Source organism: Indicator indicator, chromosome 1 (assembly GCF_027791375.1).
Source record: "Indicator indicator isolate 239-I01 chromosome 1, UM_Iind_1.1, whole genome shotgun sequence".
NCBI lineage: Eukaryota > Metazoa > Chordata > Aves > Piciformes > Indicatoridae > Indicator > Indicator indicator.
This window is the reverse complement of record NC_072010.1, coordinates 42113704-42185792: the sequence shown is the minus strand read 5'-3', so window position 1 is coordinate 42185792 and position 72089 is coordinate 42113704.

Below are 72089 nucleotides of genomic sequence, written 5' to 3'. Positions count from 1 at the left end.
ACTATGGTCTTTATTCACCTATTGTTGTAGATATTATTTTAGATTAGATAAATGATAGTAGCAGCCAATGGAATTGTTTAGAAGGGGTGGACTGTGGTGGTTTGAAACTGTCTTTTTAATTTTTCCTTGCAAAGTTCAGAACAGAGAAAGTGAAAGAATGTAAATAAGTCACTATTGGGTGTAAGAAAGCAAAATAACGATTGTTCTAAACACTTCCATTGGATAGATAGAAATGTTTAAGAACTATTACCCAAAACAAAGTAGGCACTCTGCACATTCTGCGTTCGGCAGTGGGGGCAGTTGCTGGGCTGTCTGGCTGCTGTTTCTTCTTCTCTTCTGGCTGAAGATAACACGTACTGACCTTGGCAGCTAAGTTAACAACTTTCTGCTTAACTAACTCTGCTTCTCTGTCCAGGGGGGTCTGGGGGGGAAGCTCCTGGGAGAGAGAGAGGCCCCTTTGGGAGGGTCCCCTTGGGGGAAAGCAAAGGGAGATCGGTTGTGCTTTTCTGTTGATTGTATATATTTGTGAATGTCGTGAATTTTGTGTATTTGTACATATTCATTGCATTTCATTGTAGATTTTAGAGTTTGCTTGTAAATACAGCTTTTCATTTGCTTCCAGACTGGGCTAGCCTGGTTATTGTTGGTGGGGGGGGAATTTCAGCTCACACCGACACACTGGGTGTAGTGAGTTAATCAAACTGGAGAATGGAAATGTGGGTTACATCTGTCCTAACATGTATATCTATGTTTTAGACATCAGTGTTAGGCAAAACCACCATGATGTCCACCCATATTAATAAAATTCAAGACATCTCTCAGAAAGCAATTTGTATTATGTAAAGTCAAGTGAATTCCACCAAAACAACCAACCAAACAACCAACCAAAACACATTAAAAAACCCCCAAACCCAAACATCTTAAGAAAAGTATTTGTACTGTTGTATTTGTTTTGATCTGCAGAGTATGTATCTTCTTCTGTGCATGTATGTTAATGTTCCCTTTAGCCTTATTTTTATTGGACATCTCCCTGTTCACATTGTAAAAGCCCTATTATTGCCACACAATGGATGCTGCTGAATATGACCTATAGTTTGCAAGAAAAAAGGTAAGGGGAAGAGTAATACAACAGCAGGGGTGTGCTAAAAGCCGGAAATGAGCTGGAAGGTAACCTAAGATCTTTTTAGTTTATTTTGAAACCTAGTTAACCCTAGTTAACTAGTGGAAGCCCACAAGAAATTAAGTTTTAATTCATGGTGATTCATATTTTTATATGTATATATTTTTGTTTATATATAACTTAAAATTACATACCATTTTGGCTGGTGAGCTGATCGGGATCGACACCGGGTCCGCTGTGCCTGCTTTGGGTTCTCTCTCTTTTCGTTTCTTTTCGTGGTTTGCAGGGCGGAAGGACCCTGGCAGAGAGCGACAACCAGCGGTCGTCCTCTCGCGTGCCTGCTCGGGATTGTGACGTCAGCCGCGGGAATTTTTAAAACCCGGCGGAGCTGAGCGCGCGACGCCATTTTGGCTGGTGAGCTAGGCTTCTTGCCTGCTTGCACGTGCCAGGTCAGCTGACAGGGTACAGGGAAAAAAAAAAAAAAAAAACAAAAAACCAACCAACAAACAAACAAACAAAAAACCCACACCACAAAAACAAACCAAAAAAGAAAAAAAAACTCTCAATAAAATCTCCGATCTCAAGATCTCTTGCCAGCAGGTACCTACTATGGTAACAACTCGGACAAAGGGTGTTAAACATTCATAGGTTCCCAGACTGAGTCTCTCTGCAAGCATGCTGGTGTTCAGGCTTCTAGCTGCAGTGAGTGTTCAAGCCTGGCACTTGGTGTGGAGGGTGAAGGAGACACCTGTGTCAGGTGTGACCAGGTGAATTGTCTCTTAAATTTGGTAGCTGAGCTGAAGGATGAAGTGGCTGAGCTGAAAGTGGAAGTAGCAAGGCTCAGGACCATACGAGAATGTGAAAGAGAGTTGGATATGTGGGAACAGGCTTTGAAACCCCCTCCAGTTGAGGGGAGCAGTGGAGGATGGATAAAGGTCCCTGTCAGGGGAAGCAAAGCCAATGCACCCTGACCCTCTTCCCCTCCCCCGCTGCCCTTGAGCAATAACTATGAGACTCTGCAGGCTGAGGGCAATGTGGATGAGAGTATTGTAGAGGAACCAATCAAGGAGATGCCAAAGATGAAGCAGCCCCCCCAAACCTTAAGGACCAGTGCTACAAAGAAAAAGAGAAAGGCTATAGTTATTGGAGACTATCTCTTGAGGGGAACAGAGGGACCCATATGTCGTCCTGACCCATCCCATAGGGAGATGTGCTGCCTACCTGGGGCCCGGGTGAGGGACATCACCCAAAGGTTACCTAAACTAATCCAGCCCTCTGACTATTACCCATTGCTGGTAATTCAGGCTGGAAGTGAAGAAACTGAAAAGAGCAGCACCAGGAAGATTAAAAAGGAATTTAATGCCCTTGGGAAATAGATTGACGGGGCAGGAGCTCAAGTGGTGTTCTGCTCAGTTCCCTCAGCAGCTGTGTTGTACACTGAGAGAAACAGGAAAACCCACACCATTTGGACTTTCGTTGGCTTAGGAGATGGTGCCAGCAGCGGAATTTTGGCTTCTTTGATCACGGGGCAACTCTTACTGCACCCGACCTGCTGGACCAAGTTGGGTTGAATTTATCTAGAAAGGGTAAGAGGGTGCTGGCACTGGGGTTGGCAGGACTCATTGGGAGGGCTTTAAACTAGGTCTGAAGGGGGTGGGTGTGGAAACCAGTCTCCCTGGAGAGGAGGGAGGACCACATAAACTGGTGAAATCAGCAGCCCAGCTGAAGTGCATGTACACCAATGCACGCAGTATGGGCAACAAACAAGATGAACTGAACTCTTGGTTCACCAGGAGAACTATGATGTAGTTGCCATCACAGAAACATGGTGAGACGATTCTCACAATTGGAGTACCGCACTGGGGGGTTATAAGCTCTTTAGGAGAGACAGGCAAGGGAGAAGAGGAGGAGGGGTGGCCCTGTGTATTAGGGAATCCTTTGATGCCTCAGAACGTGAGGTTGCAGATGAAAGGGTCGAATGCTTGTGGGTTAAAATCAGAGGGAGGCTGCACAAAACTGACATCCTGGTTGGAGTCTGTTATAGACCACCCAACCAGGACGAGGAGGCCGATGAGATATTCTATAAGCAGACTGGAAGCTGTCTCAAGATCATCAGACCTTGTCCTTGTGGGGGACTTTAACCTACCAGACATCTGCTGGGAACTTAATTCAGCAGAGAGGAGACAGTCCAGAAGGTTCCTAGAGTGCATGGATGACAACTTCCTGATGCAGCTCTTAGGTGAACCTACCAGGGGCAAGGCTCTGCTTGATCTGCTGTTCTCAAATAGAGAAGGGCTGGTGGGAGATGTGATGGTTGGAGGCTGTCTAGGGTGCAGCGACCATGAGATAGTGGAGTTTTCAATATGCAGGGAGATAAGGAGGAGCAGTAACAGAACCCTCACTTTGGACTTTCGGAAGGCAAACTTCAGGTTGTTCAGGCAACTTATTCAGAAAGTTCCCTGGGTAACAGCCCTTAAGAACAAAGGGGTCCAGGATGGTTGGACCTACTTCAAACAGGAGCTCCTAAAGGCACAGGAACTGGCAGTTCCCACATGCCGTAAGACGAGCCGGCGGGGAAGACGACCGGCCTGGATGAGCAAGGAGCTCCTGAAGGATTTAAGGGAAAAAAAGAGGGTTTATCGCCTTTGGAAAGGGGGGGAGGCAACTAGTGATATGTTTAAGGATGTTGCTAGATCATGTAGGAGAAAAATTAGAGAGGCAAAAGCACAGTTAGAAATTAAACTAGCCGCTTCTGTGAAGGACAACAAAAAGCTTTTTTATAAATATATTAATGCTAAAAAGAGGGGCAAGAGGAGCCTCCACTCTTTATTGGACGTGGAGGGTAACATTGTAACTAAGGATGAGGAGAAGGCTGAGATTCTAAATACCTTCTTTGCCTCCATTTTCAACAGTAAGGCAGGAGGACTTCAGGATAACTGGCCTCCTGAGCTGGTCGATGGGGTCAAGGAGCAGTGTTGTACTCCTGAAATCCATGTGGAATTAGTTCGAGACTTGTTGAGTCACTTGGATATTCACAAGTCCATGGGACCTGATGGGATTCATCCTAGGGTGCTGAAAGAGCTGGCAGATGAGCTGGCCAAGCCTCTCTCCATCATTTTCCACCAGTCCTGGCTCACTGGAGAGGTCCCAGAAGACTGGAAACTGGCCAATGTGACGCCCATCCACAAGAAGGGACGAACAGAAGAACCTGGGAACTACAGGCCTGTCAGCCTGACCTCAGTGCCAGGGAAAATCATGGAGCAGATTGTCTTGGGGGCAATCACTGTGCACCTGAAGGATGGCCAAGGAATCAGGCCCAGCCAACATGGATTTAGGAAGGGCAGGCCCTCCTCACCAACCCGATCTCCTTCTATGATCAGGTGACCAGCCTGGTGGACGTGGGAAAGGCTGTGGATGTAGTCTACCTGGACTTCAGCAAGGCCTTTGACACTGTCCCCCACAGCAAACTCCTGGCCACGCTGGCAGCCTGTGGCTTGGACAGGTGCACTCTGTGCTGGGTTAGGAACTGGCTGGAGGGCCGAGCCCAGAGAGTGGTGGTGAATGGTGCCACATTCAGCTGGCAGCCTGTCACTAGTGGTGTCCCCCAGGGCTCAGTGCTGGGCCCCATCCTGTTCAATATCTTTATTGATGATCTGGATGAGGGGATTGAGTCCATCATCAGTAAATTTGCAGATGACACCAAGCTGGGAGCAGGTGTTGATCTGTTAGAAGGTAGAAGGGCTCTGCAGAGGGACCTTGACCATCTAGACAGATGGGCAGAGTCCAACATGATGGCATTCAACAAACCCAAGTGCCAGGTGCTGCACTTTGGCCACAACAACCCCATGCAGAGCTACAGGCTGGGGTCAGAGTGGCTGGAGAGCAGCCAGGCAGAAAGGGACCTGGGGGTACTGGTTGACAGCTGCCTGAACATGAGCCAGCAGTGTGCCCAGGTGGCCAAGAGAGCCAATGGCATCCTGGCCTGCACCAGGCATAGTGTGGCCAGCAGGAGCAGGGAGGTCATTGTACCCCTGTACAAAGCACTGGTTAGGCCACACCTTGAGTACTGTGTCCAGTTCTGGGCCCCTCAGTTTAGGAAAGATGTTGAATTGCTGGAGCATGTCCAGAGAAGGGCAACGAGGCTGGTGAGAGGCCTTGAGCACAAGCCCTGTGAGGAGAGGCTGAGGGAGCTGGGACTGTTTAGCCTGGAGAAGAGGAGGCTCAGGGGTGACCTCATTGCTGTCTACAACTACCTGAAGGGAGGTTGTAGCCAGGAGGGGTTTGGTCTCTTCTGCCAGGCAACCAGCAGCAGAACAAGAGGACACAGTCTCAAGCTGCGCCAGGGGAGGTTTAGGCTGGAGGTGAGGAGAAAGTTCTTCACAGAGAGAGTGGTTGGCCATTGGAATGGGCTGCCCAGGGAGGTGGTGGAGTCACCATCCCTGGAGGTGTTCAAGAGGGGATTGGACGTGGCACTTGGTGCCATGGTTTAGATAGTCATGAGGTTTAGGATGACAGGATGGACTCGATGATCCTTGAGGTCTCTTCCAGCCTTCTTGATTCTATGATTCTATGATTCTATGATTCTATATCCACATATGATCATATTAAATACAGAAAAATTTCCCCACAATTTTCTCTGCAGTTGAGTTCATGTGACATAAGACTTAAAATCCTTACTGCATTAAATTGGACTTAGATGATACATTTACTGATGCTTATTACAAAAAGACAATCCTATTATTATTTTGTGCTTTCATATTTCTTTGAAAACCTCCCTGCTAAGATCCTGCATGTTGACTGTAGTTCTAGGAAAAATTTCATTGTTATTTCATAAGGTAAGAAGTTGTCTACAGGAAAACAGTATTTGGGTTGAAATTTTAAAAGGCTGCATAGAGCAAGCAATGAATTATTTTGCAATGAATGATGAAATGACAAAAAAAAAAAAAAGAGCTACTTGGAGTTTTGTGTCAGGTACTCTCCTTTCTAATAAAGATTATTCCACAACTAGCTATAAGGCTAAGAAATTGTCCAAAATTTTTTGCGCTACTCATATTAAGGGAAAAATTATTGCTCATTCTTTATCTTCATAAGTATTGATGTTTGTGTGCTGGGAAATAAGATGCATGGTTTTCACCACTGAACAAAACAATTTTTTTTTAATGTTTATGATGATGCAAAAATATTAGTAATAAAAATAAATAGTAATTTAATGATCAAGATCACCACATCACATATAAGAGCTGGTCTTCAACCAATTATCATGCTAATTCACAGGTATGAATTATCATTCCTGATGTTAAAACGTACCTATCCATTGTGTCATCCCTGTTAATCCAGATCATTTTAGATTTCTTTTCCTGTAGGCATATCACTTTTAAAGATTTCTGTTTCTTCTGTTCACTGTTGTCAGGGTAGCCTTATGATCACCTCTATATTTTTAAAAATTATTTCTAAATACAAAACAAAAAACAGCTTTTCCTCAGCTTTTCCTATCCTTCTGTTCCTGTCTTTGTTTATTTATGCCAAGGCTACAATATATTATATTTCACAGCTATATGAAGTGAGAGATAAAATAAAAGATTAAATTCTGATATCACTGAAACATAGAGCAGACATCTCGTCTTGTATAAGAGGGCAAGCTATGTGATTATAAATTATCATTTTCAAGTAAATAAAGGTGGTAAGTGCAAACTTGTCATGTAGGATATTCACATTGTTATACACCCTTCCTAGTAACTTGGCACTGGTGAAGAATGAGGTGGTTTAATTAAGAACAACAGCTAAGCATATTTGGGTTAATCAGGTCTCAAGGATATTGTGAAGAACTTCAAAAGGCCTTTGGTGGATAGGCAGCATAATTTTAGAGGAAATACTTTTCATTGAAGGTGAAGTGGTGCATGTTAGAAGGAATAATATGACCTACTTTTGTATGTTTGAGTTCTAAATTAACTGCAACACAAATGAGAAAAAAACAAGGCACCAGCACTGAAAGATCAATAAAAACTTCTGCAGTAAAGGTCAAAAAGGAAACAAAATGCTTGCCTAAAACAGGATGCATGCAAGAAGTTGGGGAAAACTAATACATTGATTTTTGTTATTATATATATTTGTCACCAGCTAAAGTACTGCGTTTATCTTCCATCATACCAATAAAGAGATGAAAGGAAAGAAGAAAGGCGTTTCTTGATAGAAAAATAAATATTCAGTTTCTTCCTGTTCTTTTTAAATCACATTTACTTTTATCAATAATGTTTGCTCTGATTCAGATACATATCCAGTAATCAATGGGGCTCTGAAAACAGGAAAACAGCTTTCATTGGGAAACTGATACTAATATGAAAGACTGCCAAAGCTGCAAATGCAGATACACAAAATATAAGAGTGCTTTCTATCACTTTCAAAAACACAGGTTCATGGCTAACCTGCCCAGGAGACATTATGCAGGATGTCATGAGTCCTGTATCTCCAAATTCAGGATTTAATCTATTACCAGTTAGTTTACTGATTTTAATGGATGCAAACTTTGTTGTGGGATTCTGCTCAAACTGAATATGTCTCTTTCTTTTCACAATGGGGCTATTTTCTCTTTATCAAAGTTCATGTTATGCCTACCATCAGTGACAGTAGAATACTAATTTCCAAAAAGTGAAATCTCAAAAAAATTGTCAAACAATTTTTCATTGCCTTCTAATATATATGGAATTATAATTATCAGGTACCCCCAAAGTTTTCTAGTTTCATGAGTTAGTTTATAACATGGCCATTTAGAATGTTTGATATATCTGACACAGACAATTTGTATTCATTGTCTGGAGTTAATTACTTTTACTATTATTATTGGAAGAGTTTTTGTATTGGGTTTGGGCTGAGCTGGAGTTTATTGTCCTCAAAGCATCTTTCTAGTGCTGTGCTTTGCAGTGCTGTAGCTGAGTGTTGATAACACACCAGTGTTTTGGCTACTGCTGAGCCAAGCACCCAGTCTGTGCTTTTCCAACATTTCCCTGCCCCAAGAGTATGCTAAGGGCATAGAGATGGGCCAGATGACCAATCCGGCCAAAGGGGAATTCCATGTCATATGACATCAGCTCAGATATAAGAACAAAGTGAACGAAGGAAGTTTGGGGGATTTGTCCATGGCATCTGTCCTCCAGAGGAACCACTAAGCCTAGAGAGCCCTGCTTCCCAAGACCAACCATCGTTCTGCTGATGGGAAGTAGAGATTAAGATCTCTGTCTGCTTTTCACTTCCATGCAGTCTATTGCTTTTGCTTATTATTATTTAATCGCTTCTATCTTATAGCTGGCTTTTGTTATATTTTTCTCTCTCCCCTGTCCATATAAGGGGGAGTGATAGAGCGGCTTTGTTGGACATTTGGCCCCTAGCCATGGCCAAACCATCACAGTTTCATATGATTACAATATTCTCATTTGTGAAATAAAGAAACTTTTTCAAAAAAAGAAAAAAAAAAAGTGAGCATGTTCAGTAATTACTATGAACAATGTATTTCAGAATCTTTTATCATCTGTTACATTGCAAGTCGTTAAATTTTGATCATTGAAGTCATTATTAAAAACATTACAATTAATAATATTCTATGCTTGCATAAAGTAATTTTTATAAACGTTCACAACAGAAGATATTCATGAAGGGCAACAAATCTAGTGAGGGATCTAGAGCACCAGTTTTATGAGGAGCTCCTGAGAAAATGGGGATTGTTTAGTCTGGAGAAAAGGAGACTGAGTGGGAAATCTTATTGCTCTTTACAACTACGTAAAAAGAGGTTGTAGTGAGATGGGGATCAAATATTTAATCAGTATTTGAAGTTACCATCATACTATACCTTTCTCATGAAGCAATGTAAATCAAGTGATTCTAAAGCACTAAGCTTTCCAGTAATTCTTAATTATCACTTTTCACTAAATCAGTAAAGTGTTATTTTTAAAATAATTTCTTATTAAAATTAATTTTTATGAAATTAAACATTTTGCAATTTACTGTTGATTTTATTTACTTATGGTAGTAAGCCAACATTTAGGTTGCTAATAGTTTTCTTGTAATTTATTTCTACTCTTACAGGTTCAATTATGTTCTTACGAAACACTATTATTAATGTCAATATTTTTAATTAATGTTTTCAATTAATTTCAATAACAAGTATGCCATTTTTGTGTACTTTTAATATCAAAATAGAGGAACTTGGTCTCCTTAAAACAGGGTTTTTTGTAGTTGCAAAAGCAATTTTCCCTTTGAACTTGTAATTCTTTCCCTTATGCATTTGTTACTTAAATGAAGAACTTCTTATTGACAGGAAGCACTAATGGTTTCTCAGAACAGCAATTAACTTCAATTTGGATTGTAATAGTTGAAAAATTCAAAGTAAAACGGTTTGGCAAACTGTTTGGAAAAAGTGAAATAATTTAACTAGAATAACCCTGTTTATAAAAACCAGGACAGCCATGATTTCTAGCCTTTGCACTATGGAAGTAAGACCTTGAAAGCATTGAAATAATCATGAATTCTGAGTTATTTACTAAGATATCCTAGCAGGAAAACATCAGGATAAATCTACAACTGTATGAATGAGCAGAGAGCTTCAGGGCAAAGGGTGTAGGAGGTCCAATGAAGAAGGACATCCAGGCACATAGCATTTAAATCCATTGGAAAGAGTTATCCAACCAGGACCCTTAGATCTACTGGGGATAACTCTCAAATTTAAATCTAATGTTTCAGGAGTTTCCTAGATCTGTACTACAGGGTGACTGTTCTAGACTATGGAAGCCCAGAAAATACCAAAACATGTATGTCATCTTGTCAAGTATATATATATATATGTGTATATATATAGATATATATGTATACATAAACAAAATACATGCTTATTTATAAATATACATAATATATATAAAAGACAGAATGAAATTTGTGATGGAATAATAGAATGTATCTAAAAGCATTTTGAAATATATAGTCACGGTAGCTCTGAGCATATGATGTCTATCTGGAAAGCAACTCCTGTTTCATAAGGTAAATATGTAGTTTTACAGTGTAGTCCTGATGGGACTATCTGCCAAAGTAAGCCTCCAGTCATAAAAGACAAATGAATCATAAGCACAAGCAAATCTGTCAAACACACAGTTAACATTTCTCTATTAAAATTATAAACATTGAATATTAGGTCTGTAAGTAGAACCAAAGATATTTGTTGTCTTTATGTTTCAAGATCTCTAGTAGATTACATTTATCAATTAATTTATTTTTCCCATTTTAATATGTTTAGTGAAACTTTTCTGATCCAAGAAAAGTCATATAGTCTTTAAGGTAGCAAAGAATTACTCTTAAAAAAATACTAAGTATTTCAGTACTCGTAAAGACCATATAGTCAGCGCAATTAAAAGTGCTTCAAAGAGAAGACATATTTTAATGGGCATAGTAGTCATTACTTTGGACCTAACCACAGGTGGTGATGTGGTGGTTTAAAAGATAGAGGGAAAAGTGTAGATCAGAGTAGACTATGAAAGGGATTTTTTTTTTTCAAAACGAGGGAAACAGCAACATAAATATTTTAGTTAGGGATATGCAGGATGAGGAAATGCATATGGAAATCTTATTAATGTTATCATGTCACATGCCTATTCAGCCTGATATGATAAAAGAAAAATCTAGTCCGTAATGACATAAAATATTGTTTTAATTATCCAAAAATCTTAAAATAAATAAAAGCACCCTGCAATTTAACAGCAGTGGTATAAAAGGTTGTAAAACTCTATATATGTTTCACATGTACCACTAAAAAGAGATTGTGATGGTTTTAAGACTGTCTTTAATTTTTCTTCTCATAAAGTTTAAGGAAAGTGAAAGAATGTAAATAAATCACTATCGGTGTTAAGAAAACAAATAATAATTAATCCAAACACTTCCATTGGAGAGAGAGAAATGTTTAAAAATCACTACTCAAAACAAGGTACAGCAGTCTTGCAATCTTCTCTCAGTCTGTCTGCTTCTTCTCTCTTCAGGCTGAAGATAACATTCACCTGCATACTGACCTTGACAAGCTAAGTCTAACAAGCCTCTCAGCTTCTTGGCTTTCTTCCCTCTTTGCTTTCTCTGTGGAAAAGGGGAGGGGAGGCCCCTTGGGGAAGGCCCCTTGGGAAAGAAGCACAGCCCCTCAAGGGGGGGGCAGAGGGCTTTGTTGTGTTTTTCTGTTGATTGTACATATTTGTAAATGTTGTGAATGGTGTATATTTGTACATATTCATTGCATTTCATCATAGATTGTAGTTTTGCCTGTAAATACAGCTTCATTTGATTCCAGACTGAGCTAGCCTGGTTACTGTTGGTGTGGCAGGGGGATTTCAGCTCTCGCACTGTAGCAGAGATGAAAACCATTTCCCTATGAGCAAGTGTGTATTAATATACATGAATATGGAAAAAAATAGAACTACATTAATGCATGTAAATGTGGAAGATTGTTGGTTTTGGAAATGGAAACATAGTTGTAGTGCCTTTATCCTATATATATATAAAGCAGGTTACTTGGGCGAGAAACAACAGCAGTGGAAAACATCAGTGTTGTATCAGCATATCCCTCATCATGTGACTTGGGGCTTATACTACTCCAGATGGTGCTCACAGCAAAGGAGTTACAATCCTGTAGTTCCATGTGTAATTTGTTCTTGCATGATATGTAAATTGCTGAATTCTTTCATATCCCATTGGGTGTGTATAGGAATACAGGGGGCCAAAATTTAATGTTCTGAAAGCTGTGCAAGAGACTATGGGAGAAGCAATCTACCCTATCATTAGTATGTCATTTTGCAAAATTCTTAAGAAGAAAATGTTCTTAAGAAAAAAAAAATTGTTATCTAGAAAAGTTAAATCCTTCACATGGTAGGGAAAAGAAGTCAAAGAACTTCAGACTGATACAGAATTCAGAAATTTCAGCATCTACCAGATCTGAGAAAAGCTGAGGGTGTACAATACCAACTAGAAAAATCTCCTAAATAACAATCCTTTGTGAAACTAGAAGTCAAAGGATATAATTTCAGCTTTAAACACCAGAGTTAGGCTCTGATGCTGAAAACAGGCATGCATATATAACTTTTTATGCAGATGAAGGAAGTTTCACTTACTCGAATGTGCTTCAGTATTTTAGGCTTTGCTATGAAAGACAGACAAATTTTTGTTCCACATTTATATAAAATCTAAAAGCCAATTAAACATTATTGATTTTTATTTTCAGGGGTTTAGATGGGATTACTTTTACATGTTCTGTGTTTGCCCCATACAGGATCCAGACAGTGGCTCTTTCACAGTAATGTCTATCAAGAGTATCAGGAAGAACAATGTCATTTTTCATCTTCATGAGATAAGAAAACAGAAGAGCAGGAAAGAAAATGAGAAGACAAAGTGAAATTAGTGTTGATGCAAAGTCTTGAAAAGGTTTTCCTTTCCATCATCAATTAATTTGTTTTTTGTGAGTATTGTTTAAGACATCACCCTAGCAAGGATACTTAGCAGTGTGATACTGCTGAGATGGATTAGAAGACGCTGCTTAAAAAAAAAATAGCAGCCAGAAAATCTTGTTCTCTTGCTGAACATGTCTTAGAAGAAGGTTTCATATGACAATATTCTTCGTAATTTAATATATCAAAACTGTTTTCTGTTAATATCAGAAACTTGTTATTTCTGCAAACAGGCCAGCTGGGAAACTTACTTCCTCTATGACTTGGAAAAAACAAATACAAAAATTTAAGATTAACAGATATCACTAAATTAATTTACAATTTATAACAGATTATTTTCAGATTGGTATTCTCTGATACTGCTCCAATATGTAGTACAAATCTTAAAAGATTTTAAAATAGGATGTGAGTTTAAAACCTGCATTTTAAATGTACCAATAATTGGTATCTAAAAGGCCCTAGAGGTCACCCTTTATGTAAAAGACCCATATGCTTTATTTCTGCTTAAAATCAATTACTTTTGCTTGTTTAACAAGGACATTAAAAGTATTGGTGTAGTAGCATTTTGCTTACTACCACAGTGCTTTTGGGGCATTGAGACAGATGCTGTTACAGTTTTTACCTAGTAAGAACTTCTTTTTTAATCCTTGTTTTGCAAGATAGCTGAATATCTAACAAGAAACAAAGTCTCTCTATCACTTTTGTAATAGTGTCATGATATTTCAAATGAATGAATGATTTGATTTTTACTTTATGGTGCATCAGAGTAGCTATTGCTACGTTCAGTAGCTAGCCATAGCTCATGTTTCTATTATGAGTGTTTCATAACTTTTCATGTCGCTATATATAAGCTGTAGACCTTACCATCACAATAGGGGTAGCAATAAAAGATCTTAAAATGCAGTTGTAAAACCATTTAATGCATTAAACTGATTTTCTCAATAAATATTTTTCATCATGAAAGTATTCACTTGTCACTATTCATCATGATCTTTTTAATAGTATCTCCTGTTGACCTGATCATCTGGACTGCCTACTTCACAACCTTTACTATTTTACAGCCCATTAATTTTACAAATTTTGATTGTGTATAGTTTTGACAGCTTAGATTTTTTGCGATATCCTAGAGAGATCTTATCAGAAGATGACAAACTATTTAAATTAGTGATGCAACTGGTGCATTAGGTAAGACTGCAGAGGTAGGCAGAGACAAGAAAAGGAGACAAGAAAAAGAAAAGATTAAGACATTATCACCTGAATCTAAATGCAAGCCTGGGGTTAAATGGTGACATTAAGCATAGCCTTCAGAAATGGATGGCCAGCAATTGGAACTAGACTCCATGGCAGTATAATGCAAACATACTTTTTCAGATGTACTTCCTCTGTAGCGATTTCTCTCCTGGTGTGTTGTGAATGAAGTAATTTAGTACACCTACAGCATAAGGTTAGTTCAGCTAAGCTATAAAAAGAAGGGGAAAAAAAGCGCCATTAATTTCCCGTATTTTTCTGTGTGTTCTCTGTTCATTAACAACATCCATGAGGTTCAGCAGAGTTTTTCACTTTAAATGATTGTAGTTCAAGGCATCATCACTTCTGGGGGCAATTGAAGACATCTAAAAGCAATTCACTAACATTTTTTGCAACAGCTTTCAAAGTGAAAGGAATGATATATTAAATTCCTTGAAGAAAAGAAGTGAACACTGTTAAAAATCAGGTTAAATATATGTGTTTTAGGCATTAATCTCTTAAAAGCCAGTCTGGCTGTCATCCAGCTGCTTCCATACCATTTTGTACAGGTGACATGCTTAGCTGTCCCAGATCACAGAAGGTAAATCAAAGACAAAGAAAGCCTTTCTGAAGACTTTAGGTTTTGCTTTGTCATGTTCTTTTAATTCCTTTGTCACTGGAAAGCTTTGTCCTAATCTTTCTTGAGAACCTATAACCTCCTGGTTCCTTTTTTGACATCACAGTTATTTTTCTGCCAGTGCTGTTTAATGTCCACAGCTACTGCAGCTTCAAAGTCATCAGCTGACAAGCTGCTGTTTGAGATATATATGTGAACTGCATGGAGGGAGAAAATGACTTAGTTCAAAGGAAACAGAAAATAAACACACCGTTAATAAAGAATTGTTTAAAAAACAAACTCTATATATTCAAAAGAAAAGAATCATCCTGTTATACAAGCAACTACGTTGATACAAAGTGCTTTGGTTTGTTTCACTAAACAAATGCATTTCATCTTCTGGATTAATAATTATAAATTTCTTTTAAAACCACCCAAACAAGTAACATATCCTCTTATTTGAAATTAAAGACAGTTTTAAACAGATTATTTAGAAATTTGTCTTAAAGATACAGGTGAGGGATTTCACTTCTACTGATGTATATTGACATTTAAGGCATGAAAATGGATTAAAATGATAGAATCATTACACTCAAAAAATGCACAAGCATTCTCTAAAAGCAATGATGATTGCTTGCTTGGGTAAAATGTGGGAAATGTTTTTCATTGAACCAATTGGCAATGCTCCATGACAATGTATTCAAAACTGAAAGTGCACTGGAGAATTACACCCTATCTGCTGGTGTTCCCACTGCACACCTCTCCCAGTCACATTGCTTGTCTTAACCACATGGTAGCAGTTCTCTGTTAGGATATCAGAGGATTTCACATTCCGTTTCCATGAGCAAATTTTATCTGGGGACATAAAATCTTGTAAAATAGAAAATAAGTCAAATGGTCTTCCTGATAGTAATGTAGAACTAAGGGTGTTCAATACATCCTCACACAAAAACAAAGGTAAAAGAGTGTTAACTGACTACGAAATGGTCAGTAATCTGATTAATGGTACTGGAGTAATAGATCCTTTGGAGGACTGAGGTACTTTAATCAAACCTCAAATTCCCTTCATTCTTACTCCTCCTAGACAGACCTGCTAAATTCCAGTCAAACCTGTAGCATTGTGGCCTGCACTTTTTTCGTCTCCTTGAATTCCATAGGTTTAAACTCCTGGGACTCCTGTAAAGTTGATAAGTATCCTAATTCTGGAAGTAAGCAGAAAAGAAAGGGACCATTATTCTGGAAGATACCTGACTTTCATGTGAGGCTGCTAGGTTGTTCTCAGTCAAAATCATTACACAGTTTTCACCTATTTCCATGGATATTTTCTAACAATAAACATATTTTTCCTTGAACAAATGTTTCAATAGAAGAAAAAGAAAAAGAAACCCCACACACAAAAACATAACTTTATGAATAACTTCCCAGATGGCTGCATTTATGGGAAGAGGGAAAGGACATTGTCAGTCTGAAATGCCACTGCCATAACTCATACAGAAAAATGGATGGGTTAATGTCATAAGACCACTGATTAGATTTTCCAGTGCATATTGTGTATAGATTAAGCAAGGATACCAGATGGAGGTACAGTTAATATAGATTCTTTGATATTTTAAATTTCTGCTAAGGAAACCAGTTACTATCTCTACTGCCATTAAGATTAATATCTTTCACTTAAAATTTTTTAATCTGCTTTATTGTATTTATTGAAGTAAGTCAGGTGTGCTCTGAGTTTGCAGTTTTGTGGGTTTTTATCTGTTTGGTTCCTTATTTTAAATGCAGTAGGGTTCTAGAAATTTGAGGAGAGTTCCAGAAAAGGAAAAGAACTGGTAAAGCTGCCATTTTGTCATCCTACCCTTCTCGTATTACACTAAATTTTCTTTTTCTGTGACAGAGAAAATTATCTTGTCTCTGTTTCTTTACTTTTGCTGGATGACAGAAATAGGTTAATAGCGCAAAAATATTAGTATCACAGAAAATGTTTTGACAATCCCATAGTTATTTATAGTTTAATTAATAGTATTAAGGAATTTTATTCATGCTTTCATCCAACTTGATTCTTGAGTAATGATTATAAATAATAATGGAATATATAAACGCAAAGTATAAGTAGTCCTCTTAGTAATTCAAACATCATGACAACATTCCAGTCAGATGAGTGTATAGCCCAACTGTATGCTATATACCTATCTGAAATATGTTGGTAACTAAATGCACATATAGACCCATTAATACAGATTTATTTGCCATAGAAAAATCCAGCAGTTCCAGAATTACATTTTTCTGTATTACCAAAGCCTCTCTCTAATAACATGCACCTTGACATTTTCCCTTCAGCTCAAATATCCCATAGACACCAAAAACACCAAAAATTCTGCATTAATCTTTTTAGCCAATATTTTTGTCTCTGGTTCTTTTCTTTTCTGCTTTGCCTCCCACAATATCTTCTCTAGACTGCAGAGCCATCACTAGAAAGTCCTGCAATATATTAAAAACACAGCTGCAAAGAATATCTCTGTTTCTTTCATCTCACCTGTGTGTAGTGTGAGACTCTTCACTGAGAATTTCCTGTTCACTGACATGTGTATTCCAGAGGCTTGACCATCCCTCTTTGGATGTGACCATTCAACCAATTCCTTATGCACTGGACAGTCCACCCATCAGATCCATACCTCTTCAGCTTTGAGAGCAGGATGCTGTGGGAGACTGTGTGAAAGGCCTTACAAGATTTTAGATAGATGATATCTGTTAGTCTTCCATTGTCCACTGATGGAATTATACTATCATAGACAGACAGATGATTGGTCAGGCAGGACCTGTCCTTGGTGAAGCCATGCTGGCTGTCTCAACTCACCTCCCGGTCCTCCATGTGTTCCAGTATAGCTTCCAGGAGGATCTGTTCTATGATCTTCTGAGGCAGAGAGGAAAGGCTGACAGGTCTGCAATTTCCAGGATCCTATTTTTAAGACTTTTTAAAAATGGGTGTAATGTTTCCCTTCTTCCAGTCTCTAGAGATTTCACCCAACTGCCATGACTTTTCAAATATTATGGAGAGTGACTTTGAAACTACATCAGCCAGTTCCTTCAGAACTCTGGGATGCATCTCATCAGGCCCAAAAGACTTATGTATGTTGAGGTCCTGAGCTTAATCTTGTCTTGCAACAGGGATAACTCAAGGCATAGTAAATTCCATGTAAACATAAGAGAATTTATTTTTTTTTTTCACTGTGAGGGTGACAGAACACTGGAACAGGCTGCCCAGGAGGGCAGTGGGGTCTCCCTCTCTGGAGATATTCAAAACCTGCCTGAATGTGTTCTGGTGTGATCTGGTATAGGTGATCCTGCTCTGGCAGGGGGTTGGACTAGATGATCTTTCGAGGTTCCATCCAGCACTTAACATTCTGTGATCCTGTGAACTTTACCCCTCTGGTCTACGCCTAGTAGTCCATCAACTCAGGAGAAGGATGGAGCAAGATTGTCAGTGAATACTGAGGCAAAAAAGATATTGGTGACCAGTCTGTCCATGAGATTAGGAGCAGTAAGTGCTGAATTTCTAGTGATGAGGAATAGTATAGATAATCCCACTTTCAGCCTTCCAGTTACTTGCAACAATCTCTTTCACAACTTAGCCTAATACTTCTGATACAACCTTTGTTTGCTTATACTGTGTCTAAAGTAGCAATGTTCTAATTAAAATATTTCAGAATATGTAGTTATCACTTGTCTTAATTAGATCATGTGATTTGAGACTTTGTTGTGAGGCTTGCTAAAATGGGAACAAATGCAAAACCTTGGAAAAAATAAAGGAAAAGGTGAAGAAACAGAAAGCTCCAATACTGTAGATATTAAAAAAAAAAAATCTAACAACAAAATCTAGCAAAATACATTACTTAAAATACTAATAGCTGAAATTCTTCATAATAAAAAGATACAAGTTTAAAAATATATAACATTGAAAATCTTTTCTATCAATGGAATATGCTGTAAGTATTTGAAAGAAGTGACAGTATTAAGGAATAAAAAAGTATTAGGATATATTGACCACTGTGATCTTTAAATTAGTTGAATAGAATATTTCCACAATAGACTCATTCTAGTTCCAGAAGAATTAGGCTTTTCTTTTTCAACTAGTAATGTATATCCAATGTAACTCTGGATCGGTATTTATCCTTGTAAATGCTTGCTGACAGACAACACATATTTGGTTTTGTATGAAGTGGGGATTTTTTTTTTTTTTTGTAAACAAGAAAATATTGATGTGGAAATACACTTCATAGTGATATTTTTTCTGCAGAACAAGAACTTACCAGAAAGATGCACTGGAATGTGGGAAACGCTCTGAACCTCAGACTTTGTTAACAGAGATAAGATTAACATTCTTGCTGGGAAGCTGATATCTGTGCTCTTTTAAAATCATCCATAACAGATTGAAAGTGATAATTGCATCATGCATTCAAGCTTTATGTAGCACAGTTCATATTCTGGTTAAACAGAGGTGGCATAGCTGTGGCTCTACCCTTTTACCCACTTAGAGTCTTTACACAACAGTCTACCATTTTTTGGCTGTCCAGAATAATCAGCCATTGTTTTGATTGTCCAGTGGATAACAGTGTGAACTGAAAGATGGGAAAACTAAAGAAAAATCTCCAGCACCAGTGTAAGATAGATATTAGTTCCTCTCTGTTTACAGAATAGGTACATGAAAGATTAGAAGCTTTTTCCTTAGCTAGTGATAAACCAGATTATCCTATCTTTAATTTAAATAGATTTCTTCTTTTTAATTAATATATTTTGCTTGAATTTTTATTTTTATGCTCATCAGACTGCCAAGACAAATGTTACAAAATGCATGTGTGTTTTACAGTATTAAATTCACTGTTCTATAAGTCAGCTTTAAAATTGCATATCTCGAAATATTATTAAAGGGTTTTTATATTTTAATGAGAGATGACATTACATCAAAACCATGAAGGCAGTCATTAATGCCTATATATTTATTGTAGATTTGTCACATAAAGTTCAAAAGTTTTATTTAAAAAGACTATAATTTTACTTAAAATTTGCAATAACAAAGAAAGTAATTAAGCTTAGTCTAAAAATCTTATTAATCCATAATTTTATTAAACTGTAATGTCATGTGTCATCTGTTAAATTACATTATGTTGCATCACCTGTAGCCAGCTACATTAGGTGTTTTTTTCTCTCTTACTACCTGTCTACATAAAATATTCCACACAAGATTACCAGAAATTGGTCATTATGTTTTAAACTAACATGTATGCTGGTTTTGCTGAGAGAATTAATTTTCTTCACAGTAGCTAGTGTGGAGCTATCTTTTGGATTTGCATTGGTAACATAGTAAGTAATGTTTTAATTACTACTGAGCAGTGCTTACACAGAGTCAAGGTTGTTTCTGCTTATTGTGTCACTCCACCAGTGATCAGACAGGAGATACACAAGAAGCTGGGAGGGGACACAACTGAGACAGATGGTCCCAATGACCAAAGGGAAATCCCATCCTATATGATCATAGGATAATAGAATCAGTCAGGGTTGGAAGGGACCACAAGGATCATCTAGTTCCAACCCCCCTGCCATGGGCAGGGACACCTCACACTACATCAGGTTGTTCAGAGCCTCATCCAGCCTGGCCTTAAACACCTCCAGGGCTGGGGCCCCAACCACCTCCCTGGACAGCCCATTCCAGGCTCTCACCACTCTCATGGGGAAGAACTTCTTCCTCACATCCAGCCTGAATCTCCCCACTTCCAGCTTTATTCCATTCCCCCTAGTCCTATCACTATCTGCTCAGCAATAAAAGCTGGGGAAGGAGGAAGAAGTAGAGGTGGTTTGGAGTTATGGTGTTTGTCTTCCCAAATAACTGTTCCTCATGAGGTAGACCTGATTTTCTGGAGATGGCTGAACACATGCCTATCTATGGGAAGTAGTGAATGAATTCCTTGTTTCGCATTGCTGCCTGCATGCACAGCTTTTGTTTTACCTGTTAAACTGTCTTTATCTCAACTTACAAGTTTTTGTTACTTTTACCCTTCCAACTTTTTTACCCATCCCACCAGGAAGAAGTGAGCAAGCAACATTGTAGTGCTTAGTTGCTGTCTGGGGCTGAACAAACAGAAAAAAATGCTGTAATCGTGACTCTATGTTTCACAGTATCACAGTATATCAGAGGTTGGAAGGACCTCAAGAGATCATCAGGTCCAACCACCCTGCCAGAGCAGGATCACTTAGAGTAGTCCACACAGGAATGCATCCAGGTGGGTTTTGAAAGTCTCCAGAGAAAGAGACTCCACAACCCCCCTGGGGAGCCTGTTCCAGTGCTCCGTCACCCTCACTGTAAAGAAGTTTCTCCTCATGTTGAGGTGAAATCTTCTATGTATAAATGTACAGTTTTTTTAATACAACCCTACTAAAAATTAATCCTTGACCTATTATTTCAACATCATTTCTATTATTGTACTGGGCAGGAAGGGGTGCTCTTTTGACATTACAATTGAAATGAATCATATTATTAAAATATTAGAGCCTAGGAAAAGCAAACTACAGGTGAGGTTACACTGTAAGGACCAAAACTCTTTCTCCTAAAGACAGATTATTGCTAATGGCAATTTTTTTTTCTGATTTATGGTGTTTGTTTCTTTGCTTTTAATATATGAAATATTTTTTCCAGTTTTATGTTAGTAACTGATGAATGTGGATATCTAGTCTAGGTTCTGCATACCTAGGTCCTACTACATTAAAATCTACATGAAAGTAGAAGAAAAAATGTGTATATGTCAGCCAACTTATGATTTAAGAGTACAATCTTATCAGTTATTTTGGCTGTCTAGTGCTAGACTTTTATGTTAAGATTCCTTCTATGAACTCTGGAGTATGATTCAACACAACTTATATCTCTACTTCAACTAGAAAGAGAGCAGGTATGACTTGCTTAAGATAGATGTAATTTTTAGACAGATAATGTTAGATAACTCTTTACCTAAGTATAAGACAGAACAAATAGACACAGACAAAAATCTGTTAGACCATAAGCAAACAATTCAACAATGATCTTAAAACATCACCTGCATAATGGTAACTTTTTCCTAAGCACCATTAACAAAAAACATACCAACAAGAACAGTAAGTACGAGTTTTGTGCATGCTTCTGTGAAATAGAAATGATGAAAAGGAACATCAAGGCAGTTATCACAAAGAATCACTTACTCACTTGTTATATTTCTAATTCAGGACTGGTCCTACGATCAGAATCAGGAGATAGCCTCTCAATACTGAACACTCTGCAGAAGGATGAAAGAGAAAATATATTGTTTATGTTTGACCTGACATAGAAGATACCAAACAGGAATTCAGAAGAGTGTTATAGTCAGCGGGCAATAAGAGAAAATTTATTTGTGTTAGCATTCTTAATGAGTACAACTAAATTGAGGTGTATTTGTCAAGCAAAGAAAAAGAAGATTGAATAATCACAAAAGATAATGGATGAGACTTTAGGCATGTGGATTTTCATAAGAATCTGTAAGACTGGAATGCCAGCTGGGTATGATTACCTTGAGAACCTGCATTAACTAGAAAATTCTAGATTTCAGTGACATTGAAGGTGGAATTCAATTTACCAAATGGTAAACTTTATAAACACTTGCATGTGAATAAGTTGCCTTTTTTTGGTGACAGGCAGTTTTAGAACATAATTCATCTTATCCTAGAAGAAGGAAATAAGCCTCACACTGAGGCAGCTTAGGGAGAACACTAAGAACTATGAGTCATGCTGACAGCTCTTTGTATGAAATGTCAAGACAAACTAAAATTTTTAAAAGTTAACATCTCTGGGCTAGAAAGGCAAGCTAGCGTAAAAAAAAATGGAGGCACCTTTCAGAATATTTTCTTCAAATTTATTATGAGGCAAAACAAGCTTTCTCCTACATGCCAGTTCTGTTCTACCAGACTAACTAGAGCCATTCAGCTATTGGCTCTACCACCATCTCCACCTCTCATGACACTGTGTGTCTGCACACAGAAGAATTCTAGAGAGCAAAACAAGATGACCATCATTTCTGCTTTCCTTATATATGCTATTTAAAGACTGTAGATGACCTTTCCTGTTCTTTGCAAAGCACTAGACAGAAAGAAGGTTATAGTGGTGAACTGGTTTCCTCATACAGCAATAGAAAATTATTAGTCTGAACTAGTAGCAGTTTCAAGACTGTGGTCTCCTGAAAGTAATTTGCTACCTCTGAAGGCACCCAAAATTTTAATATAAAAGGATAGTTCATGTTCTAAAATGTCCAACTGAATACTAGAAATGTTAGCTGGATTTTTTACTTTTGAATACATATGTAATATGTATTCATATCTTGCCTATATGAAGCATATGTATGTTGCTTATATGAAGGCAAATGCACATATGATGCAAATCAATGAAAAGACAGAAAAATAAACAATACTTCACTCTAGTACTGACACAGATATGCTCCTTATCTAAATACCATCTGAATTTGGTATTTTTTGATCAATCTGCATTAGTTTTTGTTTAGATAAATCGTAATTCTTAATATAAAAATACTATATAAATCTTGATGTTGAAACATAGGGTTTTATTTGAAGTTTAATGGCTAACAATGCAAGAAAACAATTTTCGAAATAAACAAGAAATATGACACAACTGCATGGCAGTCAACTCAGAATGTCAATTTAAAGTCTTAGCAATGCAACAGTAGGTATAATGGAAGACTAATCCAAAAGCTGAAAAGTAAGAAGCTTAACCTTACTAGAGAGTTGCAGTAAGTACTGTGGCTCCACTGTACTTGTCCATCTGGGCTCAGGGTGCCAGTAAGAAATTGTATTCTTCACACTTTAAAATATTTTAAATTTCTCTTTTGCCTTTTTCATGATTAAAAAAAAATAAATAAAATTCTTCTTTTAAAATTTAAATTTACTTTCTTTAGCCTGGTTGAGCATTTAACCGTATTAGTTCAGGCTTGTTAGCAGAAAGTCAATTCAATACAGTCAAATTATTTTTCTTCTTTCCTTCTAACCAATACAATGAAAACTAGTGATCTTAAAACCAATATAAATTAGTAGTTTCTATTTTTTGTTCTCTTTTGCAAAATATATCAAAATATTGATTTACAAATCAGTAAATATGTTTACAAGTCTAAGATTCTCTTAAAACCATCTCAGCTCACCTCTAAATTTGTGGCTGCTCAGTTGGAACCCACCATTTACCACTTAATAACATTTAACCTGAACACTTCTGAACATGCTACAATTTCATTGTGACTGGGAGTGAGCAAAAGACAAGAAACAACTTGGATAAAAAGCTTAGAAGAGATAACAGAACAGGGACAATGAAGGAGAACAGAACAGTGGGTGGAGTGTGACAGAACAAAGAGAAAGAGGGCCCTCTTCTTGCCTGTAATGGGATCATTATTTTTAAAGGAGAGTGAAAAAGAGGGCAGAAGAAAGACTTAGGACACAAAATGAAAGAAAAAGTAAGTACAAAATGTGGGAAGGTCTGGAAGCAAGCAAAACTATTAAAAAACATTCCCTTCATAATAAATAAATTACCAAAGCCTGTTGAATTTATCTGTACAATTTAAAACTTACATATTGTCCTGGTTTAAGGCAGAATGGATCCTTTATTGCCCCGAGAGGGACAAAAGAATGACACTCACACAAATGGATTGGAGAGTGATGGAAAGTTTGAATGGAAAAGCAATTGGTGTTTTACAGAAACTACAAAGCATAGTGGCAAAGATATCCCAAAGCATACAGAGTCCCTTACACCACACCCAAAGGCCCCCACAACACTTCCCTTCTCCCCACCTGAGGGTGTACCCAAAAACCCCCCAGGGCTCTTTCTTTCCCCCCCCTCCCCCCCCATCTGCTAGGCTAGTCTCAGGCTGGCCAGGGCAAGGTCCCATCCTTGCATTATGCCTAGACAGGTGCAGGATTTCAGGATTTATGGTTAGAAATACACACTTTCCTCTGTCTACCTTATTGGGTTGGACACTCTGCACACTGAAGGCGTAACTTATGGGGCAGTCAAGGAAGCACCCAGCCTAAACTGCCACATATATATATATATGTGTGTATGTGTGTGTGTGCATATATGTATATATATATATATATATTTTAGTAAACTAAGTATACCTAGGATTGTTCATTAACACTGAGGTTGTGTCATACAGATTCATTCATATGTAGACTACATAGAATCATAGAATTGTTAGGGTTGGAAGGGACCTCAAGGATCATCTAGTTCCAACCCCCCTGCCATGGCCAGTGACACCTCACTAGAGAAGGTTGCTCAGAGCCACATCCAGCCTGGCCTTAAAAATCTCCAGGGATGAGGCTTCTACCACCTCCCTGGACAACCTCCTCCAGTGTCTCAACACCCTCATGGTGTAAAACCTCTTCCTAACACACAATCTGAATCTACCCACTTCTAGTTTTGCTCCATTGCCCCTAGTCCTACTGCTACCTGACATCCTAAAAAGTCCTTCCCCAGCTTTCTTGTAGGCCCCCTTCAGATACTGGAAGGCCACAATAAGGTCTCCTCAGAGCCTTCTCTTCTCCAGACTGAACAGCCCCAACTCTTTCAGTCTGTCCTCATAGCAGAGGAGCTCCAGCCCTCTGATCATCCTCATGGCCCTTCTCTGGACACGTTTCAGCACATCCAGATCCTTCTTGTAACAGGGGCTCCAGATCTAGATGGTGGGGTCTGATTGTACTCCAGGTGGGGTCTCACCAGAGTGGAGTAGAGGGGGAGAATCACCTCCCTCAACCTGCTGGCTATGCTTTTCTTGATGCAACCCAGGATGTGATTGGCTTTCTGGGCTGCAAGTGCACACTGGTGGCTCACGTTGAGCTTCTCATCCACCAGCACACCCGAAGTTCCTTTCTTCAGGGCTGTTCTCAAGCCAGTCACTGCCCAGCCTGTATCAGTGCTTGGGATTGCCCCAACCCATCTGCAGGATCTTGCATTTGGTCTTGTTGAACCTCATGAGCTTGTCATGGGCACACCTCTCCAGCCTGTCAAGGTCCCTCTGGATGGCATCCCTTCCCTCCAGCATGTCTGCTGCACCACACAGCTTGGTGTCATCAGCAAACTTGCTGAGGGTGCACTCAACGCCACTGTCTATGTTGCCAACAAAGATGTTGAAAAAGACTGGTTCCCTTACCTTTCCAGAGTGGCAACATCCAAATCTCCTAATAAGAATACTCCTTTACTCAAGCTCGCTACTCAATGGTGCCTCATTTCATCTATAATTCATCAAAATATACATTGACATTAGTGAAAATAGCTACTAACCCTTCAACTCACGTACTACACAGTGCTACAAGAAGTTCTAAGCAGCAATTTCCAGTGCCTGGGCAGACACTTCATTGATTTCCCTGGATCTCTGTGCTAGTATGCCTTGAAATTTTTTTCCCTATACAACTGCATATTATAGGATCAAGACTTCTAATGTTGCCTGTCTTCATGTTCTAAAGTTATTAGTTGCTTCTCCATTTTTAAAATTATTTTCTCTAGTAGTTTCCTCTAGCATATGTTAAGAATCCTGTCTGTGAAAGAAAAAAAAAATTCCAAATGACAGAAACTAAGCAAATAAGGCTAAATCCCTAGTTTCATTATTTCCATTTCAGACACCTTTTCATGTCAGATATTTTCCAGCTGATCACATTCTGGAATTTACTCTTGTGTGTATAGAAACTAGATGCATATTTTTATTCATCTGAGTTTTGCACTTCTGGGCCAATGCACATTAGGATTTTTCATGCCTTTCTATAGCCATCATAAGATACATGAGATATGATTAAGTAAAGCCAAGTTGAAGGGTTAAAAAATGTGTTCTTATCACCCAGGTTTAGACAGATAGATCTGACAGCACTGAATCCTGCATAAGGAAACTCTTAGTACAAACTCAGCTGTCACTACCTGTTCAGCCACCTCTGTGTCATTGTAAACTTTCATTTTCTATTAGATATCTAAACTGGCAGATGAAAAAAGCCTCTGATTCAGGTTTCACAATAAAATACTAAAAGTTCAAAACACAGCACAACCGGTTTAGTTTCAGATGACAGCCTCCACCATGAGAGCTACGTGCAAAAACTGCAAGGAGAACATAAATTTCTTGTAAAGACTAATTTATCCACTCCTCCCATATCTTTGCCTCCTAAGACTGCTTTCTGATAAGCAGAGTTTAAAGAGAATGATATGCATATTGCAGACTAATGGGATAGAGAGAACATGGTCATTTCTACAGAAGCAGTCCACATCAAAACCAAGGAGTAGCTATTTTTTTGATGTATGTAGGCTATCAAGGCAAAACCCAATACAATTAACTATTATCAGGCTGAGGAAAGCATCCCGCTTTCTACAAGTCTCACCAATGCTGTGGGAAATCAACTCTACAGAGACATGTTAAGGATACATGCACACCCAAGCTGCTCTAATGACAAAATTGCACTGTAGCATGGTGTTAATACTAACACAACCTCATATGGATACCCACAGCAATTCACCACTACAGCACACAGATTCCCTGACTACTGAACAATAGGTAGAAAAGGGAATTAGCTAATAATTAAAGGACTATATCTCTCCACGTCTTTCTAGTCAGCATTTTTAATAGAGACATGATCAAGGCATCAAAATTGTAGCCATGTGGGTGCCAGAAATGAGGATATAAACAGATATCTTCAGGAAAAAACTGCTAGGATGCACAAGTGATTGTTTGAATTATACTAATAATTAGATCTTTGTATCTTGTTATGACAGAACAGATTACTGTAAACCAGGAAAAACCTGACAAAGGTGCAATGACTTTTAGAAATATCTGTGTATGCAGTTCAAATTCAGCAGACCTATTCCACTTACTGTTAGTTCTCCAGATTTGCAAAGTCACCCACAAAATTGAATACCAATTGACCAGGCATGTATGCACTTCACTTCAGAAGCTAGTTAACATTTTAATCAGGCACAAAAGTGTTCTAACACATCCTGATACTAAACTCATGAAACAAATATGAATGCTAATGTGTTTCTTAGCAAATCATTACATAGGTGTTTGCAGCAAAGCACAACAAACCTGGTAACACCAATTTTGTATATAAAAAAGAAAAGTGCATACAAAAAGTAAACAAATTTAATTTGACTGTATGACTAAATCAAAACAAATAAATAGCAAATAAGATAAGTGGTACCAAAAAAAAAAAAAAAAAAAAAAAAAAGCAGGAATCATGTCATGGCAATATTGTGGAATGGTTTTAATATAAATAATCTCTTTCCCTACATATACAGACAGGAAAGTTTGTTAATTTGAAATTGACCATGGCTAAACTTCATTTAATGTAGTAAGAAAAATTAAAATGACCCTACTGAACAATAACCAGATACAAAACCCCAACAAGTGTGATCCTTTCCTGCTGTTTAAGAATATTGAAGATCCTTTACTCCTTATAAATGAAATAGATATCTCTCACATAAAACTTCAATATAGAAAATCAGTTTAAATTACTTTGACGAGGACATAACTTCACTAACCAGAATTAGGCTGGCTCATGCATTTTCCATTTCTTTGTGTGAATGTCAATTCAAGCTCTGCACATAACTGATAAATCTCACAATAGCCTACCTTTCCTAGTAATGATGCCTTAGGCAAAGCCTGTGTGGACAAGAAGAAAGGTTTAAAATGCTTAATACAATTTCCTAAGTTTTCTTATCTCTTCCCTTAATAAGCTACCATATTGTGAGACTTTCAGATCAACAAAGTTTTCAATACTCCTTGTGAATATATGTTATACTTAACCAAATAATACTGGCCTTAAATACATGAAATTATCTTCACAAAACATACAGCAAACAAAAAACTCCTCCCTTTGCTAAAGTACTTGTCTTGTATATTTGAATAATAATAAGCTTCTAAAGATATTACACTGTTCTAAGACTTAAATTATATTTTTGATCAAAACTAGAGACAATATGCTTTGCATATACTTTGTTTTAGTTTGGATTTTAAACTGGATTGTGCAATGTAATCTACCTGTTCTTAGGACCAACACAATAAATTTATCACTTTTTTATTTACCCTTATAGTCTCATAGTACTTATTCAAAAAAGGAACAAAAAAAAAAAAAAATCAAGAATAAAGGTAGTTCCAGTTCTGTATACACAGAAAACCAATCTCATGTCCTCCTCCCTGTCCTTTTCTCCCTCTTAGTGAGGCAGAAACCTGTCTGTTCTGTACTGTTTCTTTAAATTAACATATATCTTAATATTTGAGTATATGTTTCAAATCTTCTTAGTTAATAGTTGAATTTATAGTCAAACATCCATCACCACAGCAATTCAGAGTGAATTTCCACATCAATAACATGTTTTAAGGACACATACAGCTCACAGTTCTCTGAATACCTCTTGAATACTTTTATATCTTATTTTAAAGAGAAGTAGGAGCTCATCTGACATTTGGTTGGCAGATGATGTGTGCAGCAGCCTGCAATGTGTGTTTGAGAAGTACAAAGATTCTTGGAATAAACACTGTAATTTTTATTTTTAAACACTCATACTTTTTGCTCAGAAACAGAATTCCATCAGAGGAGATTAAAGACAGCAATAGTATTACCAGTGGAAATACAGACTTCCACTGAAAAGTTAATTCATTTTGGGAACATCTTCAGGAGGCATTGGTTATGGCTAGATACTACAAAATCTCTGTTATTGGACTTATTATTGGTTTCTTCAACATATTTCTTCAGTCCCTCTTCTTCCAAAGGGACTTCTCATATACTCCACAGACATGTTTCTCACGCATGACAGCAAACCTCTCTTCTCTCAGGGGTAAAAAAACTTGTCATTTGTGGTCATTGGAACAGGAAAGATGCTTTCAGAAATTTCCTAACATTAGGAGCACATCTCTTGTGAAGAGAATGATTTTTTGTGTTTTTTGTTGTGGTGGCCGTTTTGTTTTTGGTTTTGTTTTTTCTCAAATGGAGGCTTTTCAGGGCAGTTGTGCAGCAAGTCACTTGTATTTTGGGGAGAGGACAGAGAATAGAATTCAGTGGCTGTTTAGTGATTGAGTACCTTACAAACCTCAAAACTTTAGGAAAGGATGGCAGATGTCTTGCACAAGAATTCGGGTGTAGTAGATGAGGAAAACAATAAAATAACAATTTAACCTAGCAGCTTGTGTCATGTGTCTAGAATTTTACTAGGAATCTATCCCAGCAATTTGTCTTAGCAAAATTTAGATAAATAATGTGCCAAAGCCTATAATATCTTGAATGAAGTTAAATGTCTTTTTTTACAAATATAGTGAATTACTCTTTATTTCAGAAAGCTAATTTTAACCGGTTTAGTCAGTCTTCTGTCTGCTAAATTATCCAGTTATCATCTTACTGAAAGATGGGATGAATGCCTTTTTCTAATTGTATCAGTGTGAGAGATGAAATCCGCCCCTCCCTGCCCCGCCCCCCCCCTGCCCCCCCACCCCCCGACAATAACCAGGCTGGCTCAGTCTGGAAAGCAAATGAGAGCTGTATTTAGAAGCAAATCTACAATCTATGATGAAATGTAATTAATATGTACAAATATACACAATTCACAAGATTTACAAATATATACAATCAACAGAAAAGCACAACCAAGTTCCCTTTGTTTCCCCTGAGGGGACCTCCCAAGGGGCCTCCCCCCCAGACCCCCTTGGCAGAAAGCAGAGAGATAGAAGCAGAGAAGCTGTTAACTTAGCTTGCCAAGGTCAGTGTGTTATCTCCAGCCAGAAGAGAAGAAGCAGCAGCAGCCAGACAGTTCAGCAAGTTGCCCCGACTGCCCCAACTTTGTTTTGAGCAGTGCTTCTTAAACATTTCTATCTATCCAATGGAAGTGTTTAGAACAATCATTATTTTGCTTTCTTACACCCAATAGTGACTTATTTACACTCTTTCATTTTCTCTGCTTGAACTGTGCAAAGGAAAATTAAAAAGACAGTTTCAAACCATCACACTAATACATTGAATTAAAGTGCTACTTTAAATCATAAACTAGTTAAGAGTCATGTTACATAAGGTTCTCCTCAGCTCACAGCAAAACTGAATAAAAAATAAAATGAGGAGTGGTGATGCATAAGTTCAATATATTCTTACAAACTAGGGGTATGTTAGCTTTGTCTTGTTAAATATTTCTTAAGCAATTTTTAATTGACAACATATGTTGAACATCACATAGCAATGTGTGCAAAGCACTTTACATCTGTCATAGCTTCCTGAAGCTAATCCCTCTTTAATGTGCTAGCTTTCTTTGTATTGCTGCAGGCTTTGTTTCTGTTTACTATCCTCCAAAGGAAAGAGAAAAAACAAGTTAGCTGTCAGGGCAAACAGGCTTATTTTACAAAGGTTTTAATTTTATTAATCTTAGGACTCACAATCTGATAAGAAATCATTATTGCCGGGGACAATGACTTATATAGAAAGAAAAAGTCAAATTCTGTTTCTTTCAAGGTGAATTGCATACTTTGACCTTCTAGAAATGTGACTCAAAATCTTACAGGCATTTAATCTTTCTTTTGATTTTGCTCTACGGAAAAAAAATCACAAACTTGAATAATTTTATTTGATTTTTTTTTTTCTGTAGTGGTTAACTTTTCTGTTGAATATGAAATTTATCTGTGTACCATTTTTGTGATTTTATAGTAGCTATATTTCTGTAATACTCTATATCAAGATAGTCTTTAGACTCTGTTTAACTTTATACCAATCTGTTCTGCAAGGATAGTCAATACTTATACGTATCACCACTTCAATATTTGGAAAAAAAAAACAATTATTCTTCTACATGCATAACTTTTGAGATGTAGGCACAAAAACAATATAAAGTTTAGTATAGGGAACTTTTTTTTTTTATTATTTCTTGCTTTTATTTGACATTTATAGAAATCACAGTATATTATGTAAAAGGCTATGTCTTTTCTAAGAACTTAAGAGGAGAATATGCCTGAAAAAAGTCATCGCAGGAGAAAAAAACACATAGAAAATACCTATCTTACAACAGTTTAAGCCATAAGTAAAATAAGACTGTATAAAAATCAGTCTAATTATTTTTAATCTTGTATTTCTTGGGAGGGGAGGAGGGGAGAATGAGGCATTTCAAAATGCCTAGGAAAGTAAGACTCCAAACCACGAGGACAGTTTTTTTTTTTTAAATAGACAAAAATTGGAGTTGTCTGATTGTGATGTGAAGTATTCAAAGAATTTGGAAATTTCAGAAGTCCTGTCTCATATCAACCTTCCTGGGAAGCAGCTAGATACTAAGCTTGGAAGTCATTCTGTCTTAGAAAAACTCCAAGATGGTCAGTTAGGCAGGATACCAAGAAACCAGTTCAGAAAGGTTAGCTGTCATTATCTGATGGGATTCACCAAAACTAACAAACAATGTTGTAATTTATTGTAATTTTCTGAGAGGCAAAATTCAACTGAAAATCTCCTGATCAGACACAGAACAGCACCTCAAAAATTACAGAAACAAAAGTATAAAACTGCTAGCTACTCATAAGGAGAAACACTGCTTAAAAAAAAGAAAAAAAATGTCCTAAGTTTGCTGAAGACCAGCCGATATCCCAAAACAACGCAATTTAAACAGAAACTTTAAACAACTGCCTCTAAATTGCAATTTATACATCATATCTTGATACTTCATAATGTAATCTTGCACAGTGGTGTCATGAACTGGAATTCCAGGAAAGAAAACACACAACCAACCAAACACAAAAAAACCCCACTTTGAAGAACTTATTTTTCTCACCTACTCTTTCTACACTAGTAATTTTTTAAAGATACTTAAGATAGTTTAAGATCAGAAACCACAAACCGAAAATAAACTGAAATTCAATAATACAAAAATTAAAATATTCTGGCTTATATTTGGTGATTTTATTTTGGAGCTGGATCACCAACTTTTACCTTATGGGAATTATGAGAATTATTGAAATCTGCAGGCAGCTATATCATAACCTTTACAGCAGGTAACAAAAAAAAAAAAAGACTAAGAAAAATTTGAGCCCAGTGTTGAGTGAGATGGGAGACCTGGTAACAAAGGACATGGAAAATACACAAGTGCTGAATGCCACCTTTGCTTCAGTCTTTACTAGCAAGATGTGAAGAATCCCAGGCTCCAGAGGCATGGGAAAAAGGCTAGAACAAGGAAATTCTACAATAGATAAGCGATAGAATATATAAGCAATAGATAAGAATAGATAATCAAACTGAACATACACAAGACTGTGGTCCCTGATGGCATGCACACATATGTGTTGAGGAGGTTGGCAGATGTCATTGTGAAGATAATCTGAATGATCCTTAATCAATTACAGTGCCTGGGAAAAGTGTCTGTAAACTGGAGGAAAGCAAATGTCACTCCATTTTGAGAAAGGCAACAAGGAGGACCAAGGGTCAGCCTCACCTTGGTCACTGGGAATGTGATAGAGCAGTTAGTCTTGGAAACCATTTCCAGGCACATCAAAGACAGGAAAATCATCAGGCATACTCAGCATGGATTCACCAAGGGGAAATCATGTTTGATAAACTTCTACAATGAAATTATTGTCTCGATAGATAAGGGCAGAACAGTGGATATTGGCTACCTGTACTCCAGTAAGGTCTTTTACCTTGTCTCACATAAGATTCTCATAGAGAAGCTGTTAAAGTATAGGCTGTATAAGCAAACAGTGAGGTGGATTGAAAACTACGTGAATAGTCTGGCCCAAAGCGTGAAGATCAGTGGAAAAAAATCTAGCTGGAGAGCAGTGACTAATGGTGTACCTCAGGTATCAATACTGGGTCCGTTCCTGTTAAACATCTTCATTAGTGATCTGGATGATGGAGCAGTCTGTACCACGAACAAGCTTGCAGATGACACTAAACTGGGAGGAGTGACTGATATGGTGGAGGGTAATGCTGCCATGCAGAGGACCTCAACATACAGGGGAAATGCACTGACAGGAGCTTCATGAAGTTCAACAAGGGGGAGTGAAAAGTCCTGCACATGAGAAAGAACAATTCCAGACACCAGTATACTCTAGGGACTAACCAACTGGAATACAGTTTTGCAGAAAAGAATTTGGAAACCCCAGTGGATGCCAAATTCATCATGAGTCAGCAGTGTGCCTTTTCAACAAAAAAGGCTAATGGTATTGCCTATAACATTAGGCAAATTATTGCTAGTAGGTTGAGGGAGATGATCTTTCCCCTTTACTCAGCCCAGGTGAGACCACATCTGGTGTGCTGTGTCCAGGTCTGAGCTCCTTAGTATGAGAGACACATACTGCAGAAAGTCCAGAAAAAGGTCACAAAGATGATCAAGGAACAGGACCACCACTCACAGAAGAAAAGGTTGCAAGAGCTGGGACTCCTCAGCCTGGAGAAGATGAGGCTCATGGGATATCTCATCATTGTATATTAGTGTGTAAACAGAACGAAGCCAGGATCACTTCAGTGATGCTCAGTGACAGAATGAGAGGCAATGGGCACAAACTGAAAGACAGGAGGTTCTGACTTAATATTAGGAAAGATTTTTCAAGTGAACATGACTGGGCATTAGTATGGCTTGACCAGAGATATTGTGAATTCTCCCTCAGAGATAGTCAAAAACTGTCTGCACCTGGTCTTGGACAGTCAGGTGTAGGAGGCCCTGACTGAGCAGAGTGGTTGGACCAAATGACTTCCAGAGGTCCTTTCAGCCTCAACTATTCTCCAGTTCTGTAACTGTGATACTGCAATTGTGCATTAGTTTGAGATAAAATGTATTTCTGATGTGTTGCAATGTCAATGCAAAGTTAAGCAGTAGCTTGTTTTCTATGATTTGCTAAGTGAACTATTTGTCCCACTCTGAAAACAAACAAACACACACACCTCTAAACCACCTTTTTCTACTGAGGCTGAAGCGTTTGCCCAGACTTTTCCCAGTCTTTGCTCATTACTTTAATGTGCAAAGTGTTTGGCTGGGCTGTGGGGTTTTCATACTTGCACTAGACTGGATTATTTTCTTAAATTTTGTTAAAGGGTCAGGAATTATATCTAGAAAAATCTATCCTGAAATTGGATAGATTACTGCTACTGCTCTTATAATGTATTATTTCATTTTATTGTTTCAGTCTGTCTACAGTTTTTCAACAATCTGTTTGGTTTGAAATGAAAGAGAACTTTGTGTGGAGAGTGTAAGAATACATTTCTTTATCTTAATCATACCTGCTTTATTTTCTTTTCTCTCTACATCTTAAATAAAGGAAAGAATGTATTTAAAAACTGTATTGTGTTGGAAGGTTACAAAAATGTATGGTAGTGTGTGCACTGCTATTGGGAATTCAATGGGCTCTCCTACCTGAGAAATTACACTTTATTGAAGAGAATGGAATTTTTCAACTACCAGACATTTGCTTTAAGCAGTGAATCCCCCCTGGAGGGAGGAACAGAAGAATTATATGAATAGAAGTTGTATTAAAGAGAGCAGGTGGAAGACTAAGACTGCAGTTCCACATATATTTCCTTTGGAAGTGAAGCTAATTTAAGAGGTCCTCACACATCTTGAACCCCCATTGCTTGTTCTTGTTCAACACACTCCCTTTTGTGCTGCTGAAAACATTTGTAAGACCATCATGTAGAACACATCCCTGAAATGAACTGTATTAATAAAAGACACTCTGAGGTTTGTTATTCACATCAATGGTTCAGTTTACAGCACAGCAATTCAAATAGTGGCACTGCTACATTGAAGAACTGATGAATTCTGGCAGAGGGGCAGAAGATGAACAAGTGGTGTTAGAAAAGTGGTATTTTAAACTGTCTTCATTTCCACTCATTTCCATATAACTTTCTTTCCACTCTTCACTGAGCTTACTTTCCCATGTGTCTTACAGAAAAGGGAGAAAGATAATACCCAATAAGGTCACATAGCAAAGCTCAGACATTCTGATTTCAATTCACTTCTGAACAAGGAAGGAACACAATTTTAGTCTTCACATTTTAACAAATTGTATTTCTATGATGCTTATTAGTAATAGTTTCTCATATGACTTCAATGTGAAGTTTTGTGGTTTGCTTGAATCTAAATTACATTAATCATTTCTGCATCATCTGATAAATAAATAATACTAATATGAACAGATATATTTTAAATATGCTTATAATTAACTTCCTCAAAACTATTTTACACAAAATGCTAGCTAAAATGCCATAATATGTGAATTAAATTTTTAAAAAGACATTATCTATTTTCTCATGCAATTCGTATATCTGCATATAGAAAGATACTTTAATATGAACTTAGAAAAAAAAAAACAAATTATTGCCTTTATTTGTTGCTACTTAAATATAACAATGATTTCCATTTTTTCCACAAATAGAGACTATAAACAATGAGATGCAGATATGTTAAAGATGGAGTAAAGTCATGCAAATAGGAAAGGAGCATTGTTAGGGCTGGGTCAGCCCTTAGACAATTGAGAGATGCTCTCTATTACACCCTCTCCCTTCCCATAAGGGAAGAGAACAGGAAGAAGGGAGACATTTATGGGTTAGAAAAGAAAACTGAAAATGTTTTAATGAAAAAAAAAAGAGCAACAGAATGAAATATGTACAAGTATATACAAAAGAAATATTGAACCCAGCACCCCTGAAAGCAATTACATCACTGTCAACACTGATTCTGTGGACAGACACTAGGGAAGTTCTAGACTGAACTGGGAGGCAGATTGGCAATGCATTTAGGAGCTGGATTCTGAAACTGGATTCAGGAACACATATGTTTGAATCGAAGGCAGAATGGACAGTGTCCTCCTTGAATGCCAGTCATTGTAGAAGAAAGATTGACCCTTGCAATCCCTCAGTCTTGAAAAGAAAAAGGGAAAAGGGAAAGGAAAAGGGAAAGGGAAAAGGGAAAGGAAAAGGAAAAGGAAAAGGAAAAGGAAAAGGAAAAGGAAAAGGAAAAGGAAAAGGAAAAGGAAAAGGAAAAGGAAAAGGAAAAGGAAAAGGAAAAGGAAAAGGAAAAGGAAAAGGAAAGAAAAAATCTAAAAAATAAAACATTTGAAAATTATAAGGTAAAATAAAATAATAAGTCTAATTATCTCAGTCACTCAAACAATTAATTACTCTAATCAGTTCATGGCTGTCTTATCAGTAAACTTTTCAAATTATACACGGCTAACAAAACACAGAACAAAGTCCCAGTGACATATTAAAACACAGTTATATTATAGTACGAATAGTGAAATCCAATGTCCACGTTTCCCAGTTTTGCTTATCTTGAAGTATCATTAATTTGCAAATTATCTTATTTAAATTAGTGGGAGTCCAGAATTCAATCTATAGAATTTTTCAGTGTAGCAATCTTCTTCCAGCTGCAGGCACCAGATTTGCTCAGGATTCTTCTAACGTACTAAACACATGCAATGAGTTTTCAGTTGCTTCTGTTTTACATACCTATCCCACCACTGACAAATGACATTTTGTATAGATAGGTGTAGACTTATTCCATGGCTAAAAAAAGGAATGATTATGTTTTCAATTTTTTTTTATATATATATATATATTTTTTTAGATAACCTGTATTTTCCTCCTTTGGCAAATAAAGTTGCCAAAAGACTAGACAAATGTTTGGGATGTTTTAGCATCATCTCGCTGAGTGCTGTGAGAAATGTTATTGTCTGATTTTTACTTTTTTTTTTTTTTTAATATCAGAAAAGACAGCTTCCTGAAATGCAGCAAGCACCCAGGAGAAAGATTATGTCTCCTAGTGCCGATATGAAGAGAGTGTGATCCTGTGCTACATGAAAAAACACAATGCACATTTGTACTTAGATCTTCCCCAGAAAATGCATGTGGTGGTTTTGGTAAATTCTTTTGGAGTTATAAACTCCTTGAGATATATCAACAGGACACAGTGGAGAAAAAGCAAAAATGGGTCAGCAACTACATTTCTGATAGACTGAAATTTCTGAAATTCATAGGAAGGAAAAGAATGCAGAACTGGAAGTGTTTTTCAATTCAAATACACTTTTTTTCCCCTTTTTTCCTTTTCTTTTTTCCTTTTTATTTTTTCCCTTTTTTATTTTGTATTTGAAAAATCACAAAAGAAAAGGAAGAGTTTAAGTTTGCAAATCTTTAGAAAACACACTGTAATAGCTTAGCACAAGGGCTAAACTGCCTGCTCCCCCAACACAAAAGTGAAGGGAAGAGTGACACACACAACTCAGGGTTGAGATGAAGGGATAAGAGTTTAATATTACATAAGATGTCATAGGTATATGTAACTACCTTAGCTAAGAATCTAATAAACACAGTACATGATTACCTTATCTTAGCCTATTTGCAGAAGCTCAGTGAAATAAACGGGGGGGGGGTGGGGTGGGGGGGGGGTGGGGGGTGGGGGTGGGGGGGGTTGGGGAAACAAACAACAGCATAAACCAGAAAACCAAAAGCAGCTGACTCCCACCGGTTCCACCTCCATGTCTGCAGAAAAAGCCAAGAACCCAGAACCCAGAAGCAGCAAGTGAAACAGGAAGCTTCCCATGCTACAACCTGAACTTCAAGCCCCATGATACTTTGGTCTAGTTAGCACTTCCATTTTTTGAAGCTGGAATGATTGCAGCATGGTATGAACAACATCAGTAGGTTCAACTCAATCCATGACACATACCCTTCTGGTTTGTCTGTTATTTTTTAAGTCATTTATGGCATAGGTAATTTTTGAGAAAGTTACAGGTAAATGAGAGCAGAGTGCTCATTAAAATTGGTATTTGATAAGGAAAGCTGTCTTGCACACTGAATTATTCCTTTGAGCATCATCAGAAAGGATTCACTGTTATTTTAGAAAGCTCCTCCTTAAATGAATATGCCTTAGAGCAGTTATCTTTGAGTTCTCATGGACAAAAAGCCCTATTTTATCTGTTTAAATTATGAAGAAAATATTAAAAATAGGTGCTGTCAAAAGACATATAAATCTTTAAATGTTTTTGGAAAGGTGCCTTCGGTTTTTGAATTTGAAGCCTTTTTTATTGGTTAGTGTGCAAAATCTTGGGAAGAAAGCATAATGAATTAGAGAGTTTTCTCACATAACAATTATGTGGAAAAATGGCTTTACTAGAAACTTATAATTTTTTTCCTTGGCCTTTTCAAATGACTAAGCCTGTACTTACTTGAATGAGACTTTTTCAAAAAAAGGTGGTGAATGGCTAATTAAGTGGTTATTTGACAGTCAGGGATTCTCAGGGATATTGAGACAGTAAGAGGGTGTTTTGTTTATTCTCAATGTCAGAGGAAAAGGTGGCAAAATGTTTTGTAAGCAGAATGGATTCCTCTTATACTTGTTTTATTTTTTCTTTTCATCATAAAGCCCTTTTTCAGGTGTTAGTTCAGATGTTTGTGCACTTGATACCAGTGCTTGAATCTCTCATGTTTGGAGAATGCTCACTAGAATTGTAGCTTCATATGATGCCCACATAGTAGGGGAATCCTCCTGTCACATCCCACATTTCCCTCCTGTTTTCAACAGCCTTCTGCTATATCTGGTTCTCATAAAATAATAGAATCATTAAAGTTGGAAAAGACCTTTGAGATCATCAACTATAACTTTCAATCTAGCACTGTCCTAAGCTCTAAAATATGTCCTGAAGTGCTCCACATACATGTTTTTTGAACATCTCCAGGGACAGTGACTCCACGACCTCCTACCAACCTATTCCAATGCCTGACCACTCTTTCAGAAAAGAATTTTTTTGTAATATTCAACCTAAACCTCCCCTAGCTATTTCCTTTCATCCTACCACTCAGCAGGGACAAGAGCCAAACACTACAACCTCCTTTTAGCGTAGTTGTAGAGAGCAATAAGATCTCCCCTCAGCCTTCTCCCATCTGAACAGTGCCAGATCCCTTAGATGCCCCTCATAAGACACGTTCTTCAGACCCTTCATCAGCTTCATTAGCCTTCTCTGGATATGCTCCAGAAACTGTCTCTCTTTTATAATGCAGCATCCAAAACTGAACACAACACTTGAAAGGTATGACCTTGTCAGTGCTGAGTAAAGAATCACAATCCCTTCCCTACTGCTGCTGGACACACTGTTTTTGTTACAGGCCAGAATGCCGTTTGCCTTCTTGGCCACCTGGATGCATTGCTGGTGTTCAACCAACACTCCCAGACCCTTTTCTGTTAGGCAGCTCTCCAGCCACCCTTCCCCAAGCCTGTATGTTGCTGATTTTCACTTAGTTCCGTAGCTTATCAAAGGACTAAACATGAAACAGCCTTGAAACAACAGAGGAGCTGTACAGGATCATGAAGCTGAAAAGGGGGAATCAGATTTTTTTTTTTTTCAGTATTAGGAGATCAGTTCAACCATCTGGTCCAACCCACATTATAGATCACTTCCTGGACAACTACATTAAGTAACTGATTGTGAAAGTTTCCCCATACAACAAGATTTGCTTGCTAGCATCCCTAGCAAAACATTTTCCTGATAGTTAGTGACCAATACAACAACAAACTGAATTGTTTTTATTTTTGTTGAGTGGGAAGAATGGGGAAATCCATGTGCTTATAGATGTAAAAAAATGCTTCTACAAAGACTTATTATCCCGATTAACCTGATAGCAACCTCATTAATATCAGTCTACTAGAAAAAAGGTGCTAGTGTGCCAATTGTGCAATGCTAATGGAATTTAGTAGTAGATTAATAAATTGCAAAGCATTACATGTACCTTCTCCACCTAGCTCTGTGTCTCCTGACACAAAAAAAGTAAGCATATCAAATACTAATTGAATGTCTGTTTGTAAGTATTAAATTTAATTTCCCTGACTTTTTAGGACATAAGTCCCTACTGCCAGCTATGTCCAGCTTGTAATTCTATATATCAATTTATTTGAAAAAAACATTACTTGCTAAATCAACTTGTTTAATAAGCTGTTCTAAGTCTTCAGAATCTATCCAATAATTATAATGAATGTTGCATAATTAGAATTAAGTGACAGTTTTTCATGTTTTTTTGTTTCTTTGGGTATTGTAGAAGGTATTTGGCTGCGTTTCACAAATCCGGTATGTTACAGTATATTATCTTAACTTTCAGTGTTCTTGGCTGGAATAGAATAAACACAGTTACACTGATGTCAGCTCAGACATCGATCATATGAAAAGAAGTCATAACAACAGATTGGAGAATAGTTAGTTTGGTCTCCAAATATGTTACCCCCAAAGATAATCAGATAGCCACTAATTATCTAAATCTTTATTTAGGGTGTCATAGAATATGTTTTTTGTTTCTTGTTCAGCAACTGCTTCTTTTTTTTCTTCTTAACTAAACTTCTCTTTCATGTTTAGCTTTCCTTCTCTTTGTGTTTTAAATTTCTTTTGCATACAAGGAAGAGTTTTCTCACTATACGTAAAAGAAAAGGACAATGATGATGAGGTTTTGGACTCTACATGCCATGTTCCATAAGAAATGGAAATTCTCATCCAATGCATAAACAGCTTTCATCACTGCTATATGACTAAATGGACGTGATATTTGTAAGTGATGTCATGTGTAAATGTTTATTGACTTTATGAAATAAAGGAACTTTTATATTCAGCTCATGCATAGAGCAAAAGACTGTTAAGGTAGTTTTCCTCAAGATGGATCAAATCAGATTTTCTGAAGAGGAAAAGTTCAACTATATTTCCACTAAAGTGCCCTCCAGAATTATTTTTTATTTTAAAGAGAAGCAGGTGGTGTGTTTTAATTTACAATCTGCAGAAATAAATCAAGAAGGTGAGATTTGAAAAGTTTACAATATTTCTGAATATGTTAACACCTACAGAACCATTACCGAGCTTAACTAATGACAGCTATAATAAATATAACTGGTAAAGAAATGAAAAAAAATAACAACCATACCTTTTTTTTCTGTAATTTTCAGTATACATCGCAATTTTCCTGTTATCTTGCTTTACCTTTAGTATTTAAATCATTTGGAGGGGAAAAGAACCTAAAGCAGGAAACGTATCACAGAATCATAGAATTGTTAGGGTTGGAAGCGACCTCAAGGACCATCTAGTTCCAAAACCCCTGCCATGGGACACCTCACACTAGATCAGATTGGTCAGGGCCACATCCAGCCTGGCCTTAAAAACCTCCAGGGATGGGGCTTCTACCACCTCAATGGGCAACCTCTCTCACCACCCTCATGGTGAAGAATTTTCTTCCAAACATCCAATCTGAATCTAATAATTTCTATTTTTTTCCATTCCTGCTAGTCCTGACACCCTAATGAGTCCCTCCCCAGCTTTCTTGTAGGTGCCCTTCAGATACTTGGAAGGCCACAAGAAGGTCTCCTTGGAGCCTTCTGTTCTCCAGACTGAATAGCCCCAACTTACTCAGTCTGTCCTCATAGGAGAGGAGCTCCAGCCCTCTGGTCATCCTCATGGCCCTTCTCTGGACACTTTCCAGCAAATCCAGATCTTTCCTGTAATAGGGGCTGCAGAACTGGACACAGTACTCCAGGTGGGGTCTCACCAGAGTGGAGTAGAGGAGGAGAATCACTTCCTTCAACCTGCTGGCTATGCTTCTCTTGATGTAGCCCAGGGTGTAATTGGCTTTCCAGGGCTGCAAGTGCACACTGGTGGTTCATGTTGAGCTTCTCATCCACCAGCACCCCCAAGTCCTTTTCTTCAGGGCTGCTCTCAAGCCAGTCACTGCCTAGACTATATCAGTGCTTGGGATTGTCCCGACCCAGATGCAGGACCTTTCATTTGGTCTTGTTGAACTTAATGAGGTTGTCAAGGCCCCACCTCTCCAGCCTGTCAAGGTCCCTCTGGATGACATCCCTTCCCTCCAGCGTGTCTGCTGCACCACACAGCTTGGTGTTTGTTGCAGTGATGAAATCACCTGGGCATAAAAATCCATGTGTTGCAGCATATTTTATTTTAGACCCTCTCCATTAAGGCAAGATAGATAGACAGACTGTCTTGAAAAGGTCAGATTCCTCCATTGTTCTATATTTCTCCAGCCTGTGGATCACACCATACTTCCAATCTCACACTATTTAAAAAATATTTTGTCAGCTGTAGTGTTGACTTTAGCATCATTTCAAATACTGAACTACATCAAAGAGCCAGATTTAACAGAGGGCCCAGAAAATTTTAAGTAAGTTAAGCGGTAGAGACGTTTGTTTTAAAAAGGCAGTATGAATACAAAATGTTCTGTACTACTTTGCCTCATAACAAGAGTTCCTTATCTAGAGTAGATCTATCAGATGTGGTCAATACAGCCATGAGCTACATAAATATTATATATATAATATATCCTGGTTGAGTTTTGGCCCATACCAAAAGAGAGACAATAATGTCTGTGCATGAGTGAGAACATAACATTGTCTTGGGACCATTTCTAACAGGCTGCCTTGTCCTGTGGAAGAAAGGAGCTTAGATTGGTGGAAAAAATATGGTGTGCTACTTAAATTCTAGAGTAAACACTGGTCACTGATCTACTGCATTTTGCAGTAAGACATAGAGTAAGTGGCCCAATATATATAGTTCAGATTACATCATATATCATTTTTAACAGACCAATTTAGCTCAAGATATCAGACTCCATGTGAAACTTCCTCTCTCATGATCATCAAATGTCACACTATGTATTACAGAGTAAGATAGAAAATGCAAATCAGAAATGTCTTCAAAAAAAATTGTGTGGGAGTGTGTATTTCAATCTTCTTAAATTCATCAATATTAATTCAAGGGGGCTTGGATTTTAATTCTACACACATATGAATTTTCATTCCATATAATTTCTGTTCCACTGTGAATTTCTATGTCATGCAGTATATGTTATACAAAAATATGAAACAAATTCAGAATAATTAATTTTAAGAGTCTAAACAATTAAAGTTTGCTCCAGTGACTTCATTTTGAGAAAGTTAAGTAATTTCTTAAATGTTGCCCTGATAACATTAGATGACAACAAATAGTTAGCTAAGATGTAGCATTACCATACCAAATGGAAGCTGTCTTGCATACAGGATCTTTTTGCACAGATTAATTAATTTCACTCAACAAAACAAACAATCATGAGTTTAGAACAGGTAAGATTTAATCTTTTATTTTCTTTTCTCTCACACTAAAATATTCTGTCATTTAAGGCTGCATATTAGCTTTGGCTGAATGTAAAGCTGCTCTGAGTTTTCCCAAACACGGCTTCATTTTTGAAGTGACATGAAATTTAAACTCTGGTCCTTCAAGAATTTACACATATATTTAATTTTAGGTACAGATCCATGGCCCAATGTTATCTGAATGAAACACAATGCTCTATTAAGGCTACATTTTAGCAGAGCTGATTAGTTCAAACCAAAGGTCCTACTAATCCTGTGCTATTTCTTGTATTTAACCTAGCTCATGCTAGCTAGCTTAAAAACTGGAGTATAAGTGTGGCCCTCATTTGCTCCACATAGATGCAACTGTCACACATTGGGAATGGAAGGAGGGTTCTCGTAGAAGCACAGTGAGATAAATCTCCAAAACTTTTGAATATTCGCACTTTTGGTAGGTACAGTTTAGGATGTGCAAGTTTAATACCAGACCTTATATACCTTTACATAAAAAACATACTGGATCATGTGAGTATTACTTTGTTATGTAAAGATTCTTTTAGGCTTGCAATAAAATAGAAACTAAGTCTTCTTTTATGCTTGTGAGTATTACAAGAAAGCCTTATGGCTTCCAGATTGTAACTGGACTAGAAATAGTTTGATGTTGTGGCATATCTAGGATACCAAAAGAATTAGTGATCCTTAGGGAAAAAAATGGAACATGAGCATGTAAAACTAGTACATGATTCTTTTAATTTTTAAGTATGACTGATAGGAATCAAGATCCCTCATTATTCCTGAATGTTAAGCTTTCCAATTTTTACTTTTGTTTGTTTTCCTGCCAGAGCAGAGGTTCCCCTGCAGCCTGTAAGGAGGCCTAAACCACAACAAATATCTACATTGATGCCTGTAAAGGACAAATGCTGAAACAGGTGGATGTTGCCTGAAGGTATGACCATCCTAGTCAGAGGAGTCAGGAATTAAGTAAAAAAGCTGAACCAGAAAGAAAGTGATGAAGAGAAGGTGGTGGGTTTTTTTTTTCTTTATTTCTTACTCTCCAAATTATTTTAATTGACAACAAATTAAATTAACCTTCCCCAAGTCAAATCTGGTTTATTTGTGACAGTAACTGGTGAGTGATCTCCCTGTCTTTATCTCAATTCACTGCTTTTTCATCTCATTTTCTTCTATATCCTGTTGAGGAAGGAAAGCGAAAAAGTGGTTTGGAGGGTGTCTGGCAGCTAGCCAAAGTCAACACAACACGTGGCAGTACTATGACTGACAAAGTAAATTTTAAGGCTTATCTACCAGAGTAGACCAGCAAGCACATATTACATTTTTGAAAAGGTGAGAGAGAAAACTTGAGGGTTCTGAGAACCCTCCATTTACTGAAGAAATTCTAACAGCCTTTCTGAAAAGAGATTTGGAATCACTAAAGTTGCTAGCTCTTTATGGGTGATTTAGTTAGAAAGCCATATTGGATATTTATATGACCACCCTGAGATCAGAGCAGCAATCCGAAGAAATTTCAGTACACCATGAAGTGCTGCTCTGAGCTGTACTGTTCTATGTGCATTTCCAGAATGGGTACTGCCATGTTCATAAGTTGTTTTTGTTTTGTTTTGTTTTATGAAGGTAAGCATATGGAAACAGACCTTCTGGATAAAAGGGATTTTGAGTGATCCAATTCTCAAACTCAAAGAACTGAGAAAACATAGATTTAAACACTTAAATGAAATTTTAAAGCAAATAAGTTAAAGTAAAAACTATGCTATCAAAAAAAAAAAAAAAGAGAAGAATCAGTATTCAAACTTGTGTTGCCATTTACAGTGAGTTTTTTCAGTTGATTAAAAAATGAAGATTATGTCTAGATGAAACCCTGATAGCACTTCCCAAATTGTATGTTTCCTAAATGTTGCTTCATAACTACATGGTAACTGTGGTTTGCTCTCTGGTTTCTCCTCCCGATAGCATCCAGATTTTCCCAGAATGGAAGCTTGAACTTAGAGCCATCTGAGAGCTTTGAAATATCCCTAGAAATGGATTAGACAGCGGAAGAGAGCAAAAATGTGTCCCCTGCCAGGTAAAAGCAAATGAAAAAAAATAAAAAAGTTGCCCTCTTTTGAACTCTGTAATAAGTAGTTTTACACAATAATGACATTGTTATTTGTTAAATAAGCCCTAAAATATGACGAGTGTAATTGGCTAAATTTCATAGTAACATTTTGGCTATTATGATTTCATGCATGTAGGAAGTAATTCTTGATGGCAAACTCAATACATAAACGATGTTACAATAGAGCATATTTACCTAGACTTTTCACTCACAAATGGCAGAATGAAAGTAAAGCAGTGAAAGAGCAAACCATTGACACTAAAAGAATGTAAAAAACCCCTGAAAATTACAAAAAAGGTCACTCTAAACCAAATTTTTAAGTAATATTACTGCATACAGTATGAGAGAGTCAGCATTTGTGGTTACTAAATGTTTGCATTACAGTGACTCACAGAACTTCTCAAAGAGACATAAAGCTGCAATCCAATAGACCTTCCACCCAGATTTTCATATCTCAATTCTGTATACTGTAAAATAAAGAGTAGAATCAAAAACTGGAGGAAAGAAGCAGCATATAACTAAATTTGAGCTGGCAATGTTCAAGTGTCACCAAACTGATGAGTAACAAAACTCATGTCCTTGTCCCCCCATTCCATATATAGACAAAAATAAAAGGGTTTTGAAGCAACAAAACAGAAAATGAAATAAATAATATAATAATACCATGCCAGAGCAGAGACACAGCTGATCAAATGCAGTCTGTGGACAATCTTCTCTGGGACAGAGGAAAAACAGGTGAAAACCAAGAAAGAGTGGCAGAACCAACCCCAACCTCTTTCATCACCTGTCACCTCACCAAAGGATTTAGGACATACTGAGTGTAATCTGTATGTACATAGAAGAGAGATAGACAGAGAAATATAATCATCATCTTAAGACTGATTTTTGACATAAGAAAAACTCATGTACAAGGGAGGGAAAAAAGATATTATTTTGCTGCCTTCCAAAGGCATATAATACACTTCAGCAGCTATGTACCAGTATCAGGATTCATGCTAGCATTCTGCTAAAGCACTTTATCTACCAATAAAAATTGCTATAAATTGAGGGCATCATTCAGCAAGGCACACTAATCCTATAGATTTAAATATGCATTGTACTATATTGCTGAATTGGGCTTATTAATCCTTGGGTTGCCTGAGGGGGAAAAAAAAAAGGAGTATGATTTTAAATCAAAGTTCGTATTTTTCTCAAGAAATATCTGTTCTGTCCTACAGAACAGATGACAAAATTCTGCACTGTCTGACATATGCAATCAGGATTTTATGAGGTATTTTGAGCCTCTGAAATGTCAGTTTCTAGATATATAGATGGAAAAAACCAGACAGATAATATGTCATCTTTTGCCTTTGTACCAGCAGTAACACTTTCCCATTTAAATCACAGAGAGCTCACTTTACTCATTTCCTGGACATTAAAATATTGTCTGATGAGAACTACTTAATTTTCTTTTTTTTTTTTTTAAACAAAATTCTTGTTCTCTGCAGTCTGAGATAAAATGGCTCATTTTGCAAAAGCAGCTTCAAAAAGAAATCATGCCATGTTCCTCTTTTATAAGCTGGATTAAAACATACAAAAGTGAACTAGTCCTATAAGTGTACCACTGATCTCCTAACTGCTAGCTGGGAAATATGTTCATTGTTATCCACTCATCCTTGGTTCTGAGTGTACAAAAGTATTTTGCATAAGTAATATGTATTAAAATGTCAATAAACCATTGGTGGTATTTGAGACTTAGTTAGCATTTTTATTGAGCTCTTCTGTTAGCATTTTCAGAAATGGACTTTTATTAATTACCAATTTAAATCCATACTTTGATACCACAGGTCACTATTAAATGGGTCATTTCAACATTAATAGCTCTTAGCAAGTGCAATGTTTCAACTTCAACAGATTTCACTGTTAGTAATTAAAGTGTGCAGGTACCTCAACCTATTTATCGTAGTAACGAGACAGATTAAGACATTTACAAGATACTGCTCTTGATAAAAGACAATATTCTACTTCATTTCTGTTTTCAATAACACTTTCATTTCCCATAATCTAGTTTAATTAAGAGGAACCAGTTATTTGTCTGTCAGAGGAAAAAAAATATTTTAGATCTCAAATATAACCCAGAGATATAAAATTGTTAAATTCTCAGCTTGCTTTATTTAGCAGTTTTATGTTGAAACTATTGTTCTATTATTAGAGTGCTGCATTATATATCTATGGTAGCTAAAGTTTTGTGAGCTTTTCTGTTACAAATCTCACCTTTAAGAAGTGATAACTGAGTCTGAGCAAGTTTAGCTCAGGCTAATGAAGTATCAAAATTTTTCTAGATGACAGTTTCACTCTCAACAAGGGCACAGTGTCAATACACTACAGCACTGAATAACAACTGGATATGTAAAATCAGAGTTCTTGAAGATGTTAAAAAGAATATGAAAAATAATATTTCTGATGTTAAAAAGAATGTTGTCATGGGTTGAGTTGAACCTGGTTCTGATATTCAATACCATGCTGCTGTCATGCCAGCTTCAAAACAAAATGATGGCTGGGCAAAAGTATTATAGAGTTTGAAGTTCAGATTGTAACATAAGAGGCTTCCTGTTCTGGTGTCTGCTTCCCGTTTCAGGGTGTTGACCTTTTCCACTGGGCATGCTGCAGGTCGGCAGGGTGGATGTGTAGGTCACTCATCTCTGCATCTGCTTCTGCATTTTCCTTTGCTTTTTCTGCAAATAGGCTAAGGTAATTGTGAACTCTATTATTTCATTTTTCCAGCAAAGCTCTTTAATCAACTCAGAATTTGGGGATGTGTGTGTGTGTGTTACTTTCCCTCATTTCTATGGGAGAGGGGGAGACCAGGCTGTGTTAAACCAGGACAAATGTAAAAAATCATATTTCTAAATTTCAGATTAAAAAAAAAAAAAGAAAGAACATAAACTGATGTTGATTTAAATCAATGAAAAGAGGACTAAGGGGAATCTCTGTCCTTTGTTGGATTCAGGGTGGAACATAGTGGTTGTGGGTGAAGGAAAGGCTGAGCTATTTAATACCTTATTTGTCTCAGTCTTGACTAGCAAGTCCAGCTGTTCACTGGATACCCAGCCTCCTGAGCTGGAAGATAGGGATAGTGAGCATACTGAAGCCCCCACAGTCCAAGAGTAGATGATTAGTGACCTGCTGTACCACTTAGACATTGTCATGGGTTGAGTTAAATCTGCTGAGGTACATTCAATCCCATGCTGACACCATGCTAGCTTCAAAATGAAAGTGCTGGCTGGAGCAAAGTATCATGGGGCTTGAAGTTCCCATTGTAACATGAGAAGCTCCTTGTTCCAGTTGCTGCCTTAGGTTTATGGATTTTGGGGTGTTGGTCTTTTCTGATTGGCTGGTTTCCGAGTGCTTGGGTGGGGGGAACTGTTTTGTTGCTGACTTCTGCACTGCTTCTGTGTTTTTCTGTGTGTTTTCTGCAAATAGGCTGAGGTAATAGTGCATTGTATTATCTCAGTAAATTCGTTATTGTAATTATTTTTGTGTGTGTTACTTTCCCAATTGTCTAAGTGGGGTGTTGGGGCTTGTAAGAGCAGGCTGTGTTAACCCAGGACAGACACACACAAGTGTATGAAGCTGGATGGTGTACAACCAAGGGTACTGAGAGGGCTATCAGAAGTGCTCACCGAGACACATTTTATCAGCCTGCAGTCCTAGCTAACTGGGGAGGATTCAGATGACTAGAGATTGGCAAACATGATGCCCATCTCCAAGAAGGTAAAAAGAGGACCTAGGGAACTACATACTCAACAGTCTGACCTCAGGGCTGGGGAAGGTCATTGAGCAGGTCATCTTGAGTGCCACAATCCAGCATGTGCAGAGCAACTAGGTCATCAGAGCCAGTCAGCATGGGTGGAGACCAGGGACAAGTAGAGTTCTTCAGAGGAACCAGTGACAAGTGCAGTTCCTCAAGAGTCTGTTCTGGGTCCAGTGCTGTTTAACATCTTTGGCAGTGGCATTGAGTGCACACTCTACAAGTTTGCTGATGACATGAAGCTTTGTGGTGTCTTTTTCTTCAGGGCTACTCTCAACCCACTCTGCACCCAGCCTGTATTTGTGCCTGGGATTGGCCTGACCTAGATGCAGGACTTTGACTTGTTGAACCTCACACAGTTTGCAAAAACCACTTCTCATGCCTGTCAAGATCCTTCTGGATGACATGCCTTTCATCAACTGAGTGTGCTGCACTACACAACAGGATGTAATCAGCAAACTTGCAGAGTGTGCACTCAATGCCACTGTCCGTCTTGTTGACAAAGATATTAAACAGACCCAGAATAGACCCTTGAGGAACTCCACTTGTAACTGGTTCCTGCCCATGGCAAGGAGATTGGGGTAGGTGATCTCTGAGGTCCCTTCCAGCCGAAGCCAGTGATATGCCCACATGGCCAAGAAGGCAAACAACATCCTGGCCTGTATCAGGAATAGTGTGGCCAACAGAAGTAGGGAAGAGATTGTTCCCATCTACTTGGCACTGAAAAGGCCACATCTCAAATACTGTGTTCAGTTTTAGGCCTGAAAGACATTGAGTTGCCAGAGTGTGTCCAGAGAAGGGCAACAAAGCTGGTGAAGGGCCTGAAGAGCAAGTCTTATGAGGAGCAGCTGAAGGAACTGGTATTGTTTAGTCTGTAAAAGAGAATGCTGAAGGGAGACCTCATTTCTCTCTACAGCCACCTAAAAGGAGGTTGCAGTGAGGTGGGTGTTGGTCTCTTGTCCCTAGTATCAAGTGGTAGAATGAGAAGAAATGACTTGAAATTGTGCCAGGATTGTTTCAGCATACCACTATGATAAGTGTTCCTAATTTTGTCATTGTTTTGAAGTTAGTTCAATAGTATTAGTTCAATATTTGAAACATATCATAGGACAAATTCCATATGTCTCAGAGACAAAACTAAAAAACTAAGAAGCTCCTAGAAATTATCCCATCTTTCTATCATGAGACAGCACCTCCAATCTACCTTCTGTTTTCAAGGAAAGTAGAAAACTCCATCTTCTGTCTTGACAGGAAAGATGTGATGTCACTCCTTTCCATTTTAGCCACAGCTGCCCTTTCTCTTTTAGCTAAGTCTTTAGAAGGTGAAATTATCAACACAAAAAATATTCACTCCTGAGTGATTATTCACTTCTGTTCCCTTGCTTCCCTTTGAGTGTGGTGTTTCCACAAATCACTGATGCCAGAAGCATCCCAGAAAAAGTCTTTTTAACCCCTATTAAAAATAATTAAGCTCAAGAGAAACTACTCCTTTGATTAGGAAAGACTTTGTTCAGATCATAACTTGTGCACAATTTTCAAAGTCCAGTGTAAAGCAGTGACTTTAAACTCCACTGGAGTGGCTCCTGTGAATTGATAGTCTGTAATGAACATTGGCTTGCTTTCACTAGAAGCAGAAGAGGGTTTTTTTTGGCTGTTTGCTTCTTAAACCTTTTGATTCCTCCAAAGATAGTAACACAAAAAATATCTGCTGTCCATTAGATAGTACCAAAAAAGGTTAGTATTTCTATCTTAACATGTACTTAGGTTTCTTTCCCACCCAACTAATTTTTCAAAATTATAGAATTAATAGATATGGGGAATGCACCATAATGGAGATGCAGTAATACTATTTTTTTACAGAGGAAAGAAGTATTCACAGACATGTTGAGGCTTTTTTTTTTACACTGTCATTAAAAAGATCTTCTATTGTATTAATAACTAATTATGTAATAAAGAAAATGGATCAGAATTAAATGGTTGGTTTTAAGAGCAGGATGGGCTGGTAACAAAAACTGTGCTGGTATTTGTGTGGTTCAGTTTATCTGTGAAAAACCTAGAGCAGAAGGATGAGTGGTGACATGACAAATATGGTTGATGATGCTAAATTATTAACAACAGACAGAATTAAAACTGAAGAGCCATAAAAGAATCTCAGTCACATGAGGAACTACATTTCTGACTGCACATACATTTTGATGGGCTTAAATTTTGCTTTTCATCAGTCAGGTGTGAGATCTGTATCTGAAGGTAGGATAAGGCAGCTGAGGTCAAAAATGTAAATTGAACATCAGAAATTATTAAGAATACAGAAAATAACAGAAAGAATAAAGAAAAATACTGTGTCACTGATACTTCTGTGGTATTCCTATGTCTAAAACAGTTCTGGTCACTTGCTGTCAAGAAGAAATAATCAATATGAAGAAGAATACTTGGAGATAAAAAAATTGCTTCTGCAGAAAGAAAACTTAGACAAAACAAGACTCATCAGCTTCAAAAAGCAGGTGGGAGGGTATCACAGTATCACAGTACATTAGAGGTTGGAAGGGACCTCCAGAGATCAGGTCCAACCCTCCTGCCAAAGCAGGATCACCTAGGATGGTCCACACAGGAATGCAACCAGACGGGCTTTGAATGTGTCCAGAGATGGAGACTCCACAACCAGTCTGGGCAGCCTGTTCCAGAGCTCCATCACCCTTACTGTAAAGAAGTTTCTCCTCATGCTGAGGTGAAATCTATGTTCAAGCTTGTTGTTCCTTGCCTTATTATTGTGCACCACTGAAAAGAGATTGGCCTTCTCCACTTGACACCTACCCCTTAGGTATTTATAGACATGGATCAGATCCCCTCTCAGTCTTCTCTTCTCAAGACTAAACAGCCCCAGCTTTCTCTTCATAGGGGAGATGCTCAAGTCCCCTAACCATCCTTGTGGCTCTCCATTGGATTCTCTCCAGCAGGTCTCTGTCTCTCTTGAACTGGGGTGCCCAAAACTAGACACAGTATTCTAGCTGTGGTCTCAGCAGGGCAGAGTAGCGGGGGGGAGAAGAACCTCCCTAGACCTGCTGGACACACTTTTGTTGATGCATCCCAGGACACCATTGGCTCTCCTGTCCACAAGGGCACATTGCTGTCCCATGGACAACTTGCTGTCCACCAGGGCTCCAAGGTCTTTCTCCATGGAGCTGCTTTCTAGCAGGGCAGCCCCTAATCTGTACTGGTGCCTGTTGTTATTCCTCCCCAGATACAGGACCCTGAACTTATCCTTATTGAACTTCATGAGGTTTGCCTGCACCCATCTCTTCACCCTGTCCATATCTTATTGGATGGCTGCACAGCCTGACAGGGTGTCAGCCAAACCCCCCCCCCCCTCAGTTTTGTATCATGAGTGAACTTGCTGAGGGTACTCTCAATTCCCTCATCCAGGTTATTGATAAAGATATTGAACAAAACTGGACCAAGTATTGATCCCTGGGGAACACCACTTGCCACAGGTCTCCATCTTGACTCTGTGCCACTGATGACAACCTTCTGAACTCTGTTGCTGAGCCAGTTTTCAATCCACTTCACAGACCAGCTGTTTATACCACATTTCTTGAGCTTTTTCTATAAAGAGGTTCAACAAGACCAAATGCGAGGTCCTGCATCTGGGTCAGGACAATGCCAAGCACAGATATAGGCTGGGCAGTGACTGGCTTGAGAACAGCCCTGAAGAAAAGGACTTGGGGGTGCTGGTGGATGAGAAGCTTAACATGAGCCAGCATAGCCAAGCAAGTCGAGGGAGGTGATTCTCCTCCTCTACTCCACTCTGGTGAGACTCCACCTGGAGTACTGTGTCCAGTTCTGGAACCCCTATTACAGGAAATATATGGATGTGCTGTAACATGTCCAGAGAAGGGCCATTAGGATGATCAGAGGGCTGGAGCTCCTCTCCTATGAGGACAGACTGAAAGAGTTGGGGTTGTTCAGTCTGAAGAAGAGAAGGCTCCCAGGAGACCTACTTGCAGCCTTCCAGTATCTGAAGGGGGCCTACAAGAAAGCTGGGGAGGGACTTTTTAGGGTGTGAGGGGATGATAGGACTAGGGGAGTGGAAAAAAAGTAGAAATGGTTAGTGTGATGGTTTGAAACTGTCTTTTTAATTTTTCCTTGCAAAGTTCAGAACAGAGAAAGTGAAAGAATGTAAATAAGTCACTATTGGGTGTAAGAAAGCAAAATAACGATTGTTCTAAACACTTCCATTGGATAGATAGAAATGTTTAAGAACTATTACCCAAAACAAAGTAGGCATTCGGCACATTCTGCGTTCGGCAGTGGGGGCAGTTGCTGGGCTGTCTGGCTGCTGTTTCTTCTTCTCTTCTGGCTGAAGATAACACACTGACCTTGGCAGCTAAGTTAACAATTTTCTGCTTAACTAACTCTGCTTCTCTGTCCAGGGGGATCTGGGGGGGAAGCTCCTGGGAGAGGGAGGCCCCTTTGGGAGGGTCCCCTTGGGGGGAAGCAAAGGGAGATCGGTTGTGCTTTTTCTGTTGATTGTATATATATGTGAATGTTGTGAATTTTGTATATTTGTACATATTCATTGCATTTCATTGTAGATTTTAGACTCTGCTTGTAAATACAGCTTTTCATTTGCTTCCAGACTGAGCTAGCCTGGTTATTGTTGGTGGGGGGGGAATTTCAGCTCACACCGACACACTTTTTATTTTTGGCGCCCAACGTGGGGCTCGATTGCTTGTTTGATTTATTTCTGCTCAGATTAGGAAGCAAAATGAAGCTGTTTTGGATTTTGAGTAATTTTATTTCCTCTGTTATCAGTGTGATTGTTTACAGATGGGCTGTTTCCTGCATGATAGACAAGATTGTGAGATATGTGGCATATAAGTCGTTTCTTTGGGTTAAGAACAAGTTACTGAATGTTGGTGAATTCTGTTATGGTCTTATTGGGCTAAGAAGCTATGGTAACTCAACTATGGATCTGCTAGCAGACACATATGAGTTTGTTACTCCTCTTACAACTACAGAGGGTCTTTGGAACCAGTGGTACCCTAGATATCTTGTACTAGCCTTAATCTTAAATTTGTTGCTTCTTGGAATAATCATATGGCTACTGATAGCACTGTGTCAAGAAAGACATAAGGCTACTTGCTCTTCCAACTCTGCTGTGAATGTGAAAACCAAGCCAGTAAATTTGGTGGCCACTGTAACCAGAAAGCGTAAAGGAGATGCAGATGCTGCAGGAGATGGTGCAGATGGAGATGAGGGTCCTTCTACTCAGGGTCCCTCTGTTAAGAAAGATCCTTCTGATGAGGAAGAGAGGGTTAGCCTTAAAACTCTGGTAGACCTCTTGAGACCCCACATGGATGATGGAGATGTAGGTCAGGATGTAGACCCTAGTAGATTAGCAACTGCTGGTAGTGCCTCTGAACTCAAAGAAATTCAACGGAGGATTAAAATAGGATTATGGGGACAGCGACCTCAGGATGATGATGATGATGATGATGATGAGGATGACATACAGTCAGCTAATGCACCCAGACAGGAAATTAGACATGTGAGGAAGGATTACATCAGAGGAGATAATGAGCCAGTCCTGTCTTGGCTAGCCAGGTGTTTTGATATGGGAGCTCCAGCATTGGTGGTAGGCGACAAGTCGGCCTCTCAGTTGGGGATGCTCTCAAAGGATACAGGCATAGACAGGCACCTAGGCAAGTGCATTGGTAAAGTTTCTCTGTGGGCACGCCTCCTACTGGCAGTCTCGCTGAGGTACCCCAGCAGAGATGATTTACCATGGAACCCTAAGCCTTGGACCACAATAGCTGAGGGAATCAAGCGTCTGAGAGAGATTGCTGTGAGAGAAGTAATGTATGGAGATCATAAGACTCTGAATCCTGATGAAATTCCTGTTGGAACAGGCCTTGCCAAAAAGCTCATTAAGCTTGCTCCTCCTAATTATGCTACTATTCTGGCAAGCAGGATTGTGGCAAGAAATTATGGTGGAGCACCTCCTACTGTTGGCCATTTCACTGACCAAATGAGGCAGTTGGAGGATAGTCTCGCACGTACTTCTTTGGTTTCAGCCATTGAAACTTTGTCTGGAGAAATGAAGAATTGCATGAAAGAGCTGAAGGAGGAACTTAAAACCTCCATATCCAACTTGATGAAGGGGGATGATTCTAATTCCTCTTCCTCCAGATGGATACAAGTTTCAGCTGTTAGGAACAGACGTGCTCCAAGAAGGCCATTCCAGAACAGGTCAAACCAAAACAGACAGCAGAGGCAATCACGTGGCAGTATCTGGATAACTCTGCGTGATCAGTTTGGTGAGAACATGAACAGATGGGATGGTCAACCAACTTCTGATCTTTTCAAGAGGTTACGGGAGCTGCAGAGGGGCAGATCCCGAGGTAGCAATACCAGGAGGGTAGCTGTCGCTTCCTCAGTTTCCCAGAACAACTCTGATAGCTCCAACAGTGATCCTAATTCTGGTGCTGGACATTGTGCCAGCTGTACATGTGGAGGTAATCCCCACCATTAGGGGTGCCCTGCCTTCCGCCAGGGGGAGGTAAGGGATAATGGAGATAACAGAATCTATTGGGATGTGTACATCCAGTGGCCTGGCACTTCAAAATTTCAGAAGTACAGGGCCTTGGTTGACACAGGAGCTCAGTGCACCATAATACCATCAAATTATCAAGGGGGAGAATCTATAACTATTCAGGGAGTCACTGGTGGATCTCAAGAGTTGTTTAAGATAGAGGTTGACATAAGTTTAACTGGGAAGCAGTGGAAGAAACATACTATTGTAACAGGTCCTAATGCACCTTGTATTTTGGGAATTGACTTTCTGAGAGAAGGGCGTTTTAAAGACCCTAAGGGTTACAAATGGGCTTTTGGAATAGCAACTGTAGAAATTGATGGAGGAAAATTGAAGTTGTCCATTAGACCTGAGCTTTCAGATGAATCTGCAGTTGTGGGACAACATGAGATAGAGGATGTAAAGCTGCCGGTTGCTTCTCAAACTGTGCATCACAGACAATACAGAACCAACCGTGACTCTTTGGTGCCCATTCAAAACTTGATTCGTCAGTTGGAGAGTCAGAAGGTCATCAGCAAAACTCATTCACCTTTCAACAGTCCAATCTGGCCTGTGAGAAAGCAGAATGGAGAGTGGCGTCTGACAGTTGATTTCCGTGCCTTGAATGAAGTAACTCCACCCATGAGTGCAGCTGTGCCAGACATGATGGAACTCCAATATGAGCTGGAATCCAAGCAGGCCAAATGGTATGCTACCATAGACATTGCTAATGCTTTCTTCTCTATTCCCATAGCAGAGGAATGCAGGCCTCAGTTTGCTTTCACCTGGAGAGGCATTCAGTACACATTCAATCGTTTGCCCCAGGGGTGGATTCACAGTTCAACCATCTGCCATGCAGTGATCCATGATGCTTTGGAGAAAGGTGGAGCTCCAGAACACATTCAGTTCATCGATGACATCATCGTCTGGGGTGAGACTGCTGAAGAAGTCTTCGAGAAAGGTAACAAAATCATTGACATTCTCTTGCAAGCTGGTTTCGCTATCAAGCGAGACAAGGTGAAAGGACCTGCCAGAGAAATCCAGTTTCTGGGAGTGCGGTGGCAAGATGGTCGCCGTCACATCCCAATGGATGTGATAAACAGAGTCTCCACCATGGCAAATCCCATCAACAAGAAAGAAACTCTGCGCTTCCTAGGCATAGTGGGATTTTGGAGACTGCACATTCCTGGATACAGTCAGATTGTGAAACCTCTATATGATGTGACTCGAAAGAGAAACAGTTTCCAATGGGGTCCTGAGCAACAAGCAGCCTTTGACCAGATCAAGCGAGAGGTAGTCCAAGCGATGGGTCTGGGACCTGTCCGAACTGGTCCAGACATTAAGAACATTCTGTACACGGCCGCGAGTGACAATGGTCCAACCTGGTGCTTATGGCAAAGAGCTCCAGGGGAGACACGAGGACGTCCTCTTGGTTTCTGGGGTCGTGGCTACAGAGGCTCAGAGGCAAACTACACTCCAACAGAGAAAGAGATTTTAGCTGCTTATGAAGGAGTGAAAGCTGCTTCTGAAGTGATCGGAACTGAGTCACAACTTCTTCTAGCTCCTAGATTGCCAGTTCTGAATTGGATGTTCAAAGGCAAAGGTTCTTCACCACATCATGCAACAGATGCTACCTGGTCTAAGTGGATGGCTCTGATAACACAGAGAGCTCGAATGGGAAATCTCGAAAGGCCTGGTTTGGTGGAGGTGATCACAAACTGGCCAGAAGGCACAAGCTGTGCAAAACCTCCAGAGGAGAGAGTAACTCGTGCTGAGGAAGCTCCTCCTTACAGTGATCTGTCTGATGATGAAAAGAGATATGCTTTGTTCACAGACGGTTCCTGTCGTCTGGTTGGGAACAAGCGAAGGTGGAAATCTGCAGTGTGGAGTCCAATGCGCAGAGTTGCAGAAGCGAGAGATGGAGAAGGAGAATCCAGTCAATTTGCAGAGGTAAAAGCTGTCCAGCTAGCTCTTAACATAGCTGAACGTGAGAGATGGCCAAAGCTTTATCTCTACACCGACTCGTGGATGGTAGCCAATGCCTTGTGGGGTTGGCTGAAAGACTGGAAGAAGAATGGCTGGCAGAGGAAAGGAAAGCCTATCTGGGCTGCAGATCTGTGGCAAGACATTGCTGCTCGCATTGAGAGAATCCCAGTGAAAGTGAGACACATCGATGCTCACATTCCTAAGAGCAAAGCTACTGAAGAACAACAACACAACCATCAGGCAGATCTAGCTGCAAGAGTTTCCCAGGTGGACACAAACTCTGATCCTGATCCTGATCTTGACTGGAAACACCGAGGTGAGCTGTTCTTAGCTCGGTGGGCCCATGACTCGTCAGGACATCAAGGCAGAGATGCAACCTACCGATGGGCTCGTGACAGATCCATTGACATTTCCATGGATGCTATCACACAAGTCATCCATGACTGTGACATTTGTGCTGCTATTAAGCAGGCAAAGCGGATCAAGCCCTTGTGGTACGGTGACCGATGGTCCAAGTACAAGTATGGTGAAGCCTGGCAGATTGACTACATCACTCTACCTCGTTCTCCATCTGGTAAGCAGTATGTGCTGACTATGGTAGAGGCAAGCACTGGATGGCTGGAAACTTATCCAGTTCCTCATGCAACTGCACGTAACACCATTCTTGGTCTGGAGAGACAAATCCTGTGGAGACACGGAACTCCAGAGAGGATTGAGTCAGACAACGGAACTCATTTCAAGAACAATCTTGTAAAAAACTGGGCCAAAGAGCACGGCATCGAGTGGATATTCCACATTCCCTACTATGCACCAGCTGCAGGGAAGATCGAACGCTACAACGGTTTGCTGAAAACCACTCTCAAAGCCATGGGGGGTGGATCTTTGAAAAACTGGGAGAAACATTTAGCACAAGCAACCTGGTTGGTGAATAGTAGAGGTTCAGTGAATCGAGCTGGACCTGCCCAATCAGATTTGTTGCGAAAGGAGGAAGGTGATAGAGTTCCTGTTATCAGAGAAAAGAATCTGTTAGGCAAAACAGTTTGGGTATTTTCTCCTTCAGGAGAGGCCAAACCTGTCCGAGGGGTGGTTTCTGCTGAAGGTCCTGGTCACACCTATTGGGTGATGCAAGAAAATGGTGAAATTCAGTGTATTCCACAAAGAAATCTAACTTTGGCTGAGAGAGGTTAAATTCAGAGTGTTGCGCAGATACAGCATCGCGCCAAGAGGAGAGTTCATGAGATCTACGGTGCACGAACCCTGAGAGCCCTGAGTCACCTGAGAGTCCCTGTTCCTTCCTTCGCTCCATCTGCGAGGAAACAAGCTGTTTGCTGTTTTTCCTGTGATTTGACTCTTTTGAATCATCTACATCTGAGATAGCCGGAATGGACTATGGTCTTTATTCACCTATTGTTGTAGATATTATTTTAGATTAGATAAATGATAGTAGCAGCCAATGGAATTGTTTAGAAGGGGTGGACTGTGGTGGTTTGAAACTGTCTTTTTAATTTTTCCTTGCAAAGTTCAGAACAGAGAAAGTGAAAGAATGTAAATAAGTCACTATTGGGTGTAAGAAAGCAAAATAACGATTGTTCTAAACACTTCCATTGGATAGATAGAAATGTTTAAGAACTATTACCCAAAACAAAGTAGGCATTCGGCACATTCTGCGTTCGGCAGTGGGGGCAGTTGCTGGGCTGTCTGGCTGCTGTTTCTTCTTCTCTTCTGGCTGAAGATAACACACTGACCTTGGCAGCTAAGTTAACAATTTTCTGCTTAACTAACTCTGCTTCTCTGTCCAGGGGGGTCTGGGGGGGAAGCTCCTGGGAGAGGGAGGCCCCTTTGGGAGGGTCCCCTTGGGGGGAAGCAAAGGGAGATCGGTTGTGCTTTTTCTGTTGATTGTATATATATGTGAATGTTGTGAATTTTGTATATTTGTACATATTCATTGCATTTCATTGTAGATTTTAGACTCTGCTTGTAAATACAGCTTTTCATTTGCTTCCAGACTGAGTTAGCCTGGTTATTGTTGGTGGGGGGGGAATTTCAGCTCACACCGACACAGTTAGATTCAGATTGGATGTTTGGAAGAAGTTTTTCACCACGAGGGTGGTGAGACACTGGAAGAGGTTGCCCAGGGAAGTGGTAGAAGCCTCGTCCCTGGAGGTCTTTAAGGCCAGAGTGGATGTGGTTCTGAGCAATCTGATCTAATGTGAGGTGTTCCTGGCCATGGCAGTGGTGTTGGAACTAGATGATCCTTGAGATCCCTTCCAACCCTTACAATTCTATGATTCTATGGTTCTGTGTTATGGGAGACAGTATCAAAAGCCTTACTGACATCAAAGTATATGACATCCATTGCTCTTCCCTCATCTACCCATTTGGTCATGGTTTCATAGAAAGCTATCAGATTAGTCAGACAGGTTCTCCCCTTGGTAAATCCATGTCAGCTGCTCCTGATAACCTTCTTGTCTTCCATATGGTTAGAGATGACCTCCACGATGAGGTCCATCATCTTTCCAGGGATGGAGGTGAGGCTGACTGGTCTGTAGTTGCCTGAGACCTCCTTGCCTTTTTTGAAGACTGGAGTGACATTTGTTTTCTTCCAGTCATCAGGCACCTCTCCTGTTCTCTGTGACTTTTAAAAAATGATGGAGAGTGGTTCAGCAACAGTATCTGCCAGCTCTCTCAGCACTCGTGGATGCACCTCATCAGAGTATGATAAAAGTATATAAAATAATCAATGTCATGGAACATACAAACAAGAAAGTATTATTCACTGTTTCTCATAACAAAGTCAGGGCAGCAAATGAGATTATAAGGCAACTGGCTTGAAACAAATAGAGGAAAGCAGCTTTTCACAGAACGTGTAATTAAATTCTGGCACTCGTTGCCACAGGATATTTTGGATGCCAAAAATACAAATGGGATCAAAAGTACATTAGACCAATTCATAGGAGAAACGTCCATCAAGGTCTGTTAAACACTGTGATGCAAAAATAAAGTCTTCAGTATGGAAGGTCTTAAGTGGGAACTTGTCAAAAACAAGTCATATACTAACGAAAATATTATTCTGAACTTCCATAACCATCTACCCAAGGTCAGGGAGATAATGCTAGTTTAAATAGACCTGTATTGTAACCCAGTATAATCCATTTTGTGTTTCTGTACTGCCCTAAGAAAGAATAGTTTATTTGGAAAAGAAGAGAGTAATTTGCTCCAGATTTCCCATTTTAGTTAGCATGAGTTGGGGAATAAGGTGTTAAATCTTTCCTAGTGTTTTCAAGCTAAATTAAGAAAACCTGAATTATTGTATCAGACCTATAGACAGATGAGCCAGATCTGAAAAAAAAAACCCTGTCACTTGGAATTCTTAGTGAACTGACAGCTTTTTGAGGTTAAGCATGCTCACTTAATGAATTTCTGTGACTATACAGTTTAGTTCAAGGCATGAGTGGAAATGAATCAGCAAAATACTGGCTGGGGCAAGCACAGGTTCTTTGAGTGATTGGCTGTGACATGACAGCAGTGGACCAGGCTCAGATCAGTGGGCTAACCTGAGCCAGGCCATTGCATTCAGTGCTTCATTTTGTTTCACTCACTTTATATACTATTTTGTTAGTGTTACTGTTCTGCCTGGTTGGAGTTTTCAGCCGCTCCCAGAAACATCTTCCTAGACTGAGCTCAAGTTTCACATGGACTTCATTTGGACTTTTTTTCCCGAGGAGTCCAATGTGAAGTAAATTTTATTACAGAAGTCTAGTACTTCACTACAAAGAACTTGTTTTTATAAGGTCTAATTGACAGTATTATTGTAGTTAAGCACTCCTGTGTCTGGATTCTGAGGCATCTCCTCTGAAGATAGAAACTATCATCAAGATGAAGCACTGCAAAATTATTCAAATTGTTCTTGCTGTATGTAACATCCTTCTTTTACTCAGAAACTTCTTGTTCCTGTTCTCTGCTGTGTTAAAAAGAAAAACCCATTGCCAATTACAAGTGAATGGCTGCATCATGAAGATTAGCAATTTAAAAACTAGTCTTATTTCATAAAATGTTTTCTCTTCATTTGGCCTGACAGCTCAGTCTAATGTCACTTAAAGTAGGCCATATATTGTATTGTATTTTATCAAGCTGCAGATGAATGTCTTTTGCTAAAAAACATGGACATTTTCAGAGCTATTTCTATCACAACTTCAAGATTTGCAGCTTTTTTTTTCTTTTTTTTTTCCTTTTTATTTTTAAATTAGTTCTACTGCATACTGTAAATTAATTTTTTTCTTTCATTCTTTTTTTTCCCCCCTGATCCAAGCACAGAATTAAACCACTCTACCACAGCAATATAAATCAGTCTTTCATGGTCACCAAGTTTAAGAAACCAAATTTCAGGGAAAGAGAGGCTTCCTTTTTATAGAACAAATTGTGACCTTTATATCAAAGAAGCACCCACTTCAGGCAGATACGATTCATCCTTTTAATGAAAAAAAACCTAAGAAAAGGAAAAGCAGTTCTACAAACTCTGTTCTTCTCATAGCAAGACATGAACAAAAATGTTAGAAAAGGACAACAGAAATCAACTAAATGAAATTCATGAAGCTAGAATATGTGCACTTAGTTTTACTATCTAATCATGTTGAGTCAGATACTTTCCTGACTGGAATACAAACCGATATAAACAAATGCATAGAGCTAATGTCCCAGTGCACCTTCCAAAGGTCTTGTGTGCATGCATCCTAAAACTCTGAAGTGATTAGAGAACCATAAGATTTTTTTTAATGGGATTGAGAATTCTTTCTCATCTTCACTCTACTCTCTATACTAATGAGGAATGAAGCAAGTTAAAATGTTGTAAATAATTCGTAAATAGGATTTTTTAAAAATAAAAACTCTGTTTTCAGTTGGACTGGATGATCTTGGAGATCTCTTCCAACCTGGCTGATTCTATGGTTCTATGATTCTATTATTCTAGGTCAGTATAATTTACAATTGATTTGTTTTGAATATGATTTTTTTTAAAGCATATATAAGCAAAAATACAGTCTGCGTTGACTTTGCATCAGTAAATTGATGTGCACATGAACAAACACTCAGAGAAAGCTATTAAATTTGCTTTAGGATAAAACTCATCTATATAATCACCTTATAAAATGTGTTATGGGCCCAGTCCTTCATTAAGCAACACATAATACACAGTATTTGATAAGTTCAGGTTATATGGCTTTATTAGATAACGTCAGGTTTGAAAAAATATTGTTATTACAGCACAAAAGAGTCCCAGTTCTGGATAATGAGATTTTGCCCACGTCCATAATTAATCAATATTTCACCCTTGCATTATATTCTGAAGCATAAAACAATTAAAAAATAATGTATTCAAAGACTGTTATCTCATATGTGGTCTTTCAGAAATGTATTGACTTTTCTCAAAGTTTGATTAGAAATAATTTTCATCTAAATAGTACTTCATGAATTAATTTTGAGTCAAACATTTCTTTTAGGAATAATAATTTCAAAAATCTTCTGAAATGTCCTAGGAAATATCTCCCTGTTCTCTTTGTTGCTTTTGACTCCCATTTTTATTTGTTCCTGTCCTTGCCACCTTCTGCTTCACTGAAAATCAGTACAGATTTTGTTTCATCAGTTGCAGGCTGCTTCATAACTAAGTGTTGTTTCTAGCAATAATCTCAGGTAGTTCTTCATGCTCCTCCTCTTTGCTCTCTTCCTTCATTAGGGCTATGAATGGGAACTTCTGTCTTGGTAAAAGATGGGGTGTGCAGAGTTCTCATCCACAGGCTGTGCCCGGCATTCCTCCAGCACTCCCACTTTGTAGATGTCCCCAGATGTTGATGAGATTGAAGCAGGATAGGGAGACGGATGTGTGTGAAAGGATATTGTGTCAGCAATACTGACACAAACCAGGATCAGACTGCAGAACCACTATTAGTAAAAGGCATCATACTATTCAGTATACTCCTCACAGTACTATAAACAGTGCTATTTGTTAAAGAATGGTCTACAGCATGTCAAGAGCTACAGGACTTATAATTATGAAATCAAGTTGGGTTCTGCAGTATAATTTGGGCTGTTCTGTAACATACTGGGCCTGTTTCTCTTTGCACAGCAATTGCACACAAGTCATCAGTTCTTGGGTCCTGGAACTCCCTTAGCAGTCATCTGTATGGATGAGATGATAGACGAGAAAATGGACTGACTTGAAACTGAATGGACTTTTAGAATTAAGTTACTGACTGATTATAAGAGGAGTATTCTTGCTAAGAATTTTGAACTGGTCTAGAAATATTCTGAGACAATTCCTGCTGTGTCTAGTTTCATTTGTATGCTTAGAAATGCTGATTAACACCCCAGATGATGTGTCCCAAAGACTCTCAGATGTGATTCCTGCTATAGAAGTAATTAATTTTTATGTAGACTATAAGTATTTAATAAAAACTATTCCTGCAGGTGGATCAGTCTTTTGTATGCAGTTAATTTATTTAAGAGATGTTTTGTATATTCTTAAGACATATCAAGAGCAAGGAATTATCCATGTTGTGGGGCCAAATGGATTATAAAAACTATGCAAATTAGTTATTTGAGGAGTCTCTCCTTTTGTGGTTTAATCCCAACTGGCAACTAAGTATTGCACAACTACTCACCCAGTTCCATCACACTGGGATAAATGAGAGAATCAGAAGGGTAAAAGTAACAAAATTCATGAGTCAAGATAAAGATGGTTTATTAGGTAAAGCAAAAGCCATACATATAAGCAAAGCAAACCAAGAAATTAATTCACCATTTCCCAATGGCAAGCAGGTGTTCAGGCACCTCAAGGAAAACAGGATTTCATTACACATAACAGATACTTGGGAAGACAAATGTCATAAGTCTGACTGGCCCCCACCTTCCTCTTTTTTCCCTGCCTTTGTACGCTGAGCAAGGGATCATATGGTATGAGATATCTTTTTGGCCCATTGGGTCAGCTGTCCCAGCTGCGTCCCTCTCCAGGGTCTTGTGCATTCCCAGTCCAATAAGTGGTGGGGTGAGAAGCAGAAAAAACCTTGACACTGTGTAAGCCCTGCTCATAAATAGCTAAAACATGCCTCTGTTACCAACACTGTTTCCAACACAAGTCCAAAACACAGCTCTGTACTAGCTACTATGAAAGAAAATTACCTCTATCTTATCCAAAAGACAGCACATCTTCTAATGCAGCTGGAGATGCTACTGCAAAAACCCTTACAACAGCTCTCTGTTCAACTATAGAACTTCCATCACTTTGAAAGAGGGATTATGGACACTCAATTGTCATGCAGGTGGCACCTCTGCCAAGGTCCAAAGAAATTAATTTTTCTTATTTTTAGCAAACACTGTTGTGGTTGCCTGTGAAATGGAGTTTGCACTTCGTGTATGGTTCTGATCTACTCCAAATTATGCTCTAATTGTAAGCATCCATTGTATGCTACTATGTTATTTCTAACCTACCAATGAATAAACATATTTTTTTGCATATATTTTCTTGAGCTGCAGCCAGGGCAGGCTGTATCAACACTGCCAACTCCGCTTTTTAACAAATCAGCAATATAATTATTTACAAAAATCATATAACATGTGGAGTATACAATAAATAAATGCAGGCCTTTGAAAATTCATAAAAATCATAATTTCAAATATTAAACAATTTCAAAAAATAATAAAAGACAATTATACCTGTAATATATAAAATAGTTACTGGTGTTTATATTCAACATACAATTTCTGTGGGATCAGCATATTGTAAAGAAACTACAAGAAATTTTTTTCAGTCAGCTGATTGCATGTGTGTGAGAATAGTGATTTCACGTCTTTTGTCAGAAAAGCTCAGTCATGTCTTCTCCCAGGTAAAGCACTACACTCCAAAATTCCCATTATGCCATACTAAGCAGAAAAATATATGAAGTTTTTATTTTCTAAAATACATGAAGCAAATTTCCCTTTAATAAAAGAGAGGAAACAAAGTTCTTCCTCAGGATGAATAGTTCATGAAATCATTTACAAATCTAAGTTTTCTATAATATTTCTCTTTGAGATAATTTTAAAGCCCTTGTCACTTCAATACCTGAGGCTTTTTGCAAGATCCATATCACGCAGCCTAACAAGATGTATTAGAACTTTGTTAACTGGAGAAATAAGATAAACATGAGATACCAAATTCCTCACCCCAAATAAAACAATAGTTTTCTAAAAGAAACGACTTCTACACTGCTTGGATTCTCCTTTCACCATGAGAAGTTTTGAATTCCATAATATTCACTACTTCTCAAGAGTATAGGTTTTTCTTTGTCGTTGTAGTAGTCTGGTTTTGGTCTAATGAAAGATGATGTGCTAAGCAATAAGCTTTGAAAGAAATTCTCAGCAACTCGTGATTCTCTTGAAATTCTGCTCTCTGAAATTCAGTTCTAATGTTACAAAGACTTTAGGCCTCTTTACTCATTATTATTTTGGGGAAAAATGAACAAAAAACAAACCCCAACCAACCAAAACCAATAAATTAATTGTAATGTTTTGAATCAAACCAGTGATTTCATTGCCCTTAAAAAATCTGAAGGAGCTTGGTTGTAAACAAAATTCACTGACTCTGAGTTACTATTTCTTTTTACTGTTAAGGATTTTGCATATGAGTCTGATAAAGAATTTGCTTAGCAACAGATTTTTTTATTTTTTTTTATACACATTATGGGGGAAGGGGAAGAAACCTCTTAACTATCAAAGAAGTCAAAGCAAAAATATTTTTCTGTTGGAGAAAGACACATCATCTTCATGAAAGCTATCAAATGACACCAGAAGCATATACATGCCTGTAACAATCAGACAAATCTTCAAAGAGAATAGGAACACAAAAACATTGTATTTGGGTGCTACAGTGGTCCCCTGGAAGTTGCATAGAATTCTAGACTGCTACTTCATACCAGAGATTCAAGACGTCTCGGTGGTAACTGGAAATATTTCCCTTCCTCTCAGAAATTTGGTCCCTCTTAGAAGTTCTTGCTTCTGCTGAAGGAAGCATCACTACACAGAACACTGCCTTGTCTCTGTGAAAGTGTTTTGTTTCATGATCCCTATTAGCCTATATTAGATTGAAATAACCACAAGGTACCCTGATAATATCTAGCAAACATGATAATGTTGACGATACTTTAACTTCAAAAAGATTTTTAAAGCATTAAAAATGTTGCATTTTTCATAGCATCTGTGGATTAGGAAGCAAATTGCTATTATTGACAAATGACCTAAGAAAACCCATTCCAAAGTCATTTGTAAATAGAGTTAGAAAGGAAACATCCTTACCTATTTAAACTATGGGATGAATACAGGCTGCAGACGCATATTCTATATCCCCAGAGTATTAATGATTGTAAATACATATCCACTTACATACTACAGAATCACAGAATCACATGTACATGCAGTAAGCATAAAAAGAAAATGAGTAAAAGGATGACATCTTCTTTTGATTCAGATTTTAATTCATTGTTAACATCCTAAAACAAATTATTATATTAACATTTCAGAAAGTTTGTGGTCCTTGGATGCTTGCCCAGCTCTCATCTAGGATAGCTTTTATTTTTTTAACTTCTGATATTGTTACAGATTTATATAGTTCTGCCAAAGCTTTGTTAATATGATTAAGCTAAAAAAAAAAATAAAAACAAAACAAAAACAAAAACAAACCCAAAAAACTCTGAATTTTCTTCTGCCATTTATCTCAAAATATATTCTGCAAGACATTCCAGGTTGCATAGATGTGAGAGGATAAGATTTTAATGCAGAATCTGCAAAGTTTTATTCTTGGAAAAACTCTTTACTTTTCATCTTTGTGTGGCAGATGTTATTTTGACAGATGTTAGTGGATGAAGGAAAGGCTGTGACATTTGACACTGTCCCCCACAGCATCCTCCTGGAGAAACTGTCTGCTTATAGTTTGTATCAGTGGATACTTCACTGGGTTAGGAACTGGCTGGGTGGCTGGTCACAAAGAGTGGTGGTAAATGGAATTAAATCCAGTTGTCAGTGATTCACAAGCAGTGTTCCCCAGGACTCATTTCTGGGGCCAGCTCTCTTTAATATCTTTATCAACGATCTGGATGAGGGGATCAAGTGCACACTGAGTAAGTTTACAGATGACACTAAGCTGTGCAGGAGTGTTGATCTGCTTGAAGGTAAGAAGGTTCTACAGAGATTCTGTGATTCTGTGATGCAATTTGATTTTATTGAGGATTTTTTTTTTCAGAGAAATTTTGATAAAAGCTTGTGTGGACCACAAAGTTAAAATCTTTCTTTTTAAAATTCATAATTTTGCTACCACAAACAGAGAAGAACTTTGAACATTATGCAGTGAAAAATATGTTTTTGTCAGCTCTGATGATATTCATATTTGAAATTTCATGTCAAATTAAGCCAAGTCGAAACAGCAGGCAACTGGAAATATATGCAGACTTTAGAATGAGCACTTGAAACAGCTTGTGGCAGCATTTCCTTGTATGCCCTTACAGAATCAAGGACTCTGTTTCAAAGTTCAAAAAAACAGAAGATGTCATTTCATAAGTCAGCATGTTTACAGGTGGGTAAGAAATTTGAGATAAATTTGAAATAACTTGAAATGCATCAGAATAAGTAACAGCAAATCTTGTGCTACCATATGGCAAGTGAAGAACTACTCAGAGTAGGGCTGGTCAGAAACTCATGTATAGTATTTCTTCAGCAATGGGACTTTAACAGAATAGAATTTTTTGAGTGCCTTCATGGCAAGTTGCTAATACTTCTGCTGAGAATACTCCTTACTTAATTGTTTTGGTATCTGATACGACTCAAAATTGTTGTTGTTCATCTACAAAGAAAAATAAGGGTGAATCTAAGACAAAAACTCAGACTGATCAGCAAATGTAATGTTGAACTAGAAATACAAAAGTATTTTATTGATAGAAGTTATGATTATAAAAATACATGTTTCAATCATCATTCCTAAATTTTACATCTTAGCAAGACATTTTAGTTTTATGTCCATTTCCAGCTTTTTTTGAAGTAGGAAATTTTAGTTTTATGTCCATTTCCAGCTTTTTTTTTGAAGTAGGAATACAGATGTAGAGATAACTTCATATTTTGTGTATTCTCTCATAAACATACAAACAAACACAACAAAACAAAAAACCAGGTATCTCTGTTCTTAGAACTCTCTAGTTCAAATACATACATACAAGTGGGTGCAAGATGGCTCTGTAACTTTAAGTGCAGACATGAAGACATGGCTTCTATATTTGAACATAGAAATGTAAGAAATTGAATCCTTCCATGACCCATGGCCAATGTGGTAAGTCACAACAGGAAAATAAGAATGTGGTGGGTCGAAATTACCCCCCAGCACAAAATTGCCAGACTGGCACAGATGGAAGCAAATGAAGTTATATTTCAAAGCGAAACTACAATCTAAAATATGAAATGCAATGAATGTGTACAAAAGATACAATATTTACATATATTTGCAATTTATATACAACACAAGAACCCCCCAGGACAAAACCAGGGGGCTACTAATAGCTTCCCCCTCCCTGTTCCCTTCCCCCACGTACAAGGTAAAAGAGAAAAGGGCGAAGAGTAGCTCTTAGTACTTAACCACAACAAAGAACACAGACAAGGTCAGTAAGCCAGCAGAAGTACCAGCTAGAGTGAAGTTGAAAAGAGAGTTATTTTACACAACTAACTATATGTTGGTTTTCAGACCAATAGGATTATTTAGACCTTATCATTATTTTCCTTTTTACATCCAATGGTAATTTATTTACATTCTACTACATTTTGCTCAAGATCTGTGGAAAATTTTCTAGGCATCAGTCTAAAACTACCACAAAAAGTACTGTTTCAAGCTACAAGGATATAGAGAAAGAAAATTGTTTTTCATCCAACTGCAATAATAGAAGGCAAATTCGAGACTGATTTATAGCCTCCTAATGGAAACATTATAGTGGACTCCCAATAATACATTTATATATATATATATATATGTGTGTGTGTGTGTATGTATTTTATAATACATATTTTATGATACACATATTAAATTAATATAACTGTATTAAAAAATAAACCTTCTCTAATGGAATTAAGCATAAGCACATTGTTAAGGATATGTAAAGTGAATAGAGACTGAAGGAAGACACTGTGTCAAAATATTCTATTTTATAATAGTAGATGAGAATCCACTAAAATAAAATACAGAGAAAATACAGAAAGGAACTTCAGAGCATGAAAAATTTAGAATAAAATGATAATTTTTCAGGTTTTTCGCAACATACAGTTTATAGGTCGCTAAAGTAAACTGGAAATATTTATCTTAATAACAGTTCTCTGTTCCACAACAGAAATATGACATCTAAAGGTTACTTGTATTTAAATCATCTGCTTCCTAGTTCTCAAATCATTTTTCCTGGAAATTCAAGTGTTTTATTACCTCATTTAAATAAATTAATTACCTTAATTGAATTAATAAGCAAACATAACTTCAAAATTCAAGTGTGTTTCACATCTGCAGTATTTTCATTTCAGTCATCACACTATCAGCATATTCCACCATTACCTTATTCACAGGATTCTGAAATCAACACAGGATGTTTTGAGTGCAGTTCTGGAGCTCCTGTTACAGGAAGGATCTGGGCGTGCTGGAATGCATCCAGAGAAAGGCCACGAGGATGATCAGAGGGCTAGGGCACCTCTCCTGTGAGGACAGACTGAAAGAGTTGGGACTATTCAGTCTGAAGAAGAGAAGGCTTCGAGGAGACCTTATTGTGGCCTTCCAGTATCTTAAGGGAACCTACAAGAAAGCTGGGGAGGGACTTTTTAGGGTGTCAGGTAGTGATAGGACTAGGGGGAATGGAGCAAAAATAGAAATCGGCAGATTCAAATCTGATGTTAGGAAGAGGTTTTACACCATGAGGGTGGTGAGACACTGGAACAGGTTGCTCAGGGAGATGGTAGAAGCCCCATCCCTGGAGATTTTTAAGGCCAGGCTGGATGTGCCTCTGAGCAACCTGCTCTAGTGTGAGGTGTCCCTGCCCATGGCAGTAGTGTTGGAACTAGATGATCCTTGAGGACAAGAAAGACCAAAGCTATAGAACTCTGGCTTTTACTCAGAAATTCTTCACAAAGAATGGTACCTGTGAACAACACTGAGATGTTCATGCTGGCATGGAAAAATGAATAAAATAAAAGTTTGAAAACTCTGAAACTATAAATCTATGATGTTGACTGTCCAAAAAGAAACAATACTGTCCTTACTTCCAAGTAGTATTTGATGGTGTGGCTGTGACTGACAAGAATATTTCTTGTAGTTTTAGGACATCACTGCAGTGAGAAGTGCTTTGAATAGTTTTGGTTGGTTGGTTGGTGGTTGGTTGGTTGTTGGTTGATTGTTTCGGTTGTGTTTGGTTTTGGTTTGTTTATCAAGATAAATAAGTAAAGAATATTACATTGAGAGATCAAAAATCTAGTGATGCAGTCAGAAGCCGAGGATAGCAGGCTGCAATTTTGAGTTTGCGTTATCAGAGACCAGAAGAATGAGAATAGTTAATTACTTCACATTCTGAACTTTCTCTGGAGTTCAGGTCCTCTTCCTTCTCTCACCAATTTTGCACATAAGCGAACACAAATATAGTTGCTTGCACAACACCACTTGCAACTTCAGTCATCATAGGCTTCCTAAACTATGAGAACACTATCTTACTCCTGCCACAGATCCAGTAAAAGCAGCAACATGGGCTCAAGTGCTTATATTTTCTATTTCTCCCTTAGTTAATCTGTGCATGTATACATTTTTGTCTCAATAACTCCAAATCCTATATAAGCAGGGATGCCACTGTTACTGCTGTGGGGGAAAAAAAAAAAAAAAAAGATTTGTCTCCTTCAGATCACAGTATTGTATAATGCAGACCATTGACCATTTTTCAGGAAAGAGAATGGGATTATAAGAATGGGATTATATTAAAGGCATAGTGTTTAGCTTAATCAAGAATGAACAGAATAGGGAAAAATACATATCACATTTTCCATCGTCCTACCTTC